This window comes from Quercus lobata, chromosome 5 (genome assembly GCF_001633185.2).
Source record: "Quercus lobata isolate SW786 chromosome 5, ValleyOak3.0 Primary Assembly, whole genome shotgun sequence".
In the NCBI taxonomy this organism is placed as follows: Eukaryota; Viridiplantae; Streptophyta; class Magnoliopsida; order Fagales; family Fagaceae; genus Quercus; species Quercus lobata.
In genome coordinates, this window is record NC_044908.1 from 32506947 (window position 1) to 32579035 (window position 72089).

The 72089-nt window shown below is 36.0% G+C and overlaps 3 protein-coding genes and 1 long non-coding RNA gene across 7 annotated transcripts; 3 read left to right on the top strand and 1 right to left on the bottom strand.

The window, feature by feature from the left end:
* The first annotated feature begins 18022 nt into the window (after window positions 1-18022).
* LOC115990356 lies at window positions 18023-18580 on the top strand. Its single transcript, XM_031114193.1, has one exon. The coding sequence runs from the start codon at window positions 18023-18025 to the stop codon at window positions 18578-18580; it is 558 nt and encodes a 185-aa protein (XP_030970053.1).
* Window positions 18581-29635: 11055 nt separating this feature from the next.
* LOC115991685 (mediator of RNA polymerase II transcription subunit 15a-like) lies at window positions 29636-43054 on the top strand. 2 transcript variants are annotated; one of them, XM_031115528.1, is made up of 6 exons: window positions 29636-30064; window positions 30184-30258; window positions 32868-33043; window positions 33591-33652; window positions 42125-42199; window positions 42495-43054. In XM_031115528.1, the coding sequence occupies exons 1-6, from the start codon at window positions 29850-29852 to the stop codon at window positions 42768-42770; spliced, it is 879 nt and encodes a 292-aa protein (XP_030971388.1). In that variant the 5' UTR covers window positions 29636-29849; the 3' UTR covers window positions 42771-43054. The 2 variants fall into 2 exon arrangements, with proteins under 2 accessions (XP_030971388.1, XP_030971387.1); XM_031115527.1 differs by having other exon boundaries at window positions 29638-30064; window positions 33582-33652.
* A 5363-nt stretch (window positions 43055-48417) lies between these two features.
* Window positions 48418-50040, top strand: LOC115992499. 3 transcript variants are annotated; one of them, XR_004092538.1, is made up of 4 exons: window positions 48418-48449; window positions 49320-49458; window positions 49744-49800; window positions 49913-50040. It is a non-coding gene; the product is annotated as an uncharacterized LOC115992499 (long non-coding RNA). The 3 variants fall into 3 exon arrangements; XR_004092536.1 differs by lacking the exon at window positions 49744-49800; XR_004092537.1 differs by lacking the exon at window positions 49744-49800 and having other exon boundaries at window positions 49951-50040.
* Window positions 50041-52295: 2255 nt separating this feature from the next.
* LOC115992498 (putative expansin-B2) lies at window positions 52296-54816 on the bottom strand. The gene is made up of 4 exons (XM_031116705.1): window positions 54581-54816; window positions 54357-54469; window positions 53082-53275; window positions 52296-52809 (listed from the first exon to the last, which is right to left on the bottom strand). The coding sequence occupies exons 1-4, from the start codon at window positions 54753-54755 to the stop codon at window positions 52482-52484; spliced, it is 810 nt and encodes a 269-aa protein (XP_030972565.1). The 5' UTR covers window positions 54756-54816; the 3' UTR covers window positions 52296-52481.
* Window positions 54817-72089: the final 17273 nt, after the last annotated feature.

The window sequence follows — 72089 nt, forward strand, 5'->3', positions numbered from 1 at the left end:
AAAAAGTGATGTACCTGAAAGTCAATCAAGGGGCACCACGTCAAGAAAGGTGCCACACTTGGAGAGAAAAATTGACCAAATGAGGAAGGTTATGGACGAGATGAGGGAAAACATGAGAAGAACAAATCCTGTAGAGGATCTAGTTCACCATACAGATTCCCCTTTCACAGCTTCCATCAATGGTCACCCCTTGCCTCTAAAATTTAAGATGCATTCTTTGGATTCGTATGATGGAGCGCGTGACCCGTTTGATCACATTACTACTTTTAAGACTACAATACACCTTCAGGGGGTCCTCGACGAAATTATGTGTAGAGCCTTCCTTACCACCCTCAAAGGTCCAGCACGAGTATGGTTCAGTAAAATACCCCAGAATTCGGTAAGTTCTTTCAAAGAGTTAAGTAAGTTGTTTGTTAATAACTTCATTGGGGAACAGAGACACAAGCGTTCTTCGTCCAGTCTGTTGACCATAGAACAGGGGGAGAATGAAAGCCTGTGATCCTTTATCACTCATTTCAACAGGGAAGTCTTGACTGTGGATGAGGTGGATAATAAGTTATTACTAGCGGCCTTTCACAACGGGGTTAATTCTAATTTATTCATCCACAAGTTTTATGAGAAGGAGCCCCAATCCATGGCTGAACTCGTCCATTCAGCCCAGAACTTTATGAATGCAGAAGACGCGATCATAGCCAAGAAAAGGAAGAGAGCTGAAAGAATGGATGCAAACCCCACACGCCACACCAAGCAAGTCCCTCGTCCAAAAAAGGGACGAACAGAAGATAAAAAGGATCGAGATGGTAAGAAGGTTGGTCCTTCAGCACGAAGTCAACAATACACGCCACTGAACACACCACTTGAACAGGTCCTTATGCAAATTAAGGACGATCCTTCCTTGAAATGGCTAAAGAAAATGAAGGGAGATCCCAATAAGCACAATAGAAACAAGTATTGCCGCTTCCATAGAGACCATGGGCACGACACGGACGAATGTTACGATTTAAAACAGCAGATTGAAAATCTTATAAGACAAGAAAAGTTGAGAAATTTCCTTGGACGAGAGCATAAGGATGAGAAGCTGAAAGGGAAGGTAAAAGAGACGTCGCGCCCCCCGTTTAGAGAGATTAGAGTAATTATAGGAAGAAGCTCAGTCGGTCAATCGTCCAAGTCCAAGAAGACGTATTTGAAAGTAGTGCAGAATGTTCAACTCTCTCGACGATCTCCAAGGACGACGACCACGGACGAGCAAGCAATCACATTCATGGATGCGGACGCTGAAAGAGTTCACCACCCCCATGATGATGCCATTATGATTACTTTGCTAATTGCCGATTATACAACTAGAAGGGTGTTGGTTGACAACGAAAGTTCAGCAGATATTTTATATTACCCTGTCTTTCAGCAGATGAGGCTCGACGAAACCAACTTCGTCTAGTAAATTCACCCTTGGTAGGATTCGGTGGAATGAAGGTGCAGCCTGTAGGCAGTGTCACACTACCTGTTGTGGTGGGAGCATACCCACAACAGGTAACCAAGGACGTGAATTTCTTGGTGGTAGATTGCTCATAATCCTATAATGCCATAATTGGAAGACCAACTTTAAATAGTTAGAAAGCAGTTACATCTACATACCATTTATCAGTCAAATTTCCAACTGAGCATGGAGTAGGACAAGTTCAGGGAGATCAGCTGGCAGCAAAAGAGTGCTACTTGGCCATGTTGGCTATGGACGAGCAAGTTCAAACAATGAATATTGAAGAAAAGAGAATGATGACTGAGCCCATTGAAGTGTTGGAAGATATTTCTTTAGACGAGAAAAACCCTGAGAGGTCCACCAAGGTCGGAGCAGATTTAAAAGAGAGGATCAAGAAGGACCTCATCTGTTTCTTGAGGAAAAGTATTAATGTATTTGCTTGGAGTCATGAGGATATGTCGGGTATAGACCCTAGTGTCATTACCCACCGTTTGAATGGGTATCCTTCCTCTAAGCCAGTACGATAGAAGAAAATGGTGTTTGCCCCTGAGAGAGACAATGCTATTAAAGAAGAAATGCAGAAGTTGACCGCAGCTAAGTTCATTTGAGAAGTTTATTATCCAAACCGGTTGGCAAATGTAGTAATAGTCAAGAAGGCAAATGATAAGTGGAGAATGTGTGTAGACTTTATCGATTTGAATAAGGCTTACCCCAAGGATAGCTACCCATTGCCTTGCATTGGCTAGTTGGTAGATTCTACTACGGGACACAAGCTACTTAGCTTAATGGATGCTTTCTCTAGATACAATCAAATAAGGATGAACGACGCAAATCAAGAGAAGACATCTTTTGTCACAAGCCAAGGCTTATTCTGTTATAAGGTAATGCCCTTTGGTTTAAAGAACGCTGGGGCAACTTATCAGAGTTTGGTTAGCCACATGTTTCGTCCACAAATTGGGCAAAAAGTAGAAGTCTATGTAGATGACATGCTGGTGAAAAGTCAGGACAAGGGAAAGCATCTGGACGACCTACAAGAAACATTTGACACACTCAGGCAGTATAACAGGTTGAACCCCAGCAAGTGTGCTTTCGGGGTGTCATCCGGGAAATTCCTAGGGTTCATAGTGTCACATAGAGGGATTGAAGCAAATCCAGATAAGATCCAGGCAATGCTGAACATGGAACCTCCACGGAATGTCAAGAAGTCCAGTCTCTTACCGAACGAGTTGCTGCCCTCAACAGGTTTGTCTCTAAAGCTACTGATAAATGTTTGCCATTTTTTAAGGTACTTAAAAAAGCATTTGAGTGGATGGAAGAGTGTCAAAAAGCCTTCCAGGACTTGAAAATCTACCTCACTACAGCTCCTTTACTAAGTCCATCTGTGTTGGGAGAAGAGTTGTATTTGTACTTAGCAGTTACTCCGTATTCCGTTAGTTCATCATTGATAAGGGAGGAAGGAAGAGTGCAAAAGCCTGTGTACTATACAAGCAAAGCACTAAGGGAGCAGAAGGATGATATCCGCTAATAGAGAAGCTGGTTTTTACATTGGTAATGGCTTCCAGGAAGCTAAGGCATTACTTCCAAGCTCATGTCATCAATGTCATGACCGATCATCCGCTCAAGAAAGCAATGAACAAGTTAGAAGCTGCAGGATGACTGATCCAATGGGCTGTCGAGCTTAGTGAATTTGATATAAGATATCAACCAAGGCATACAATAAAAGCTCAAGCCCTTACAGATTTCATTGCAGAGTTCACTCCGAGTTATGAAGACTTAAGCGAAGTGGAGAATAGAAAGAAATAGATTGTCCATGTGGATGGATCATCTACACAATATGCAGGAGGAATAGGAGTTTTTTTATTATCCCTGGAAGGAGATAAACTAACACACAAGGTTCGTCTGTAGTATCAAACAACCAATAATGAAGCTGAGTATGAAGCCCTTATTAAAGGGTTAGAGTTGGCCAGATCTGTAGAAGCGGAATCAATACTCGTCTTGGGAAACTCTCAGTTAGTCATAGGCCAAGTAAATGGGACATGTGAAGCCAAAGAAGTACCATAATAAGGTGGTACGCCTTGTAAAGAAGTTTAAGGAAGTTGATTTCATTCAGATCTCAAGAGAAGAAAATATGGAAGCAGATGCTTTAGCAAAAGAATCCTCAGCAATTGAAGTAATAGATGAGTTTGATGAAGTTCAATATCTACCCAGCATAGACCTTCCAGAGGTGCATCAGATAGAGGGAGAGGAGAATTGGATGACTCCAATAATATCATACTTGAAGGACGGAACACTTCCAGAAGGAAAAAACGAGGCCAGGAAGCTCAGAGTCAAATCAGCCAGATACGTCCTCATGAACGAGGTACTATACAAAAAGGGTTTTTCACAACCTTATCTGAGGTGTTTAGCCCCGGACGAGGCCAACTATGTATTGAAGGAGGTTTATGAGGGAGCATATGGCAACCATTCAGGAGCCAAGTCACTTGTCCACAAAGTCATTCGCGCAAGCTACTACTGGCCAAACATGCAAGTTGATACTAAGGCATATGTCAAGGTCTGTGATCAATGCCAACGATTTAGTAATGTCCCCAGACAACCATCGGAATATCTCACCCCAATGATGGCCCTATGGCCTTTTGCACAATAGGGACTAGATATCTTGGGTCTCTTCCCACTTAGGACAAGGTAGATAAAATTTCTGGTGGTGGGTATTGATTATTGAACCAAATGAGTAGAAGTAGAACCCTTAGTAAGTATCACACAACAAAAATGTCAAGAGTTTTGTCTGGAAGAACATTTTATGCAGGTTTAGGGTGCCCAGAGTCCTGTGTTTGACAACGGACGACAATTTGACAATGCACTTTTCAGGGACTTTTGTGAACATTTCGGAATTCAAAATCATTATTCCTCGCCCGCCCATCCCCAAGCAAACGGTCAGGCTGAAGTTGCAAACTGATCCTTGTTGAAAATTATCAAGCTCGGCTTGAGGGGGCAAAAGGAGTATGGCCAGATGAACTACCAGGTGTTCTATGGGCGTACAAAATGAAGATAAGAACCCCTACAGGGGAAACTCCTTTCAAGCTGGCCTATGGAAGCGAAGCGGTCATACCTGCAGAAGTGCATATGACCAACCACAGGGTGACGATGTATTAGAATAAGGATAACGAGGAAGCAACTCCGTTTAAACCTCAATCTAATAGACGAGGAAAGGGTGGACGTGGAACATAGGACGGCAAGGTATAAAAACCTAATGGCTAAACGGTATGATGCGATGGTGAAGCCGAGGCGATTCAACATAGGAGACCACATCCTGAAAAAGGTTTCTTGGCAACCAAGAACCCGGCTCACGGGAAACTGAGGCCTAATTGGGAAGGACCTTACAGAGTTATCAACTATAAAAGGCAAGGATCCTACTACTTGGACGCCCTGGATGGGAGAAAATTAGAACATCATTGGAATGCTGAGCACTTGAGGAGGTACTATCAGTAGAAGCGCTAGTCTGGACGGGTGTTACTATGGACGAGCTTGGAGCTTGTTTCTTTACTTATATTCTACTTATGTTTAACAATGCAACTACTTTATTATTTGTGTTGTAATTATGAACAAAGTTATTGATATGTTTGTACTTATAAAACTCTCTGTGAAGGCATTTGCTTCTAAGTATATGCCTCGTTTGTAAACAATATTTATCACATGTACATAATGTTGTGTGAATCTTAGTTTCTATGCTATTTTTCATACAAATAATTCACAAGACGGCTGAACAACCCCAAACGAGAAAATTCTCCGGATACGAAGATGTAACGTCAATAAGCTTTCCTAAGGGCAAAGGCATGCTCGCCCAAGTAATGGAAGAGGGAAAGGGCAAAACAAAGGCATGCTCATCCAAGTAATGGACGAAGTAAAACCTTCCCTGAGCAAAACAGTAAGTTCAGAGAATGTTCGTCCGTATAACGGATGGGATAAAGCATAATACACGTCCAACACATGGACGAGTAAACGCATAAGCAAGTGTTAACTTATTGATTAAGACGCATTCTAAAGCAATCCAATTTATGGACGAATGCAAAGTTGTCTTATCTTCATTAAAGGTGAAAACTAGCTAAGTTTTAGGACGAGTAATGCTGGTAATCACCATTTCACCAAGACGAGTTATACTTGTGGAATTCAAATACTTTTTAAGGAATTACTTCTATGGACGAGTAAAAATTTGAAACAAGATAACATCACAAATAACTTTCATCCATACCATAATAGAAAAGAAAGTCAAGCAATTGTTCAAGGGTGGACAACCAATGTCCAAACACCCTTAAAAAGTAAAGCCAATTATTAATGGCTTGTCCTAAAACTATGGACGAGATTAGCGTACTTGAATTACAGTAACAGGTCCTAAGACCAAGGACCAAACAAAACTTAAGAAAAATACATATAAGAATATAAAGATGATCAAAGTATTAAAAGCTCGTCTTTAGGCAGGAGGGGCGTCGGTGTTTTGGTCATCTTGGTGTGGCTGGGTTGTAGCATCGTCCTCTATATTGACATCTTCTGAACTCGCCTGGAGGAGGGAGCTTGTAGGAGCACCACTAAGATTGAGCTTGATAGAACTGAAGTCAATGTCAGGGAAGTTCTCCACAGCGTCCATCCTAAAGTCCTCAAACCCAACTGCATAGTTGGTATCCAGTAGGTTTGTAAACTGCTTGGACACCTTCAACCTGCAACTGCGTCTTGCTTGGCTTTCTCAAGAAGAGCACTCAGCTCGTCATTCTTCTTCTGTAAGTGATCAAGACGAGTGTCCTTCTCCACAACATCAGTCTTCAGCTCTTCAACTTGGTTCTGCAGCTCCTTTGCCTCTTCATTGGCCTTAGCAGCTATCTCAGCCCACCGTTTACTCTCGTCTTTCACCTCCTTAATCCCCCTCTCCAGCAAGACCCTCGTCTTGTCCAAATCAATTGCTTGTCTGGACATGGCGATGAACTTAGACATTGCCTGAATCAAATTTTTTGTTAGAGCAAAAGTATGTTTACCTTGCTAACAAGACGAGACCCAAAAAGAAAAAAAAGAAAAAAAAGCATGAAACCTTGAAAAGGTCATGAACCCCAGAATGTTCAAAGTCCTTCAAAGACATGTTATAACAAGCTGTCACATCCGCATCTGTCACAGCCATCCCAAATCTTTCCCAAGCTAGATCCTTATTCCCAATAAGGTTTTGAGGTACTTGTTGGGAAGGCTAAGATGAGGAAGGCACCTTGATTGTGGACGGGGCCTGCATAGGAGAATCCTTGAGTTCTGAATCATCAAGGATCTAGACGTCCTCAGGCTCATGGATAGAGATAGGCAGTGTGGATTGGATATTCTTAGGCTTAGATGACTTGTGCTTTACTTTTTTCTCCCTGTGCCTGCTTGGGAGATTTCCCAAGTCAACCCCTAAGGACAAACTCTTTCTTTTGTCACCTACTGATGGATGAGGTTGGGACGGTACCTCCTGCCCAACTGCCTTGTTCACAACTTCTTTACCTTTGTTCTCCTTCATTGTAGCTATTCCTGAAAAGAAAGATTTTTTTTTAAAAAAAAAAAGGGAAGAAGAGTGAGGGAGGGTCGACAAGAGAGCTTACGTCTACGGACGGTGAACTCATGTGCAAGGGCTTCAACAGATGGTTTAGGACCTAAACCCCAGGTGGCAAGACGTTAGAGACTTACCAAAGAATGAAAAGTCCTGTCAGTGTATAGACGAACCTTTTGAATTCTCTCGATGTAAAACCTGCTTAAAATGAGGTCGTCTAGCACCTATAAAAAAAAAAAAAAAAAAAAAAAAAAAAAAAAAAAAAAAGGAGAATGAACATTATTAGGTAACTACCTACAATAATAAATACAATAAATAACAAAGCCACAACTATAAGCATACCTTCAAGACGAAGGTTCCCTAACTTTCCTGTGTAGGGAGGAAATGGATCTTAAGAAACCTCAAGGGGGGGTCCAGCCCAAAAACCTGAGATGAAGAAGAACTCCGTTTTCCAGTTCCTATTTGAGGTAACTATGGACTTAATCAACCTATAATCCTTCCCTCTAGCTATGAATTGATAGAAGCCAAGGGATTGGTTAATTTCGGAGGGCTTATAACAGTAAAGGAACTCGTCCACGGTAAGAGGACGGTTCCCCTCAAACACCTCCCTCTACAAAACTTACATAGAGACGATTAACCTCCTTGCATTAGGATTGAGTTGACAAACACCTAAACCTAACTTGGTCAGTAACTCTCTAGCAAAAGCATTTAAAGGTAACCTAAGTCCACCTAAAATATAGGCTTCGTAAATACCTATCCCAAAATGTGGCTGACAACACCACTTCCCACGAACTGCTAACCTAGGTTTAAGGTCGTCTAGGATTTGATACCACTTCTTAAGTAAATCCAATCTCCTATCATCCGTCTTGGAATCTATTCCTATAGCACAACTGTACACTACCTCAACCTCATCCTGAACTGTGGACGAGGGAGCACTTGTACCAGCCTGGGATCCGGACTCAGTCCTCGTCCTAAGTCCTTCCTGGAGAACATCTAAAGGAACCCTAGGAACATCGGACGTGTACTCGTCTGTAGTGTTTCCTCCACTACTACTATTGCTATTATTACTATCACTAGAGCCACTAAAACTACTTAGGTTATGATATTCGTCTATGACTTTATCCACACTATTACTAGACGAGGAAAGAACGGTCTCAAACATTTTTAAGAAAACTTAAAATCTGAGGACGAGAATTAAAAAAGTACCTGAATCTAGATGAGGAAACTAAGGACGAGAGAACACTTCTAGACAAGGCGCTAAGATGAGGATGCTCAAGGAAGGAAATTTCAGAAATGTGAAGGGCACTAGAGGAATTCTACTATTTATAGGCCGTAAGCTTAGGTATCTGAAACGACACAACCAACCAAAAGGTGACACGTGACATACTCCTCGAAAAAATTACTAGACGCGACTGTTTACCAATGAGATTGTGACACATGGCACGCCTAGTTACGGGCATTAAATATACATTATGAGAACATCCTTAAACTTATCCTAGAGACAACCCATGGACAAGAGGGCAACTGATGGTGTCTAAAAATAAACCAACTCCATATTCGTCCATAGTGGTCGTCCAAAGAAGGAATGACAAGAAACAAGCAACTCGTCCTTCGTCCATAGAGGTCTCTGGACAAGTTCGTCAAGTCCATCTACCGCTTTGGGACAACCTTCCATCCAGCATTGCTTAGGATGAGCTCAACAACGGTTGTAGAATAAAGGAACATAAAAGATAACCGCTATGGCAGTTATGAAGGTGTACTCTAAACTTTCCGAACTCTGTAAAGGTAGGGGAAGTTATTCAATGGATAACCATTTCCTGAACCTATAAAAGGGCACGAATCTCCGACAATAAAAGGTAAGTGTTTTCCAGACACAATCCCCATAAGTTTGGAATTCTTTTTTTCGAAAGAAAAGACTAACTTTATCATCGGAGGATTTATGACCGGTCAACCCCAGTCTCCTCTGATCTTTCGTTTCTTCTTTTTCTGGCCTTCAACCCTTAACATCATTACAATTCATGCTATTTAGCCTACTGATTTCCTAAATATTATCAAAAATCACTCAAACCAAACAGGGCCTAAAGTTTTTATTAGAGCATCTGCATCAGTAGATGTAAAACTTTGCAAAATACAAAAAGGAACAAATTTTACACATTTTGCCCCAAAAAATCTTCCACATTAGTCATTCTAAAACTGTGTATATTTAAACATTTGCTACAGTAACTATGCATATATACATAGTTACGACAGCTGTGTATACTATTATTTTATTAATTTCACATTTCGCACATTTTTTTTCTCTCTCTCTTCTCCGTGCAAAACGACCTCAGTCTCAAACTTCTCTCCTCATCTTCTTTTTCCTTAGATACACACAAACACACCCATACACAAACACATCTACACAGGCAAATCAACACAGAGATACATAAGCACACCCATACGAACAAACCAATAGAGAGACAGATAGGTGCTAATGTTGGTCGCTTGTGGATCGGTGCTAGTGGCGCTAGATCAGAGTTCGTGGGTTGATGGAAATGGTTTTGGATACTTGTGGATTGGTCTTGGCAGCGAAGATCAGTGCTTGTGGGTCGATAGGAATGGGTTTTGATGCTTTTGGACGGTTCTGGCTGTGGAGATCGGTGCTTGTGGGTCGATGGAGTCCGTACTTGTGGGTTTTGATTCTTGTGGTTCTTATGGTGGAGATTAGTGCTTGTGGTGGATAAGTGGTTTGACAATGAGAGGAAACAGAAGAAGAAGATGCTTGTGGAGGGAGGCGATCTAATCATGACCTTAGAAGGAAGAAGGAGAAGTTACTGTGGAAGGAAGAAGAAGTAGAAAAGGAACAAAAGATTAGTCTGAAAGATGAGATAAGGACAAAGAAAAAAAGATAAGTACAAAAGAAAAGATAAAAAGACAGGAACAAAATAAAAATATAAAATAATAATTAAGCATTTAAAAATATTATTATTTAAATAGAGGGGATTGTAAAATAGATGAACTAATGTGAGTATTTTGGAAAAGCGGCAGTGTAAAATAGAAGAAAAAAAGGTTTTAGTATAAAATAGACAGAAAAAATTTGGCTGGACTGATGTAATTGCTTTTAGCATTTGAAGAAGATATGTGGTTACAGAGGTCAAGAAATAATTGGTTGAAAGCAAGGGACAAGAATAAAACTTTCTTTCACACCAAAGCATCCAACTGTTTACAACGTAATACTATTAGTAGGTTGCTGGACTCAAACAACGTGTGGATAGAAGATGAGGAGCAGATTGGCCAAGTGTTTATGCAGTATTTTGATGATCTCTTTAGTACTTCAGAGCCTTGGATTGAGAGAAAGCTTATTGATGTCGTTCAACCCAAAGTTTCGGATAGAATGAATGCCTTGCTGAACAGGGAGTTTCAAGCTCCAGAAGTGGAGAAAGCCTTGAAGCAGATGCACCCCATGATGGCCCACAGCCCCGATGGTATTCCCCCTTTGTTTTATCAACATTTTTGGCCTATTGTTAGATCTATTGTTGTATGTACTGCTTTGAATTTCTTAACCATGGTATAGCACTGCCCAACACAAGACTCATATTGTGCTCATTCCAAAAACAAAAAATCCGGAAAGAGTCACAGATTACTGACCAATAAGCTTTTGCAATGTGGCTTCAAAAGTGGTGGCAAATTAAATGAAGTTAGTGTTGTAGGAGATTGTGTGTGAAAACCAAAGTACTTTTGTAGCAGAAAGGTTAATCACGAACAATGTTTTAGTGGCACATGAAGTGATGACTCATATTGGCAAACAGATGAGAGGTAAATGCGAGGAGTTGGCATTGAAGTTAGACATGGGCAAAGCTTATGACCATGTGGAGTGGGAGTGCTTGAAGCAGATTATGTTAAAGCTAGGATTCCATGAGCATTGGGTGAAAATTGTCATGAGGTGTGTGTCATCAATTTCATATGTAGTAAGAATTAATGGTCAACCATGTGGGGAGACTCATCCTACGTGTGGGCTTCAACAAGGAGACCCACTATCTCCATATCTCTTTCTCATTTGTGCGGATGGCCTTTCTGTTTTACTCCACAAATCAGTCCAAAGGAAGAGCTTAAAAGGAGTGGCTGCCTTGGGTGGGGGTCCTAAAGTGTCACACCTTTTCTTCGCCGATGATAGCCTCATTTTTGGGAGAGCCATAATGGAGGAGTGTGCCGAAATACAAAGGATATTGCAGGTTATGAACAATCTTCCGAGCAATAATTAAATCGAAGTAAAACTTCTCTATTCTTTAGTCCTAACACAATGGATGAAATAAAGGAGTCAATCAAGACAATGTTTGGTGCTAATGTGATTCGGCCTCATGAATCCTATCTTTATTTATTCAATAGTTTCAAAGTAGTTGTTAGTCTAAATCTTTAGTAAGTAATTATAAAGTATGGTAACACATGCAAGTTGCATTTGTGACCTATTTGAACCCTTAAACGAAGAAAAAAAAATCATATCTAGGTTCTATGTAGAGCCCTAGAGGTGAAAATTAAACTTTATCATCTCAGAACGAACGACTCTCTCCGCTTTACGGTAAAAACAGCTGTTAAACACTTCTCAAGGAGGCTATGGATGATATTTTGAATAGATGTGCGGGTTTACAATTATCAGAGAAGGAGGAAACAGAGATTGTTATAGGCGCTCCAGTGATAGACAGTCGTAGAGTGTTGGCTAGGAAGTTCTTTACGAAACGACAAGTTAATTTGGAATCGGTGGCGCGAGTTCTGAGATCAGTTTGGAAAATGACTCAGAATTTTGAGGTTAGTGACTTAGGAGATAACAGGGCTCTTTTTCTTTTCCAGAATGATGATGATGTAGATAAAGTCTTGTTGCTTAGTCCGTGGTCTTTTGACAAATACCTCCTTACCTTGTATAAGTTGGAAGTAGGGGAGGCAGTGAGTAAGGCTAGGTTCGACAAGATGTCATTTTGGATTCAAATTCACAGCATCCCAACCATGTACCAAACCAAGGAGGTGGGGTATAGCATTGGAGCTACTTTTGCAACAGTGGAAAAAGTAGACGTGAATGAAAAAGGGTTTTGTCTTGGAAACTTCAAGCGTATAAGGGTGATGATAGATATCTCAATTCCTTTGTGCAAGGGTCGAAGGGTTCTTTCTCTTCATGAGATTCAGAATCAGGTGAGGTAGGAATGTCTACTGAAACTTCTACACCACTTGGAGTACTTGGAGATGTAGGCTCTTAATCAACTATTTCTTGAACACCTTTGTTCTCAGGAGGAAGAATTTCCTTAGGGATCTCCTCACTAATTTTCTCAGAACTGGACTCTGAGGCTTCATCAATAACAACATTGACTGTTTTCATCACCTTCTTGGTTCTCTTGTTGTATACCCAATAAACCTTGCTAGTAGAGGAGTATCCCAAAAATATTCCTTCATCGCTTTGGGAATTAAATTTTTCCACATTTTCTCTCTCCTTAAGGATAAAACAAGTACTTCCAAAAATTCTGAAATACTTCACATTTGGCTTTCTTCCCTTCCATAACTCATAGGGAGTCTTCTTGGCACCGGGTCTGAAATACACCATGTTAACCATATGACATACAGTGTTGACGGCTTCTCCCCACAAATTTCTAGCCACATCCTTGTTGTGCAACATGCCTCTAGCCATCTCTTGAATGACTCTATTCTTTCTTTCTACTACACCATTTTGTTGAGGAGTAATAAGAGCAGAGAATTCTTGAGATATACTTGATCTAGTGTAAAAGGATTCCATGTATGAGTTCTCAAATTCTTTACCATGATCACTTCGAATTCGATCAATTTTCAAGCTCTTCTCATTTTGCAATCTTGTACACAAGGCTTCAATGTGCTCAGGAGCATTTGACTTGGATCTTAGAAGAATGACCCAAGTGTACCTAGTAAAATCATCTACCACAACCATAATGTATCTCTTTCCTCCAAGAGACTTGGTTCTAGTTGGACCCATGAGATCCAGATGTAGTAGCTCCAACGGTCTAAATGTTTGAGTGTCAGGATGTTTAGCTTTGGTCTGTTTCCCAAGCTAACACGATCCACACACAATATTGTTCACTCTACTGAGCTTTGGTATCGCTAAAACTTATTCACGCTTAGATACAATTGAAAGATGTTTATAGCTAGCATGTCCCATCATTTGGTGCCATAGATCTTCATTTGGCAAATGAATGCTATTGTACACAATATCAGCATCAGGTACCCATCCATAACAGTTATCTAGAGTGTGTACACCGCTTATGAGTTTCTTCCCAAACTTATTCAACACAAGGCATTTCCCTTTTAAGAACAACACCATAAAGTCTTGATCACATATCTGACTTATGCTTAATAAGTTCACTCTCAAACTTTCTACATATAGCACATTTGCAATGTCTCACAATCCAGGTAAAGAGATCGTTCCCTTCCCTTTAATTTGTGATTTGCTCTCATCACCGAAAGTGACATTACCACCTTTCTTAGTCTCGAATACCTTAAAGAGAGAGTGGTCTCTAGTCATGTGTCTTAAGCAACCACTGTCAAGGTACCACAAACATATGTCCATTACCTTAAATGCGGACTTCATCATGAAGCACACCTCATGCTTAGATGACAAATCAGTGGGAATGGTGTTTTCTCTCATCTGCCATTTACGAACAAAGCTTTTAACTTTCACTCTTCTTAGACAAACTCCTCTGCACATTTTCATTCTAAGACAATCTAGTTTCTTCTTTGTCATGCTAAGATCTTTTCCAATAATCATCATGATAGATTTCAAATAACTTTTAGACTTGCATTTTCTGAGACACTCAATCAAATAGAGATTAGAAAGACAAGATGTATTTGAAACAAAAGATCTTTTCATGCCGGTTACGACCATGGCAACAGGGATCAATGGATCACACAGCAAAGATTAAAACCTAATCAGAGTGTGCCTGCTCTAACACCACTTGATAGGCCAAGAATGTATTGACCTCTTAGGTAAATTAACCAATTAATTCGGTTCAGTTGTATGCAATATGCGTGGTAGCACAAACAAATCACCAAATAAATAAATGTAGCAGAAATTAAATTTGACACGAGTGATTTGTTCACGAATGGGAAAACCACCGAGGCAAAACTCCATCGGGTGAATTTAAGGTCACCACTCTCGAGAATCCACTATTATCAAAACAAGCAATTACAAGTAAAAAGAATCTCAATACCTAATACCAACCTACAGTTGAACCCTTACCCCAATACCCAATTAGACTTGTAATGTAATGACAATCTCTCCTTTCAATGCACGGCTCCCAATACGTGACTAACCAATCGGTGCACGGATCCCAGTACGTGACTACACACTAACTTGAGAAGGATGTTGGTTGCAAAGTTCTTCCGTTCATCCACACGATGAAGATCAAGAAGCTCTTTAGTTACAAAACCCTACGGCGTACAAACGCAGCAGCTTTTTCAAGAGAAAGATGAATTAGGGCAAATTGTTTCTGGTCATAATTTGAGTGAATAATCACTTTGCATCAAGTTGCATCCGGTTGCATCAAGTGAGACGGCCCTTAAAATAATCCTTATACATGTCTAGGGTTGTGAGAAAAGAAACCCTACACAAATAGCTTGGATATATGTGAAAAACATATCTAGAAATTTGAATTTCGTAATTCTCGATAGATACAACTGTCGAGCTATCTGTAGAGCCTCAACTATTAAATCTCGATAGATACATCTGTCGAGCTTTAATGAACAACACTTCTTCACTTAATTCTTGGATAGATTTGCATGACTTCAATACTTGGACTTGAACTCTTATTCCTTGAAGTATTGAACACATCCAAGATCTACCCAATTACAAGTAAAGTACATTTTGTCAAAGGATTAGCTAATTCTATATGACATATGTTCATAACAAGTTCCACATATGTCCTAGCAAATGAAATTGAAAAAAAAAAAAATTACACAGCATCACGCGAAACAAAGGGAGCTATATCTTTAGGAACAGATTCCTTTTTTATAGTTGTGTTTTCCTTTATACTTGACATGAGTATATGCTATGTGTGAATGTATTCACCTTATTTTGCACATAGACATACTAAATCTAATGGATTTAAAGGAAAAATCAACCTCACACCTTGGTAAATCTTCATATCCTAAACTAATATGGTGAGTGCAGATTAGTCCTTGTGCACCACCATTTTGGTTCAACTATGATTTTAAAGATTTAGCTAAGGTAGGTCTTCTTAGACTAATCTCTAACACCAAAATCAATGTAGTGAGTGGAGGTCTATCCTTATGCACCACCATATTTGATTTTCCATAGGTGTAAAGGTTTATTCAAGGGGGTTTGGCCTACTTCTAGTACTTTTTTAACTGAAATCTCATTTTATTTTAATAAAACTGCTGCATCATCTACTAATTAAATAAAAGGTGGAGATTAAAACTCATTACCACTTGCCATTGTATATTTAAAATATAAGGACAGATCTAGTTAAAAAAGTACTGGAGGTAAGCCAAACTCTATTCAAGGAAGATTTCATTTACTTTATGTCTTTAAATTCATATATTGCTTTTAACTTCCACACACACACAAAATATATATATATATATATATATATATATATTTATTTATATGTATTTACATTCCTTTATTACTTTATGTCTTTACATTAAGCCCTATTTATTTCCCTTGTTTCCTTCTCACCCTAAATCACCAGACAATGAGAAGTTTGATTCAAGCAAACTTCTTAAAATGTTAAAAAATACTCCAATAACCATCCCTTTTCAATAAGTCTTTAAAATATGCAAACATTTTAAGTTCACCCTTGAATAAAAAGCCTTCCAATGAAGCATTTTTAAAGCTTCAATAAGTGCCATTTTGAAAATAAATCTTAAGAAGTCAAAATAAAACTCTCTTCTTTAAAAAATAAACAAAAACCCTGGATTTTTACTTCCAAAAGGACCAAAACCATCTTTTTTTTTCTAAAACATGGAAACAATTTTCTTAAAACAAATCCCTTTTCTTGAATAGTTTTGATTTTAATCTTGGATATGGTTTCTAAAGTGCATAAAAATATTTTTTTAAAAAAATATAAAATTGCTCTTTCTTTATGTTTTCACCTCAAAAGCCTTTTTTTCATAAAATTTCAAGAGAGAATCCCTTTTTCAAAATTCCATTTCCCAAAATTCCCTTTGTTTTAAAATGAGAAATTTTCCAAAAAGTCATGATGTTTTCCAAAGGACAATACTAATCTTTTCAAATGTAAGTAAATGGTGTTTTCTATCTTTCGTTTTCAATCAATTTCTTTTTTGCACAATTTTTAAGAAGGTTGATATGTATCCATGATTCATTTTAATTGAATTGATGGTATGTGATCAAGCTAACATATCCCCCTACTTCCTACACTAACCATTTTGGTTTATTGTGTTTGTGCATAGGAGTGAAACTTGGAGAATAAACTTGGCTTATTACTCTAAATGCATAATGTGATATCTTTCCTCTCCCTTCCTTTTTTTATGTTGTATAGTATTATATATTCACATGCTAGATACATAATGTGGGGGTAATTTAATTAGGAGGTACTATTAAGGCTGTACTAATTAGGCCTATGGCCCAATCCGAGGACATTGGACCATCCGAGGATGTTAAGATGAACTTATAAGGGGAACGAAATAAAGAGAAAAGTAGGGATAATAAGAGATAAGTCCAACGAATGTCCGAGGAGAAAAGCCATCTCGGTATCTAGTGTCCAAGGTCAGTAAGAGTGCCATATCATCATGGTCCTTCTTCAAAGTTACATCACAAGTAAGGGTAGGACGTTGGAGAAGGGGTAGAAAAAGGAAAAGGGGCAAACAAATATCTTCAAAGGTTGTTACCTCCGCATTAAATACCTCCCAACTAACTCTCTGACCGCATTAATGTGGAAATGATTCCTGAACAGTGATCAAGCAACCTTACAACTACTAGTTGATGGTTCTGGGAGGTGCTGGATGGGACAGAGAGGAGTTCCCTGAATCTAACCTACACATGTGTGGTAGGGATGGTACCAAGATTGTAGTATATAACATAGGAAGATGTACCAAAAAAGGGCATTGGAAAAAATCAAGTAATTTGAGAAGAAGAAGACTGTGAACTCTTGTATGAACTTATTGTTTAACAAGTACAATATAATATAAACCCCTCAAGTGACTCTGAGGACAAATTTTCTCATCTTACGTGTGTCTAACAATCTTAAATTACCCAATTTAATCGTTTTTCTTCTGGAGTAGATCTACTTCTTTCATCCATGCTCTACAAATTTATTGTTTAGGCCGCTTGGGCTAGAACCCAATCCTATTTTGGGCCTAATCTCATTTCCGTCCTTACAATTGGTGCCGTCTGTGGGAAGAGCTTGATTTAGTTCAAAGGAGATTTGGTTACAACGTTCACGATGGAGGAGGCAGGTCCACACCAGGCAGTAGCAGGACCACACTAGGTAGATGTTAATCTACATCAAGCAGAGTCAAGAGGTTCCCAGCATGGCAATTAGCGCAGGAGTCTCGAACGAAGAGAGGACCGTGAGGGAAGTGTGCACATAGCTCATACTGGTAAAAGTCAATCTCGAGGGAAGAGTCGTATTTCCCATGCAAAGAATGACAGAGACATGCAACGTGAAATTGACAAGTTGAAAAGGGAGTTACGTTATGCTCAGTGAAGACGTTCACCGCCCAGTTCCGAGCCATCCTCTGAAGAGACAGATGGTGCTAGTTATAGGCAGAGGTCTAGAACCCCACCCAACAAGACATTTTCCTATGAAAAGGAGCACCACCATAGACGTAAGTACAGAAGCCCACCTCGCAGAGGCTTAGGCAATGATGCCATAAACAAGGCACTAAGTCAAGTCTCTAAATCACCCTTCACACGAAACATTGAAGATGCGAGACTTCCTCGATGATTTCAGCAACCCACATTCACCATTTATAATGGTCGAACTGACCCGGTAGAACACGTTAGTCATTTCAGTCAAAAGATGGCTGTTCACTCCAAAGATGAGGCCTTGATGTGTAAGGTCTTTCCATCTAGCTTGGGCCCGGTGGCAATGAGGTGGTTCAACGGTTTGAGGGGGAATTTTATCGATTCCTTCAAAAAACTCACCCGAGCTTTTGGTGCTCGATTTATTACTTGTAGTAGGATTCCTCGGCCTTTGGGGTCCTTATTGTTTATGTCCATGCGGGAGGGTGAGACTCTGAAGGATTATTCAGATAGATACTTGGAGATGTTTAATGAAATAGAAGGAAAGTACGATGATGTGGCAATTAGCACTTTCAAGGCTGATCATCCAGCCGAGCATGATTTGAGGAAATCTCTAACTGGTAAACCTATTACTAGTGTACGTCAATTGATGGATCGGATTGACAAGTACACAAAAGTAGAAGAAGACCAACTACAGGGGAAAAGAAAGGCTGAGGTGATCTCTCAAGAGAGAAGGGATTTCAGGTCGAACCGGTACAATAATAACCGACCTCGGAAAGACTTTGTAGGGCAGTCAGGATCTTCCAACACCCAGGCGGTTAACGCTGTGTTTTGAAAACCAGTGCAACAAGTACTAGAGAAGATTAAGCATGAGCCGTTCTTCAAATGGCCAAACAAGATGGCCGGAGATCCTATGAGACGCAACCAAAACCTTTATTGCCACTATCATCAGGATCATGGACACACAACGAAGGATTGCAAGAATTTATGGGACCATTTGGACCAATTAGTCCAAGAAGGGAAGTTGAAGCAACTCTTGCATCATTCCAGTGGTTGGTTAAACCAGGCGGGCTTAGAGTTTCGTGGGGATGCTTCTTCGAGACTCCCCCTTGGCATAATAAACGTCATTTTTGCTGCCCGAGAAGGACTGGATCTCGTCCTTCTAGGGTAACGTTGGTATCTTGTTCTCCGACTGGGGAGTCTAGCTTAATGCCTAAAAGAGCGAAGATGGGCGCCCCGTTAGTGTTGGGTTTTTCAAATGATGCTTTTGTAGTTACACTGATAATTGGTGGGTACAATGTGAAAAGGATGATGATTAACCAGGGCAGTGCTGCTGACATAATGTACCCTGACTTGTATAAAGGGCTAAATTTGAAACCTAAGAACTTGATGGCCTACAGTTCTCCTCTTGTGAGTTTTGAGGGAAAGATGGTTATCCCAAAAGGTCAAATCAGATTACTTGTGTAGACCGGCATGGATGTGGTGGAGGTGGACTTCATTGTTGTAAATGTCTTCTCTCCCTACACGACCATTAAAGGCAGACCTTGGCTTCATACCTTAGGGGCTGTCTCTTCTACTCTACACCAGAAGATTAAGTACCCATCTGGAGACCAGGTTTTGGAGATAGTAGGAAGTTAAACTGCGGCTCGACAATGCCTGGTAGCGGCAATCCAACATCGGCCTGAGGCGGAAACCTCAACCACCGCTGATAACGATTTATAGCAATCAAAAACCTCAACGTTACCCTTCAACGGACAAGTCGACGAGGTGGAGTGCGAAGATGTGGAAAGGGTAATCGTTGGCGATAATCTGGAGAAGTTCTTTCAGTTTGGATTTAAACTGCCTTTGCAGGAGAGAGAGCATTTGGCTGAATTCCTCAGAGAAAATGTTAATGTGTTCACGTGGAGTGCATATGAAGCCCCAGGTATTGACCCAAGTTTCATCTGTCATCATCTAAATGTTAATCCTTCCATCACCCCGAAGAGACAACCGCTTCTGTGTCCGTCAAAAGAGCATACCGAAGCTGTCAGAAATGAAGTAGCCAAGCTCAAGCAGGCTGGGACTATTAAGGAAGTTTTTTACCCCCTAATGGTTAGCCAACACGGTGGTGGTAAAAAAGAAGACTGGGAAATGGCGAGTGTGCATGGACTTCACGGACCTCAATAAGGCCTGTCCCAAGGACCCTTTCCTTATGCTTAGGATAGACCAATTGGTGGATGCAACAATAGGTCATCCTCAAATGAGCTTTTTGGATGCCTTCCAAGGATATCACCAAATACTGTTAGCATTGGATGATCAAGAAAAGACAGCTTTTGTTACTCCCATTGGAAACTATCATTACAAAGTGATGCCCTTTGGTTTAAAAAATGCAGGGTCTACTTATCAACGGTTGATGACTAAGATGTTCGAACCACAATTGGGCAGGAACATTGAAGTCTATATCGATGATATGGTTGTAAAAAGCAAAGTGGTGTCTAGGCATGTGGGAGATCTTGCGAACATTTTTGGAATTCTGAGGAAGCACAAGTTACGTTTGAATGCTTCAAAGTGTTCATTTGGTGTAGGCTCTAGAAAGTTCTTGGGCTACATGGTGACTCACAGAGGAATCGAGGTGAATCCAGATCAGATTAAAGCCATTAATGGCTTACAAGCACCTCGGAATCCCAAGGAGGTGCTGATAGGTGTAGACCCTTTTTCCTTTTACTACATAAATGGAAAGGATTTGAATGGACTGAGGAATGTACTGTAGCGTTTCAGTAGCTGAAAGAGTACCTATCTCGGCCACCTATCATGTCTAGTCCTAAGGTGGATAAAGTCCTGTTTGCCTGTTTGGCGGTAGCCTCCCATGCAGTAAGTTTTGTTCTGATAGGAAAAGACAGTGGCATCCAAAGACCAGTCTATTACTTAAGTAAGTCACTTTATGAAGCCGAGGTGCGGTACTTATCACTGGAAAAGGCTATCTTAGTAGTAGTACATGCTACACGAAAACTCCCCCATTATTTTCAAACGCACACCGTGGTGATTCTAACTCAATTACCGCTCAAGTCCATACTTCGAAATGCAGATTATACTGGGAGGATTGCTAAATGGGGCACAATTCTGGGGGCTTTCGACATCAAATATATGCCTCTTACGTCTGTGAAATGCCAGGTCCTCGTCGATCTAGTAGCCGAGTTTGCTGAACTTCCAGAAGAAGCAGAGGTGAAGCGACATGACATAGATGAAAAATCGGTTGGCCTAATCTCCACATAGGACACCTCATCCTGGAAAGTATATGTGGACAGAGGAGCAAACCAACAGAGAGCAGGAGTGGGGCTAATTCTGGTATCCCCCGAAAAGATCATCATTGAAAAGTCCTTGAGGCTGGGATTCTCGGCTACAAACAACGAAGTGGAATATGAAACTTTGTTGGTGGGAATGACTATGGTCCAGAAAATAGGTGAAAAGGCAGTGGCAATGTTCTCAGATTCAAGACTGATCGTGGGTCAGGTAAAAGGGGAACTAGAAGCCCAAGATACAAAAATGCAGGAATATTTGGGTTAAGTTAGGAGTGTACAAACGAAATTTGAATCCTTCGATTTGTCACATATCCTCAGAGGTGAAAATACTCATGCAAATTCCTTGACTACCCTTGCCACCTCCTCGGCACGGAATTTGCCCCGAGTGATAATTGTCGAGGATTTGTGCATTCCCACCCCAATAAGGAAAGATTTACTCCGGATCCATTAAGTTAATTTGGGGCCGAGCTGGATGGACCCTATACTGTTATTCCTCAAAAGGGATATATTGCCTAAGGAGAAACCAGAAGCTGAGAAAATACGAAGGAAAGCTCCTCGGTTTTGGTTGTTTGAGGACAGAAAGTTATAAAAATGTTCTTTTTATGGGCCATATTTGCTTTGTGTACATCCCGAGGCATCAGAGTCACTCCTAGAGGAACTACATAAAGGAATTTGTGGAAGTCACACGGGGGGAAGATCCCTATCTCACCGCGCTATTACTTAAGGACACTGGTGGCCAAGTATGCAAAAAGAAGCACAAGAGTATGTCAGAAAATGTGACCAATGTCAAAAATTCGCTCCAAACATCCACCAGCCTAGAGGAGTTCTTAATCCTCTTTCCAACCCCTGGCCTTTTGCTCAGTGAGGTTTAGATATTGTAGGTCATTTTCTTAAAGCACTAGGGAACAAAAAGTATCTGCTGGTCGGCACGGATTATTTCACTAAGTGGATCGAAGCTGAACCTTTGGCTAATATAAGGGACGTAGATGTTAAAAGGTTTATCTGGAAGAATATCGTTACTCGATTTGGGGTTCCTCATACCCTTATTTCGGATAATGGCCTTCAGTTTGATAGTAAAGGCTTTAGGCAGTACTATTCTGACCTAGGGATAAAGAATAGGTATTCCACTCCGGCCTATCCTCAAGGGAATGGGCAAGTTGAAGCTGTCAACAAGGTTATAGTGAGTGACTTAAAAAGAGGTTAGACGACACAAAGGGAAAATGGGTGGATGAATTACCACACGTCTTTTGGACGTATCGAACAACGCCTTGACGATCAACAGGAGAGACCCCTTTATCGATGACATATGGAGCCGAGGCCGTAATCCCTCTGGAAACTGGTTTCCCAATGTTAAGAACTAGTGTATTCACCCCGGGCTGTAATGATGGATTGTTAGAAAGGAGTTTGGGTTTAATTGAAGAGCGAAGGGAAAATGCGATGGTCCAACTGGCTTACTACCAGCATAAACTCAAGCAAGGTTATGATACCAATGTAAAGCTGAGGCCTTTAGCTGTAGGAGATCTGGTACTGAGGAAAGTTCTGGGAACCACCAAGAATCCAACCTGGGGAAAATTGGGGCCTAATTGGGAAGGACTGTATCGGATCACTTCAGTGGCAGGAATAGGTGCCTACTATTTAGAAGATCTAGATGAAAAAGTTGTACTCCACCATTGGAATGTAAACAATTTAAAAAGGTATTATTATTAATAGAAGTAGTCTTGTTTAGTTTCCCTTTAATTTGCTCCAATCAAATGTCATGTGTTTCCTTGAAGCCCTAAACAGGTTCAATAGAAATTAATACACCCTCTTACCATTAAAATGCTAGTTCAACACGAATTTGAGCACTTAAAGGGAGTAAACCCTTAATTTCATTTCTCGGATCACAGGGTTTATGATCACCTAGCAAAGATATAAACCTCAATGAGCCTATGAGCATCATTTAGAGGAGGCGCTCTGGATTTAACTTTATTTAATTAAACGCTTGGATGTTTACTTGAGGTTAAACTTGTTAGGATAGATATATATGTATTTGAATATGTCTATGTGATGTTACGAATTCAATGGTTATCGTCCATTTTGACTACCAATTAAAATCATGTGTAAACTATGTTTTTTCTTTTGTACAAACAAAGGGCAGTCAAGATGAAAACTACTCAAAACCAAAGTAACAAAACAGATAAAATAAAAATGAAATGAATAATAACTCAAATGAATTCAAGACGTTAAAAATACATACTTCATTAAAATATGTCTAAAAAAAAGGGGACAAAATCCCTTACAAAAGTCATAATTATGTTACAAAGGATGGCTTATTTTTTCAACTTGATCTGAAGTTTGGAGGTTTTGTTTGCTGGGTTATTTGCCTCTGAGGTGGTTGTCCCCTCTTTATCTTTGGAGGCTCCCTCAGCGGGCAGGCAGTTGAAGCCAAGTCTTTCTGGAAGCCCTAGGAAGCTGCTCCTACCTTTGGAACAACTGCGACCTTGTTTGAGGGTACTTCTTGGGAAGCACCGGATTCTTTTGCTGGCCCTTGCTGGCTGGGAAGAGGAGGGTCCTGAGGCCGTGCTTCTTTACTTGGATCAACGACTGTAAAAGCCCCTTCATTTTGAGTAGAAGGAAGGTCCGAGGCTCATATGGCAGAAGGGTAGAATACGTTTTTAGGTTTCCTCAGCTCAAAAGAAGCCTCAACCCCATCTCGGTTAAGGGCTTCATCCCAAGTCTGGGCGTAGTAAATACGACACACTGCTGGAACCTTTACCCGAAGGGCTTCCTCAGTCTCAACTACTCCAAGGTCGTAACCCTTCTTCTCGGCCTCATCCCTAGCCTTTTCGGCCTCAGCACTTGCCTTTTCAACTTCAGCCTTGGACCTTTCAACCTGATCTTTCCGCCTTTGGGCTTTCTCAAGTTGCTTCTTGAGCGCTGCCATTTGTTCCTTGGCAGCAATTAATTGGTCAGTTGTCTCGCGTAGGCGCTTCCTCTGGTCCTCGGCTTGCCTCTATGCGCCTTCCAAGGCCGAGTCAGCACTATGGCGAGCATGCTCCTCCTCGGTCAGCTTTTTCTTTAGTTCAGCAATGTTATTTTCAGCAATTGTAAGCGTTTGTACAGCTGACGTTCGTCTTTTCCTTTCATCTTCTAACTGCTATAGCAGTTATTAGTAATTTCCTCCAGCTAGAAAATGGCTTGGACAGCTTAAAAAAAGAGGGATTAATACCGTAGCCAACAAAAAGCATATGTCTACAAATAATGATTAAAAAAAAAAAAAAAAAAGAGTGTGGTTAATATTTTACCATTCCTAAATATCTTTTACAGTTGAGGAAGACCTCATTCTTCCTCATACTCTGCAAGTCAGACATATCTTTTGGGAGCAGCAAGGCCTTCTCCACAGCTGAGGCAACGTGGCACCCAATGCCTCCGTTGAAGTCCCTGAGCAATGCATCATCCCTCAGGGGCTCCTGCTGTGCATGGGTGCTGGGAGCCAGGCTCGTGGCTCTGGAGGCTGAGTGTCCGATCTTTCCAAGCCCCGTTGAGAGGTGTGGCTGACCTTTTGCTGCTTCGCAGCTCGTTGGGCCTCGTCTTCCCAGGTCGAACGGGATCTTCCAGCATCAACCACCTCTTTCCTTTTCTGCTCCCTTTTTCTTTTTGGATCATCAGGTTCGGGTCTGATTGGTTGAGGTTGGTGAGGAGCAGAAGGAGGAGATTTGGGAAGAGGAGGCGGAATCTAAGACTGTGTAGATTTCCCCGGTGCACCTTTTCCAGGTTGATTTTCTATCAACTCCATTAAACTCCTCTAGGGTTTCCACTGGACACCCATTTCGTCAAATACGTCCTCGGGGGATAGAGTCTAGTTAAAAACCTCGAATTCGTCCGAGGAGTCTGACAAGTCCACAACCTCTCCCGGGCTTCTTCTTCTTCTTCTTTTCCTTGTTCCTCTTCCTCGAGAATGGGTTGGGATGAGGATGCTCCAATTGAAGGAATGGCCACAAAAAGTGGTTGGGTGCACGGAGTATCTTTAGGGAGTGGAACACCCTTTGGAACGATGAACCCTTGGTAGGCAACACTGATATGGTGGAGCTGAGGGTCGCTAGCTTTGATTACGTACTTAGGGGCTTGGAAGGCGAAAGAGAGGGGTGTGTATCCAAGGATTAGATGGGCTGCTCGGAGTTGACCATTAGCCTCGTTCACATACACCTCGGCTTGCAATATCCTATCCAAGCTCACTTTGTTGACTAAGCTGAGCTTGGGTTTGGTAGCACGCTTGTCTGCAAAATCATTGAATTAGAATGGGGTTTCATTAGAAACAAGAATATTGAGACACGAAAAAGAAATGTAAACCAAAATTCATAAATCTACAGCTATACCCTCACCTGGTTCTCCCTCCTCCATTGGATAGGGTAGGCTGTCGTGCCATTCCCTAGAAAAGATAAGGAAATCTTCCTTCAAATTTTTGTTTGAAGTGGGGAGGCACTGGATTAGCCTTACTTTGGGATACCTCGACTTGAGGTAATATTCCTACCCCTTCAAATTGTGCAGATTGTATACTTAATTCACATCGTGGTGGGTCAAGTTTAGGTTCATTCTCTCGTTTAAGGCTCCTATACTCCCCAAGACCCCGAACATATTTGGGGCGCACTGTGTGGGAGATAACCTAAAAAACCTAAGATAATTCCTAGTGATGGTGCCTATGGGAATGGTCATCCCTCCCTCTATGAAGGCAATCATGGGAATGATCACCTCTCCAGTTTTCTTATCATTGACCCACTTTCCCTGGGCAGCATACCTCATCCCTACTGTTGGTGGGATCCTATACTTTGCCTTGAAACTTCTCATACCCTCCTCGGACTCAACCAAACTTTTGAACTTACCCATTTTCCTAAGAGGTTTCGAAGAAAATTTAACAAGTTTACAATGAAAGCAAAAAGGGTTTGAGAAGATTTATTGGTTTGGAAAAGGATCCTCGGACAAATTTCTAGTATTTGTAGATGCACAAGGAGATGAAAGAGAGAGACAAGTTCAGTGTATGAGCTCTAGAACTGTGTGATTGCAGAAAGTAAGAAAATGAATTGATTTGAAAAGCTATTTATAGTGGCACAGAAATTACAAGTGGGAAAGTTCCCGCTTGTAAAACGAGAAAAATCTCCCGCCACACGATTTACATCCTACCGTTGAACGTGGGGGACAAGGGCGCCGTCGAAATTTAATGATGGCGCACTCTAGACAACGAAGCGTCAGGAGCATACCTTGAGCAGGTAAAAAGACATATAGGAGGTCAGGAATACAGAATAGGACCTAAAACAAGAAGGGCTAAGGACGTCAAAAATCACCCTTTTCTCCCGAGGAGTCGAAAAGCAAGATTTTGAGGGGTTATTGTGGGGGCTAGTTAATTAGGAGGTACTGTTAAGGCTGTACTAATTGGGCCTATGGCCCAATCCAAGGGCATTGGACCATCCGAGGATGTTAAGATGAACTTATAAGGGGAACAGAATAAAGAGAAAAGTAGGGATAATAAGAGATAAGTCCAACGAATGTCCGAGGAAAAAAGCCATCTCGGTATCTAGTGTCCGAGGTTAGTAAGAGTGTCATATCATCATGGACCTTCTTCAAAGTTACATCACAAGTAAGGGTTGGATGTTGGACAAGGGGTAGAAAAAGGAAAAAGGGGCAAACCAATATATTCAAAGGCTGCTACCTCCGCATTAAATACCTCCCAACCAACTCTCTGGCCACATTAATGTGAAAGTGATGCCTGAACAATGATCAAGCAGCCTTATAGCTACTAGTTAATGGTTTTGGGAGGTGCTGGATGGGACAGAGAGGAGTTCCCCGAATCTAACCTACACGTGTGTGGTAGGGATGGTACCAAGATTGTAGTATATAACATAGGAATATGTACCAAAAAAGGGCATTGGAAAAAATCAAGTAATTTGAGAAGAAGAAGACTGTGAACTCTTGTATGATCTTATTGTTTAACAAGTACAATATAATATAAACCCCTCGAGTGACTCCGAGGACAAATTTTCTTATCTTACTTGTGTCTAACAATCTTAAATTACCCAATTTAATCGTTTTTCTTTTGGAGTAGATCTAGTTCTTTCATCCATGCTCTACAAATTTATTGTTTAGGCCGCTTGGGCCAAAACCCAATCCTATTTTTGGCCTAATCCCATTTCAGTCCTTACACATAATAAATATAATACTCACATGCTAGTTATATATATTTACATTCTTGCATATTAATTTTCACATATTATTTATATATACTCACATGTTTGCTTGTAAATTACTCTTTGCAATAATATTCACTTGTTATTTAGATATGTAAATAAGATATTATGTATATGTATTGTTTTGTACAAAACTTTTTCAAAAACAAATGCCAAGTATTCTATTTATCTTTCTAAAATACGAATGTTGTGATTAAATTAAAATAAGGTGCTATTCTTTTGATAAGCAATGTAGGGTATTTAACACCTTTCCCACCTATAACCGAATTTTCAAGTCCAAGAATCTTTGGTTTGAGACTCTGGTTACCTTAATTAATTTAAGAACCCTTGAATAGGTTTTAGTTAATTAGGTGATTAAAACAAATTAGACAAATAGGTGACGAATCACACATAGAACAAAACCAATAATTGGTGACTACTCCATAAAAAAAAATAAGAAAAAAGATTCACATACACACACACACCTTACCTTAGTAACACGTGCACATTTAACACATTGTCAAACGCCCAATGTGCGAATACTTGAGAGGGGAGAGCTCAGAACTCTCATGCCTCTCCCAAAATCTCACCCAAGGACATCTACACTAGAAATCCAATAGCCATAAGCTTTGATCCTTATTCAGAGATGGATATTAGGAATTAATGCCCCAGACTTGCTATAAAACATTGTCACCAAACTATGCATTTATCGGCAAGATTTTACCTACCTCACCAACCTTATTCACTCTTCCAAGCTTGAATCCAATCTTCTGATATAAGAAGCAACATATTCCAAAGGTGCTCTAGGGTGTGTCATGGTGCAAATAACCTTCTCTCTCCTTCATCAATCCCTTCTTTATGCTCATTATATAGTGATCATAATAACAATAATAAATATATTTTTTTTAATATTCTCCTTTGTGATTTAGTGTCTTGTGTATTTCTCCACAATGTAGTGATGCACCATTTGCTTCCATTTTTCAATTGGAGTGACTAGTGAGTAGTGGGCTTGACTCTCGTTTATATATATATATACACTTCCAAACATAGGTTGATAGGCTCAAGTTCATTTTCCCTTCCAAAATCAACTCCAACAGTTGTTTTTTAAGAGATTAAACGTTATTTGAAACTAGCTTCATCACACGCGTTTTGTGCATGCGACGAGACTATTTTTTATCTTTTATTTTGTCCTAAGTGTCATTTAAAAGTGAGATAGAGATAATGTCCTAATTTTTAGGATCTTTCTCTACCAAGTTGTTGATAAAAGTTTAAAATTTTGAATTGAAAATCAAAAATGATAATTTAGATTGGAGAAAATAAAGGAAAAAACCTAAAATTTTGAAATTTAAAAAAAAAAAAAATAGTAAATTACTCTTTTAACCATTTGTGTTTTTTAAATTTAAAATTATTTAACTAGAAGATAGGAGGCATTTTAGAGGGTTAAAGAATTTATGTAAGAATATTTTAGTGCCCAAAATGATGAAACCCAAATAAAGAATCATGTTATTAATAGTATATATGATGATGAAGATTCCAATTACTATAATTAGTTGTTTATGATTGGATCCCAACCAATCAAAACTAGAAATATTTAAGGGTAGTTTCAAATAACGTCTTTAAAAAGAGGCAAAATTTGCTCAACAGCATCTTTTCAAAAAAATATTAGATAAATAATATGCAGTTGAAAGCATTTAGTAAGTTGGACTATTTTTGGAACTCGAGTTTATCAAACTAGTAAAAAGCCTCTCTTTGAGAGAGAGAGAGAGCGAGAGACGCAAACTAGTTACAGAAAGATGGGGACGACTCTCCTTCTGTTTTAGGGCATGTTTGGTAGACTGTAATAGACGTTGTAATATAATAGTTATTTCTATGGTTTAATTAATTTTTAATTTGGTTATGTTTTTATTACAAGGAATAGTCATTCCTTATGAATAATTATTCTTCAAAATGAGGAATAACTATTCCTCTTTAAGATGTTGTATTAGTTATTCCTTAGTAAGTGCAATAATTTCAAAACTTAATATATTTCCAAATAAATAAACTTTTCATATAAATCTAACAATTATAAAAATAAAAAATTATAAAAATAGCACATATCTTTCTTAAATTTAAAAATAACAATTTTTAAGAAGATATAATTGTATAAGTAAGATACTTCCTAAAATAAATGTTAAATTTCATTTTAATGTTATAAATTACAACCAAACTTATAAATATGTTTAGTTATTATATTACAACACACTTTATTACTAGTAATAAAGATTACAATTCCTATCTTAATCCTTATTCAGTATACCAAACATACCAACCAGTGTCTTATGTTTTCTCCTGTTTTTAAACAAATAAAAGCATCACAATTTCTCTTCAGCAATAAATCTACTGTTCACACCCCACTGCACGTGGCAGTGGATGATAACGACCCGTCAGAAATCATGCCGGAAATATAACCGACCTGAGAATCCATAAGCATAAATAGAGCCTCAGGTATACTCACCCAACATCTGTACACGTGTCGTTCATCTGTTTAAAAACAGAGAAAACATGAGACACTAAACTGGAGAGGAGCCGGAGCCTAGAAAGATAAGATTTTCATTTAGAGAGAGAGAGAGAGAGAGAGAGTTAGAGAGAGATGAGAACAAGGAGAGGGCTTTGTTACCCTGGAGTTGTTGAAGGCAAGAACATGAGAGTTGTGAAGCGAAGGAGAGATTTCGCCGCCGAACGATCTCGCCGGAATTCCTCTGATATAGCTGGAAAGCGTGACTTGTTCGATTCCTTGCCGGACGATCTCGTCATTTCCATTCTCTGCAAACTTAGCCCCTCCGTTTTCGCCGACGTTCTCCTCACGTACGTCCTTCTCTTCTTCCTTATGAAAAATCAACGTAGTATAATACCTGATATTGATGGGTTGTTTTTGAATTTTGAATCTGATGTAACTGATTGTTGTATGCAACGAACTTTTACAGGTGCAAGAGATTAAACGTTTTAGGGCTCAATTCCTTAGCACAGCTTGATTCTCGTCAAAGAATCGTCAACAAGATGTAATTTTCCTCTCTCTCTCTCTCTCTCTCTCTCTTTTGCTTTTGCTTTTTGTTTTTGTTTTACATATTTATGTTTATGGGTTGTGTTTGGGTCCGAATCCGATCAAATTGAATTTATTCATTAGCTTAATTGATCAAGTTATTGACTTTTTTGGTGGAAATTAGAGAGCTTTACAGCAAAATCTTCACTTTTTGATGCCACAAACATTTAAGAATACAGAGTTAATTTCCGTTTCAGACTTATTTTTAAAAGTGTGGCCTGTTTTAATAAGTAAGGTTTTAATTAGCTATACTAAGGTCTTTTGTTTAGATTCTCATTGTCTTTTGTTTGGCTAACTCTACATTCAACATTTTGAATATTGCATGTAACTGAAATGTTTGGTTTTTAAATATTGCTGTTAGGCCTGTATCTGTGCTCTGGCTTGCTGATGGGACTTGTGCTTTCATTCCATACATGAGCTTGATAAAATTGTGTACTTGTAGTAGCTTTTTATACCATAACTAGTATTTTATTGCAGTTCGTTAATTAAAAAAAAAAGGAATGGCATAACTGGAAGGATGAAAACAAATATTCAAAATAATGTCGGAAAGGCATGTGGTAAGTGTAGATGATCCTCATATGAAGAAAAATAAAAATCCTTGGAAATTTTACAATGCATCTACAAGCATAAGAATCAGACATGACTTTGAAAGAAAGTATTGTATCATGGGAGTTGACTACAAGGGCTAATAATGCTATATTATGAGTTGGAAACAAAAGACTTGAGTGCATCACCCAAATATAGAGCTGGGGGTAGAATTTGTTGTGGAACATTTGAAGATTTCCTTTTTACAATCTTCACTTTCAATGCCACACACATTCAAGAACACAGTTTAACTGAAAAGGTAGTCTGCAGTTTGCACCGAAGAGTAATGCTTTGAGACCCCCATCAAGATTGTGAGGGCGTAATGTAGTAGAAGTGCAATGAATATCACATTGGAAGTGCGCAAAGTATGTGGGAGCTCTAATTGTAACTTGTCCTTTTGAGATATCGCGTAGATGTAACACATCCCCATGTGGTGACATTAGTAGCTTACTTTAACATAAGACTAGGTCCAGCACAACCAGTAATCATGTGAAAGACTAAATTTCCATTTCAGATTGCTTACTTTTAAAAGTGCTATCTGTTTTAATTAGTAAGGATTTAATTAGCTATACTAAGAAAAAAAAAAGTAATGCTCTATAAAATTTTATCTAACAAGTTGGGGGAAATAACTCACCAAAATAAGCTGTAACATACACACACTTTTTACCCTGTTTGGTCAGGTTCAAAAATGGAAATAAGCCAACTTATTTCATAGGTACAGATTTTGAAAGCCTTGCATTTTTCTAAGTACACCTGTACTTTTAAATAATAAACATTTTAAACAAAATAAACTAGTGAAAACAATGAAGCTATTCCAAACATCAAGCTTGAGTCTTTGTATGCTTGGTTTCTCATTTTCTTTCATTTGACATTTTGAATATTGTATATGACTGAATTAATTCTTTGTTTGTTTCACTGTAAAATGTTTCAAATGTAAACTTTTTTACAATAAAGTATTTTCTTTTGAAAACATTTTACAGAAAAACATTTTCAAGTGTTTGGTAATTGGTATGACAATTTTCCATGCACAAGCCATCAAAACTGGTGCCTCCTAGCCATCGTCGGAGGCTTTGGTTTATCAAGCTCATATATGGAATGCGTTTTTGCTTAAATATTTCTGTTAGGCCTGTAATTGTGCTCTGGCTGGTGGGACTTGTGTCTCTCTACTCAATCTAGGATGCATGGACATGGGTGCGGGTACAATATGGCGACATGAGCAATTTTTGAAAAATTATAACATGAGACGGTATATAGGACACTGTTACGACACGGTTACGGCACCCCAAATGAAATGTCCTTGCTTAGCTACTCATTCCGTATATGAGCTTGATAAAGCATGTGCTCGTAGTAGCTTTTCATACCATAAGCAATATTTTACTTCAGTTAATTATTAGAAAAAACTGAGGAAGGTCTAACTGGAAAAAGAAGAGAACAAATATTCAAATTAATGTCAGATAGGCTTGTGGTAAGTGTTGATGATCCTCATATGAAGAAAAATAAAATTTTTCGGAAATATGACAAATGCATCTACAAGTATAAGAATTGGATATGACATTGAAAGCAAATGTCGTATCATGGGAGTTGACTACAAGAACTAGTAGTGCTATATTAGGGGTTGGAAACAAAACACCTGAATGCATCACCCAAATAAAGAGCTAGGAATACAATTCGTTGAGGAACACTTGGGGGTCAGAAAGCAAGGTATCATGTTAGTTGACTAGGAAAACTTTTTCTGTTGACAGATTTTCCATAGTGAACCTTGAACAATCAAGTGCTACTGTTAATTTTTATCAGAGAAAAAAAATATTGGGTTTATGTTCATATTTTTAAAATTTCATGAAATTTTATGTGTTTTCTTTTCACATTTTGTTGCTTTAAGTTCTGCACTGTCAGCATAGTTTACCAATTTGGGACTTTTTTTTTTAATAGCTTAATTGTGCCTGTATGGTCAGTAACATAATAAGAGTATCTCCTTGTGTATAGATTGGAAACTTTGAAGAGGCATCTCCCTGTTTCTGGCCAAGAGGGATTACATGTACTCAGGAAAATTGTTATAAGGTTTGAGGAAAATATTTATACATCTGCCACAAGCCAGTCAGATTATCTACGAAAAATATCTCTGAAAATGCTTACAATGGAAACTAAGTCTCAGAATGCAGGTAGGTACATCAAAGACTTATGTGCATGGTTTTATTTACATATTAATCCACCCTGCTTCTCTCTCTGGTTTTTTTTTTTTTGATGAATAATGAAATTTCTGAATGTCCATCATTGTCCAACCTGATTTTGTCACCTTAGTTCTATATATACATGCAAATGGAGGTCAACTCCCCATCCAAAATAGCTAGTGAATGTTATTTTATTTGATGATATGGGTAAAACAAGCTGTGGAAGCCTCTAAGGGGTTATATGGGGGATGAGTGATGCATGGTGGATCAATGCAACTATATGGGGAGTCTTTAAGTAATTTAATATGCAGAGGGTGTGTAAAGTAATTAGCATTTAATCTTGGGTGCTATTTTCATTTCACATGCTTTTATTACAGTTGTGTTACAGTTTCATGATATATGGTTTGGAATGAAGATTTTTACTAGTATAGCGTTCAGTGAGTAATGCTTCTTTAAATTGTTTCCTTAGAAGGAGATATTCATTTGATTCACATGAGAATTTATTTACATATATTTATATACTTTTTAGCATCTCTAGATTCCACAGCTCAGACAGGGCATGCAAATGGGGCTGATTGGCAAGAGGAGGTCTATCAAAAGGTAATATGCCATGTCTTTTTCTTTTTTTCTTTTTTCTTTTTTTTTAATTGGATGAAGTTTCACTTATGACAAATTCTCATAGGTATTGGGGGAAATGTTGAATTTCGGTGGAGTTGAAATTTGGGCTTAATTGATAATAGTTGCTGACCAACAAGAAATAATTATTTCGAATGATGTAGATATGGAATAAAGGGCAAAGCTTCCAACTTAATAGGATGTGAAGAATTATCTTAGCAGTAGAGAATTTGAACTTCCTGTTCTTTTAAAAAGAAATAATAAATTATTTTCTAACAAAACATCATTGAAGCTTAGATACTCATAAATCTGACATTATTATGATGCATTATTGATGATAATAGTGTTGCCAATGCAAGATCAGCTAAACTAGGAACTATATATAGAATACTATATATAGTCACAATCAGCTAAACCAGTCTTATGAGGGCCACATAATAAATCAGTGTATGACTATTCTTCCATATTTTTCTCCAATATGGAACTTCAGTGATAGATTTCCGTTTTCTTAAAGAGATTCTCTTATTCAATGCTTGTTTGTTCTTCATATCATGAATTTTATTTTGCACATTTTGTGGTGCTTGGCAAACCATAGAACTAGTTCAATTTAGTTTTGACCTAACTCTAAAATAAAAACTACTTCAACAATGAACTAGTTTTTGTTTTTATTAGTTTGTTTAAATGATTCGTAATTACATTTTAATCCTTTTATTGAAACCATTAACACTAATATTGGAAATAAAAATGACCAATTAAGGACCACTTCTATATTTTACAAAGTGGGAAAAACAGAAAATTTAGTACTTGTTAGCCCACTTCTATGGTTTTACTCTTCATGATGATACCTAGATGGGGATATCTGCATTGGGTACTACTACTAGTTGTCTAGTGTGTGCCTAACTTGAAACAACAACAACAAAGCCTTAGTCCCAAACTTTTTTTTTTTTTTTTTTTTTTTGGGGGGGGGGGGGGGGGGGGGGGGGGGGGGCTCTAGATCCTTGACAGATTAGTTAGGATTGACCACATTTTTTTTTCTCATTCTATTCTATCTGAAGTCATTCTCTCTACTATTTTTATAATTGACATGTTATTTTTTATTACTATTACTAATGATTTGTCTTCATCTACCTTCTTTCGTTCCCTCAACTTGGATCAACTCACTCTTTCTTACTAGTGCATTAATCACTCTCCTCTGAACATGACTAAACCATCTCAAGTGACTTTCCTTAATCTTTTAATCAATAGAGGCTACCCCTACCTTTAAGTGGATTTCCTCATTTCAAACCCTATTTTTCACTTATCCATCTTAACATTCTCATTTCAGTTTCAATCATTTAATAGATATGTTGCCTCTTTATAGCCCAACATTTGGTACTGTAGAGCATTGCTGGTCATATATATTTTTGTAAGTATAACTTTCACTGGTGACTGAACCTATGAAGGCTTGATAAGGAAGTGTTTTTAATGGTTGTTTATTGTGTATTTGAAACCTAGTCTTAGTAGTTTTAGGCAGGAAAAAAAAATCTAAATCATCTTGTTCAATCTGGTGTTTTGCAGAAAAGATATGCTATAGTGCTTGAGAGATTAAAATTTCCTGTTTACAAAGGGGATGGGTTGCTTTTGAGTTCTTTTCATGGCTATCTTCAACTCCTAGATTGATTAATCATACTCTGAATTTCACCTTTTTGGATGCCCTTAAGCTGCTGGCTGAACATTTTGTACATGGGTTGCACAGCCTTTATTTGTTATTTATTAAATATTCATAAAAATGTGTTTATATATATATATATATATATATAGGTAGGGGGGGGGGGGAGAGAGAGAGAGAGAGAATCTGTATTTTAATTGTGAGATGATATTTTTTATTCATATTTTTTTTAGTTGTGTAGCAGATTGAGTTATTTTACTACTTACTTGATTTGACAAATAGTGATTTTGGTGCATTGGAGAGAATATGGTCAAAGTGGGGCTTAGGCAATGATATAAAAGCACTCCTCTAACATTTGGAATTTAGTTGTGTTGGATGTGGTGTATTTGGAAGGAACAAAATTGGCAGTCTTTTGAGGATTTGGACAAATCCAATGACAAGTTGCTTGCTCTTTTTACTGGTTCTCTTCATGATTGTTCTAGGGCTTGGGGACTCACATCTAGTGATTCTCTCCCATTGTTCCTTAGTTCTCTTTTCTTTGTAATTAGTTTCCTTCTCTTTTTTTTGTTTTTCTCTTGTTTTGCTTTGTGCCTTTTTTGAATATACATATTTCATACCTATCAAAAAAAACTTGCTTTTGGGTGCTAAGATTTATATTTAAAAAAAAAAAAAAAAGTTTCACATGACTTATTTATTTATTGATAGGTAATAACAGCTTTATTGATAAAAAAAACACAATGAATTTACGATAGTAAACTCACTGCACTGAAAAGAATACAAACCAATCAAAAAGAAAGGCAATTAAGGAAATCAAACAAAGAGTGACAATGCGTAAACCCCCAAACCCGGGACCACTCAAACAAAGTCCTGAGTAGCAAAGACTTCACACAGTCTACAAGTCTCTCAGTTTCCTCAAAAGTACGGGAATTGCACTCCTTCCAAATTAACCACATAATACAAGCTGGAACTATATTCCACACTTTTGAAGTGTGACTCCCTAACCAATTCCACCATGCAGTAAGAAGAGAAACAACATTCTTTGGCATCACCCATTGAACTCGAAACAAACGAAGGACTTCACTTCACAAAGTATAAGCATACTTACAATGGATCAATAAATGATCCACCGTTTCCTCTTCACATCGACAAAGGCAGCACCAGTTCACAAGAGGTAATTTCTTCTTAACGAGGTTGTCTATAGTAAAAAGCCCACTCCTAGCAGCTGTCCATAAGAAGAAAGCCACCCTTTTAGGTACCTTAACACACCAAATGCTCTTCCAAGGAAAAGACACCACCGGAGCTGCTAGCAATGACTTATAGAAAGAGCGCACATCAAAAACACCACTACGATTCAATTGCCATATCATGGTATCATCACCCCCCCTAGGTAACTTAGAAGAGATATACGCAAAGAAATCATAAAAGATCCCTGTCTCCCAGTCTTGAAATGCACGATGGAAACATAAGTTCCAGCTTCTACCACCCCTATCCAAAGCATAATCAACCATTTCTGAAATCATAGCTTCCTTGTTCACAGCAATAGCAAACAGTGCCGGATATAAATCTTTCAAGGCAATAGGGCTACTCCAAGGGTCATGCCAGAATCTGATACGAAAACCCTCTCCTGCTGCATACAACACATGACCAAAGAAACTCTTAGCCCCCTTCCTAATGCTCTTCCACATACCACATCCATGAGTCCCTCTAACAACTCTAGTACACCATCCTCCACTGGCCTCCCCATATTTGGAAGCTATAACCTGCCTCCATAACTGTGTGACCTCATTTCCAAATCTCCAGAGCCACTTCCCACGCAAAGCTTGGTTAAACAGCCCAATTTTCTGGATCCCCAAGCCACCAGACTCCACTGGCCACACAACTTTCTCCCAAGCAACAAGTGAGAATTTAAAGACCTCATTAGATCTCCCCCAAAGGAAATCCCTCTGAATTTTCTCTAATCTGTCCGCCACATGTTGTGGAATAGTGAGCAAAGATAAATAATAAGTAGGGAGACTTGATAAAGTACTCTTCAAAAAAGTAAGTCTACCTCCTTTAGACAAATATAACTGCTTCCAACCTGCAAGCTTTTTTTCCATCCTTTCAATGATAGGGTTCCAAATTGAGGAATCCTTATAATGTGCCCCTAAAGGCATCCCCAAATAAGACATGGGTAAACAGCCTACCTTACAACATAAGATACGAGCTAAATCATCCAAGTTCCCAACCTCACCAACCGGCACAATCTCACTCTTGCCAACATTTACTTTCAGTCTTGTGATAGCTTCAAAGAAAATTAGAACCATACGAATATGTAATAATTTGTCCTTTGATGCATCACAAAAGAGAATAGTATCATCAGCAAACAAAAGGTGAGAGATATGCAAACCTCCACGTGTATTGGGATTTGCTTGGAAACCACTGATAAAGCCTCCATCTTCTATCCTTTTCAACAACCTACTCAAGACCTCCATTACTAATAAGAATAGGAGTGGAGATAAAGGATCCCCTTGGCGAAGACCATGAGAGCTGCCAAAGAAACCAGCAGGAGACCCATTAATAAGGACTGAAAAACAAGCAGTAGAAATACACATCTTCATCCATCTCCCCCACTTCTCCCTAAAACCCATCCTCTCCATAAGGTAAAATAGGGCACTCCAACTCACATGATCATAAGCCTTCTCAATATCCAATTTAATAATCACACCCGGAATACCACTCTTCAATCTACTATCCAAGCATTCATTTGCAATAAGAACAGAGTCAAGTATCTGTCTTCCCCCAACAAAAGAATTTTGGGAGTTGGAAATAAGTTTATCCAACACACAATGCAGTCTATGTGCCAAAACCTTTGAAAGTAGCTTGTACAAACTACCCATCAGGCTAATTGGGCGGAAATCTCTAATATTGACTGCACTAAGCTTCTCGGGGATCAAACACAGAAAGGTGGCATTGAGTGATTTTTCAAAGATACATTCTTTGTGGAAGTCTGCAAAAAAAGCCAAAATCTCCTTCTCAAGAACACACCAGCATTTTTGAAAGAAAACCATAGTAAAGCCATCTAGACCAGGAGCCTTATCACCCTTAGCCTCCTGTAGGGCTGCAAGGATCTCCTCCTTCTCAAACTCCCTTTCTAAAGCAATCCGATCGGTTTCATCTAGATTTGCAAACTCTAAACCATCAATAGTGGGCCTCCAAGATTCGGTCTCCTAATACAAGGCCTTATAAAAACCCACCACTTGATCCTGAATTGCAGACTCATCCTCGTACAAAATGCCCTCAACCTCCACACCTCTCATAGTATTTGTACGTCTATGAGAATTAGCAAGCCTATGACAAAATCTAGTATTATTATCCCCTTCTTTTAAGTACAAAGCCTTCGATTTCTACCTCCAAGAAATTTCCTCCAAAGAAGTTAAATACTCAATATCAGCCTTTATCTCAACCCTTCTTGCACTATCTGCTGGTGACAAAGTTTGCATCCCTTCTCTCAAATCTAGGTCCAGAAGCTCATACAGCAAGGATTTTTTCTTAAAAGCCACATCCCCAAAGACATGTTTATTCCAATGCTTCAAGTCTCCCTTAAGAGCCTTCAATTTGCAAGCTAGAACATAACTGGGAGGCCCCACAAAATGATATCCGATCCACCAACCTCTCACAAGATCCACAAAACCCTCCACCTTAAGCCACATATTCTCAAATTTGAAAGAAGACTTACCCCTCGACATTCCACCTGCCTCCACAAGAAGAGGGCAATGGTCCGAAATCACTCTAGGAAGAGGCCTTTGAATCACATCCAAGAAATGATCCTCCCAATCAGCGGATACCAGCACTCTATCAATTCTAGACATAGAAGGGTTCTCTGAATCACGGAACCAAGTGTACTCACCCCCCACCAAAGGTATATCAACCAATAAACTCCTCTCAATAAAGTCCGAGAATTTGAACATGGCTGGACTGAAAGAACAACAACCAAGGCACTCTGCTGGGTATCTGATGATATTAAAATCACCAAATAGACACCAAGCAGTACTCCACCTCCCTCTCACACTATCAAGTTCAGTCCACAAAGCATCCCTAAGACCATCAGCATTCGGACCATACACCCCTGTACATATCCAAGCAAAACCGTCTACCACACCTTGTAACAAAACAGAAACAGAAAAGCATCCAACCATACAACCTATTTTTTTATACACCCTTGTATCCCAAGCTAGAAGAACCCCCCTTGCTGTATGAATAGCATCCAAAGCCTCCCAATCAACAAAAGGGCTACTCCGAAGACTTTTCACGACAGTAAAATTGAAAGAATCCAACTTGGTTTCTTGGAAACACACTACATCACACTTCCATTCCTTGAGTAAATTCTTCACCGTATCCCTCTTATGAGGATTGTTTAATCCTCTCACATTCCAAGATAAGAGTTTCAAATTCATGGACAACTAACTGAGCCCACCCCGCAAAAATTCTCAATCTCTCTGGTTTGTCAACCAAATTGCCCCTCATAGTTAACAGAAGAGACTAAGTTCCTCAATTCCCTCATTCATTTTTTTGAAGAAGATGTATTACGACGCAAACTACCTACTGTGGCTTGTTTTTTCCACACTTTCTCAAGCTTTTGAAAAAAGGCAATGCACTGCTGCTCACATGAGTCAATAGGAAAACCCACAAATTTACCAAAGCCTTTGATCTTCCTCTTCACCCACACTGAAGGTTCCAGATCCTCCCCCTCAAGAAAATCATCCAATGCAGCCTCCTCTGATACTAATTCCATACCCCCTTGGGGATCCCACTTAACCAAAGGCACACATTCCAAAGCATTCCCAACATCCTCATCCTCACCTGACCTCGTGGGGTTGTCCCAGTCCAATAGCAAGATTTCATCATCCTTAGAATCAAAACCCAGCTCAAAAAGGGGATAGAAACAATTTTTACCTAGCATCTAATGGTGGCGGAACACATCGGAAAATCCAGAGTCCAATAGAGGCGGGGAAGCAAAAGATTCGGCAATGACAGGTTGCCCATCGGAGTTAAGGACAGCCCCAGAGATTGGGAGGTCCTCCGCTGAACCATCGGCGACCCTCACACTAAAACCCATACAACCCACCTCAGCCCCGCTTGATTTAGGGTACACTGGAAGACCACCGACAGCCCCAACCTTACCACCGCAACCATCGGACCTTGTAAGGGCATCGCCCATCTCGTCGGTACCCGAAACCACCATCAATGGCTTCTCAGCTGAGCCGTGGGGGCCCGATCCTTCACTTATCTGGGTTCCCGTCGACGAAGCATGATTTATAAAACCATCCACACACCCATCGGTCCTTGGGAGATCCCCATCCAGATCGCCGGTGCTCGGAGACAGCTTCAGACCCTTCTCGGCTGAAACATGTGACCCCGATCCTTCTCCCATCTCCCATGTACTTCTTTCAATCAAACGTAACATATTCCTAATGAACTCGTTGTGGGCTTTAGTGGGTTTAGCCTGCGGAGCTTGATCACAAGTCAACCCGGGCTCTAACCAAACAGGGCCCATCTTAGCCCCTTCTGGTTTAACAAAATTACTCCAGTGGACCTTACGGTGAGAATTCCCATCTAAAGCAACAGTAATTTTCAAGGAAAAATGGGCCTGGGTCCATTTGGCAGAAGGGCCACGTAAGGGTCTATTAATAGAATGTTTATTTAAAATTTGAAATCCCCCAAAACTCTCCTTCTGATTTAACTTCTCAGGAATATTTGGAAACTGATTCGCCAGACATAAATTCCTTCCTGATTTCACGTCTCCATTAAGATTTTTCCAATCTTGATTCCTTGAATTACCGGTGGACTTTTCAAGCCCACCATCGCCAACAGCCACCTCCTTCCCCAGTCTAGAAGCTGGTTTTCCCAAAAAGAACTCATGTAACTTCAATTCAAAGAAAGCCCAACCGCCCTTATTCCTCCCTTATGATACTCACATGAGTTATTAAATAGATTATAGGAAAAATCTCTACAGCCATTATCCTGAGCCAAAAATAATATAAAAGCAAGGCTTGAGAGTAATTTGTAGAAAATTAGTATTTTATTAATTGTAATACGGTTTATCTAGCAAGTAGTTAGTCTGGTGAAGTTCCTATTAGGAAAGATGGTCAACGTGAAGTGAAAGGGGAACCACCCATATCTTGAGTTGAAATAAAAAGGAATTCATGAAGATGAAATCTTGGTCAAATGTAGTGAGTTTTATCCATCAACTAGGCTGTCTGGTGTACCTATCAAGAAAGATGTGGGGTGCATCAGCATAGAGAAGAAGAACCAGGAATTCTTGTTTGTGCATGAGTGGACATGTATTTATTTATTTCATATCAAAGTTCATTAAAAGGAAATATTTTAAGAAAAACTTTGTACATGAGGTCAAAAGAAAAAGATGATTATTGTAGTGCAGCTGAACGTGGTTTAGGATCAGTAAATATAGGCATATTTGTCTTCAGAAATTAAGAGTGAATAGCATTTGTGGATGATGGATGGATGTTATCAATTGAAGACTCCTTTTGTTCTTCCCCTCTTTTTTTCTTTTCTTTTCTTTATTAAATGTCATCTGGAATATATTTGTACATTACAATGACAGCTTCATATTTTTATTGTTATAAAATCCACTGGTTGAAACGTTTAACTGAAGCTTGTGTAAAACCCTATACAACCTCATGCTTTAACGGATATGTATAACCTTCCCCCAAGGGGAAGCATGCATTAGTGCACTGATAATAAGGAAATAAATAAAGGCTTCTGAAGAAATGAAGAGTTTGATAATCTGTCTTGCTAATTTCTTTTTGCAGATCGAAACCATGAAGGACTTGTACTTGCCTGAAATAAGTGAAATGTACCAGAAAGTTGCTGCTAAATTGCAGCAGGTATGTTGTGCTTCAAAAATTCCTTGTGCAATTCATCGCCTAAGTTTACTCATTATTCAGCCTATCACATGATAGTTTTGGTATTAATGGCATCCTTCTGGAGAGATGGATTTGTGGTTGAAAGTAGTGGCAGCTGTCCTCATGGGGCTGTTAATACACCTGTGCTTAGAAACACCCCGCTGTTTATCGTATAGGAACAAATTAAAAATAACTTGATTATGTTTTGTAACTTGATCTTTGTCCTTTACTAGAATTCTTGTTCTTATAATTATTTTATTTTTTATTTGTTCTACAGCATGATTCTCTTCCACAACAATCAAAGTCAGATCAGCTTGAGAAGTTGAAAGTATTTAAGACTATGTTGGAGCGTATTATAACATTCTTACAGGTTTCCAAAAATAATATATCACCTGGTTACAGGGAGAAATTGGGGTCATATGAGAAGCAGATGGTAAATTTTATAATCCCAAATTGGCGTAAGAAGCCTGCACTGCAGCAAGGACAAGCTTCCGGCACCTCATATGCAAACCATGCAACAGCCACCTCAACTTGCTCAAATTCAGTCTCATGAAAATCAATGAACCCTCAGTTGCAATCAATGAACTTACAAGGTTCTGTTCCAACAATGCCGCAGAATTCTACGTCAAGCCTGCAGCACAATTCTATGTCTTTAGATGTATGATGATTAGGGCTTGTGATGTGATGAAGTATGCTAGATAAATGATAGGTTGTTTGAGATGCATGATTAGATGTATGGTAGGCTTTGTTTATAAGCATGATAAATGTATGGTTATGGATGTTTGATATTATGTTGATTGTTAGATGTATGCTAGTGTACGTGTGAGTTAGATACAAGTATTGAGCGTGCCTTTAATAAGGTTAAGACATAAGACACAATGATGGAAAGCTAACCTTAAGGTTAGGTGATTTTGGGTGCCTAACACCTTTCCAAGACTGTACTTTATCTCTGAACCCATATTTTTGGTAGTAAAATCAAAAGGTCTTTTCACAAAAGGATGTTATATATGTGGTTTCTAGGCCATTGCAAAAACTAGGTGGCGATTCCTAAAACAACGACACCTTTGCATCCACACCACAGCATGCATTAAATGAGTTCCCCATAAATGACATGAGTAACAGTTAACGTGCCAGACAAGCAAAAATGTAACCGACAAACCAACGGGTAGAAGACCATTGAAGTTTATAATGTCTCCACATTCATTACTAATGAATTATTAAGATTGTCCATCTCTTGAATGATGAATTAAATGCTATCATTGCAAGACATAATGTACGTACATCAATGACAAGTAAAGTCATAAAAGACCTTCAATGCCCAAGACAATTAAGGAGTAACTTACAGGCTCCAACGGATGAATAGTCGTTGGCAGATAATAAAAGCTAGCCATTAATATCAACGGCTCCATATCTTATAAATGTAAATATTCATTCAGGCAATAAAGAAAATGGCTATAAAATCCTCACAAACCAAAGTAGGTACATACAGCTCTCATAAAAAAAAAACTATTCTCAAGTTGAATTCTATTTCAAGATACTTCAATTGAATTCCATTCTAACTTAATTATCAGAGGCCCTTTGGCACACACAACACTGATGTACTTCTTTTTCTCTATTGTAGGTTTGTCTCTAGACGAATCCAATGCCTTTGTCCATTTGTATTGACAAGGAGTCTAACTGATGACTTTCTGCATCATCAGCTATAAAGCCAGAGAAGAACAACACCAAAATGTTTGTCTCTAGACGAAGCCAACGCCTTCATTCATCTGTATTGACGAGGAGTTCAATTAACAATTTTTTGCATCATCATTTATCATCCATCTAGTTTTAATACAACTAGTGCATATCCAAATCATCAAATCTCCATAAGTATACGACCAACAAAATAAATAAAAATGTCAAATACTTGAATAACAGTAATGATTCTTCTAAAAAAATAAAACAAAATAACGGTAATGAGAAAGAAAATAAAATTTAAAGAGATCATACAATGGGCAAACATCGATCAGGTCCTACAAGGTGATCTCATAGTTTCTTTCAAACATTGAAAAGTTGCAAATGTCACTCATGTAGAAGCTACGCTCAATTGAATTTTATTAAATGATGCAAAACAAATGCACAATCTATAAACGCACAAACATCAATATTGATGACAAAAAACTCATACTACTAAAATACTAATAAGTCATGAAGAAATCTCAAATATCACACATGAGAAATCTAAAACGGCGGAAGAAATAAAACCTCTTTGGCCATTGTTGTTCAAGTGATTTGTAAAGAAAAGTCCACTGTAAAATAATGAATGAGAATGAATTCTTCTACCTTCTTTTTAGAAACCCTTCGATGGAGAGTAAATGCTTTTCTAGGCTAGACTACGGGCCAGTTCAATTTTAACATTGATTTTCTATTTATACTTCTTCCATCTTGAATTGTCAAGTGAGTGTTCCCCAGAAGCAACATCTATAAACCAAATAACGTTTTAAATGATTGTTAACAAATACACCCTTAATAGGATGGACATTTATCAATTACTCTCATCATTAGTAAATGAAATGAGAGTTCTAAGTATGTTGGGTAATGTTAAGAACCTAGTTGTTCTTATTGTATGATTAATACCTCAGTTTGTTGGGTAATGTTAAAAACGGGACAAAATGGGCTTCTGCCATTTTTGGGCAAATTAATTAGCCTTTTGCCATTCTTCCCAAACTAAATAGGGAAATGCCCCTCTTTTGAAAATCAAGTTTCTCAAAATCGAGTTAAAAAAAAAAATTTCTGGAATCCTATAATGACGTTTTTAAGGACCTATAGTGACATTTTAAGAACCTATAGTGACGTTTTATAACTTGATATCCATAGAATCGAGTTATAGGCAATTTTATTGCCTATAACTCGATTTCATGGATATCAAGTTACAAAACGCCACTATAGGTCTTTATAAACGTCACTATAAGGCTTAAATCGATTTTCAAAAACTCGATTTTCAAAAGAGGGGTATTTCCCTATTTAGTTTGGGAAGAAGGGCAAAAGGCTGATTAATTTGTCCAAAAAGGGCAGAAGCCTATTTTGTCCGTTAAAAATGTAGTGGCTCCTAATGGGAACTTATAGGAATTGTAAGGGGATGTATGGGAATTGTAGAAGAATTGACTTAATTTGAGGTAGTCAACCTCTACAGAGAAATATTAAGAGAGGAAATGCACTAAGTAAAAAATTGGTATATTCTTCAATATCTAATGTTGAATTACAATAATGTATTTATAAGAAATTAGCTCTAATGGCATTGGTTCACATGACCTAAGATAATTGACTAGTTAATTAAACATGTGCTCTAAGAATTAAGTCATGTGTTAAATTATCTACATATGCTCAAATCCTAACTAACTAAAGGGCCAATATATGTAACCAAATAACTAACTACTAATTGAAGTGATGGAACTATAGAATTATTAGGATATTAAATTGAATATAAGATTCCTAACAAGTAATTGCATGTAGTGTTGTGGGAACACTATTTTTTAAAATGACATCCATAATACCTTTTAGAAGTACAAAACATCCTCTCAAGATAGGTTTAATGAGAATTGATTATTTAGAGTGTGACGTTTGTGAGATGAGTACTTTTGTTAAAGTTTAGTCTGTTGTTTCAACTCTCATGACTATACGATGCAGGTCATTAATTTTTTTAGGGGAAGTGGGGAAGGAAGGAGACATGGTTGAATATATCTTCCTTTTGTTTTTCAGTGATATAATAAATAAATAATAAATAGAATATTTTTTATAAAAAAAAAAAAATGTCAAATAGCATATTATGATTTTTAATATTTCATTAGAACTTTGCCTCACATTAGCATACTCAATAACGACATACAAAACCAATTTACCAACATCATATAGTAGAACTAAAGCGTACAACTTACTAAATGAAAACGACAGAAGAGAATCCAAAAAAAACAATAATAGAAAACTATGAAAAATTCTTAGGTACTCTTGGAGTATAGAGAAATGGTGCTACCTTCTTTTATATTATGATGGACCCCATCATGAATTTAATGAGTAAACCCCACCATGAATGTGAGAGAAATGAGCACCATTCTTTGTGCTCTGAGGTATCTAAGAATTACTCAAAAGTTAGAAATAAATAAGAGCAATAACAAACTAAAACCAAAAAAAATAAAATAAAATAAAACAGACTATAATGAGCATGCTACTTAATAATGTAATACTTATATCCATATATGGAAACACTAGGTTGAAGAGTCAAGACCTTATTACAAACCATTGAACTCTATTAAAAATGGTCATCAATGCTATTAATTAACAACATTGTCTTAATCCCATAAATACTAACTAAAGGGCCAATATATGTAACCAACTAACTAACTACTAATTGAAGTGATGGAACTATAGAATTATTAGGATATTAGGATATTAGTATATTAAATTGAATATAAGATTCCTAACAGGTAATCACATGTAGTGTTGTGGGAACACTATTTTTTAAGATGGCATCCATAATATATTTTAGAAGTACAAAACATTCTCTCGAGACAAATTTTATGAGAATTGATTATTTAGAGTGTGACGTTTGTGAGATGAGTAATTTTGTTAAAACTCAGTCTGTTGTTTCAACTCTCATGGCTATACGATGTAGGTCATTCATTTTTTAGTGGGAGTAGGGAAGGAAGGAGACATGGTTGAATATATCTTCCTTTTTTCTTTTTTTTTTCAGTGATATAATAAATATAATATTTTTTATTAAAAAAATGTCAAATAGCATATTATGATTTTTAATATTTCATTAGAACTTTGCCTCACATTAGCACACTCAATAACGACATACAAAACCAATTTACCAACATCATGTAGTAGAACTAAAGCATAAAACTTACTAAATGAAAAAGACAAAAGAGAATCCAAAGAGAACAACAATAGAAAATTAGGAAAAATTCTTAGGTACTCTTGGAGTATAGAGAAATGGTGTTCCCTTCTCTTACATTCATGATAGACTCCATCAGGAATCTAATGAATAGACCTCATCATGAATGTGAAAGGAATGAGCACCATTCTCCGTGCTCCGAGGTACCTAAGAATTACTCAAAAGTTAGAGATAAATAAGAGCAATAATGAACTAACCCAAAAAAAACATACTATAATGAGCATTCTACTTAATAATGTAATACTTATATCCATATATGGAAACACTAGGTTGAAGAGTCAAGACCTTATTACAAACCATTGAACTCTATTAAAAATGGTCATCAATGCTAATAATTAACAACATTGTCTTAATCCCATAAATAAATTCTAAAAAATATAAAATTAAAAATATTATATAATTAAAAAAAAAAAAAAACCCTTAGTCAATCACAAATACAGTCCCTAAGAGAGAGATTTCCTTCTTCTTCTTTCTTCTTCTTTTTTTTTTTTTTTTTTTTTTTTTTTAAGATAAATAGGGAAGGGAGAAAGTGCGTCTCCAGCCACCTCTTTTCAACCCAAGACATCATAGAAGATATCAGTACCACTAAGCTATCACTCCAACTTATTATGGTTTGGATAAAACTTAAGAACAGTACCTTAGGTACTATTCTTTAGGTTTCCCTCTTAAAATTCAGTCATGTAACTACTTAACTAAAAATACACTTTCATCCCATGAGAAAAAATCCACATGGCTGAATTATAAAAAGGGAATCTAAGGAACAACACCTAAGTACTGTACTTAAGTCTTTCTATTTTGGTTTTTGTTAATAAATAACCAAAGAGTAAATACATAAGTAAAATTTTATTTAATACCATTATCTATATATATATATAAAACCGAAGCTTTTCAAGCTCCCACATTTTTCCACATCAGCATTATTTAAAAAAAAAACATCTAAACACCGTAACTATTTATCCCCAAAACAAACCCGGTAAAATTTACTCAGTTCAACCCCTAAACAAAACCCAATACAAAAATGCAAACTCAACAGAGTAAACTCAATACGAAACCTATTTCAACCCCTAAACAAATCTCTATCTCCTTCAAACGCTGTCTCCATCTCTTTGTCTCTGTCTCTCCTTCAAACGCAAATCTCTATCTCCTTCAAACGCTGTCTCTGTCTCTCCTTCAAACACAAATTCAACCCCTAAACAAATCTCTATCTCCTTCAAACGCTGTCTCCGTCTCTCTTCCCCTGCGACAGTAAACGAATTCAACTAAGCTGCAAACGCTTTGCCTCACAACCAACGGCTACAGGTATAATATTTTATATTAATTTTGGGTGTTTAATAGGATTTAGGTTCAGCTATTTTGTTTGGTTTTGATTTACGAAATTGGTTCAGATTTTGTTTTGATTTAGAATTGGTTTTTATCAATACTTGAAACCCTAATATGGGTTCTCCCTCAATTTTGGTTCCTTTCAATATATCAAATTTTAGCAAGAGCAAGAGCAAGCCGAGGGAGAGGACTTGTGATTTCTATGATTCTAGGTTCATGATTTGAGATTTAAGTAGAGATTTTTGGATGACAATCTGTGTATGGGCAAAGTTCATTCTTCGCTTGATTCAGTTATAGTCTAATCCAGTCATGGGTAATTTGACATAATTACAACAATCTTTTATTTGTTTTCTATTATCTAGAACAAAATTGACCAATTTAGGCTGAGGAAGTTTAATTTCTGTTTGTTACAGTTACTACACTGCTTCATGCTAATGCCATCAGCAGGATTTTGCTAGAAAACCCTTTAGAGTCATTCATTATGTGTTGATTTATGCAAAAGAGCTATGCTGATTTTTTTATTGCATGCAATGTACAAGTTATAGGGCAATGCAATGGTGTAGTGTAACAATGGCTGGGTTTTTATGCTCTTTAATGCAAACTTTATATTGCTTGACATTACACAGAGTTGTCATGCATTGCAATTTGTATCTCATACACATGTGATACTTGGCTTGATTATACCCTGTTTGAGTGTTTATCCTTGGTTATAAATTGTGGATATTCTGCCTCCTTTCACCACGGTTTGGACTATTGTAATCAAAAGCAAAAGGTGACCTTAAGTCACCAATGCCTAATTTCAAAGCCTTATATCAACATCCTAACCACCATTGTATCAATTGAAAACAGGGCAGCCAAGTAGGTGAATTTACAGGACAAGTCTGGAACTTTGGTAGAAGAAAGGGTGGTGAAAATGGACAAATATAGCCAAGGCTTTGTGGTTGAGTTTCTATTTCCTTTGATAATTTTGAGAAGCTGCCAAGGCTTTGTGAGTATTTGTTATCTATGTAATTGACTTTTAGAAAAGTTTGTTTAATGATTTATATATGCTTCATAATTGTTCATAAGGAACTGTTAAGAAAATTTTAGCTTCACTACTATGACATTGATTTAAGGGCATCTTTGTAAGTATGTGTTTCCATGTTCTTACCATGACATACTTTACATGGTTTTTCATTTCACCACAACAAGCAATGGGGGATCGCATTCTAGATGTGTGAGGTGAATTAGGACTGACCATTTTTTTTAATATTTTTTTTTTTTTTTAATTCAGTGGTGTGGGCATGGGAGGAAACCTTGCCGCTTTTACTTCAAAGTAGTTGTTTTCATGGTAAATTTTAATCAATCTCATACTCAGGTACATGGATAGGAGAATCATCTAATACAGGTTTCTTTTAAATGTGCTAATAGTAGGAGCTTCTTTACTATTCTATTTTCTGTAGGTTATTTATAGCTCCTGACAGCGATGATATCTCCACAGCTATACAGTTCATCAATAAGGCAAGGCCATGGATTACATTGATGGTCATTGGCTGGGAATATGGTGCAAACATGTTGACGAAGTACTTGGCAGAAGCTCGAGAGAATGCATCGCTTACAGCTGCCATGTGCATAGACAATCCATTTGACTTAGAGGAGGCTACAAGGTCCTTTCCTTATCACATGGCCATTGGTCAGAAGTTCACTGTTGGACTGATAGATATTCTAAGATCTAATAAGGTTGGTGATTGCTTTCAATCTTCTATCTATTTTGGTTCAAATGCTTTATGCCCCTCCATTCTAGCATTTTTTTAATGTTGAACAAACATAATCATTGATGTGGTATGCTTTGAATTGTGTTGGCCACCATTTAAGTGTAATAACTTATGCTTAATTTTTTAATTGGGAATAACTTATGTTTAATGTCTACTTAACTTCTAAGAACTATTTCAAGGCAAAGCAAAAGGGTTTAATGTGGAGATGGTTTTATTGGCAAAGTCTTTTCATAATTTTGAAAAAGCAATATCTATGGTATCTTAGCAAAAGAGACGTGGTTGGGAATGTGAAGATTCCTGTTCTCTTTATATAGGTCAAACTTATCTAACTTTAATACCATCATGCTTTAATTTTTGTTCAAGATTAGATTAGTCATGTCCTACATTTGTTTACTGTTTATAAATCTTCCTGTAAATACTCTGTTTATTTCAATCATTCTTGGCCTTTTTTGGTTAAAAAAAAAAATCAGTTAAAAGAGATGGTTTATTAAAACTTATTTTGGAGCTGTGCTAAAATTTCCCATGATAACAATAATATGCAGGAAACCCCCAAATCAAAAACCATAGCCCCTTCCTATCAAAAAAGAAAAAAAGAAGAAGAAGAAGGAAAACAATAGCTTCTCATTTGTTTCTCTCTCCAGTCTCTATGCTTCGCCTTTAGTGCACCTTCTCCTTTGTCTCTGCTCCTAATGATGGTAAGCGATTAAAAGTAAATGAAGAGATTTGTTTTCTCTTTGTTTCACCTTCAGTTCAATTGACAACCGATTTCCTATTGGTTTTTTGTGAGCTTTGCAGAATTGGGATTGAAGGGAGCAAAATCAAGATGCCGTGGACGTCCTCTTTTGATTCAAATTCATAAAAGCTTCCTTACTCTCTTTCTCTCTCCATGTGGCATGAGGTCAAATATTTGCTTTCTCTGTTCTAAATAACAATTTATAGAACTCAATGTTTTATGTTAAATAAATATATGATGTACTCTTCTATATAATGCAGATTTGTTGTATTATGTTCTTTCTCTACTCTTTTTGAGTCATAGCAAAAGAATTTGACATTAGTAACTATATTCTATTTATTTATTATGAAAATAAGATTGTGATCATTATTGCAATTTTTTTATTTGTTTATTCATAGAATATATGTAACTATGAAAATATCTTCATTGCCAATGGATCTATGGTAGTGGTATTAATCTTTTCGGCATGTATGTATTTTTATGGAGCTAATATACAGGATTTCTTTTATTGGGCACAAGCATATTGTGTACTAGGTTTGACAATGTTTAATATTTGAATTATTGAAGATTTTATGTTACGCTTGGCTCTTTGCCATTTAGTTGTATTATTTGATTAGTGAGTCTTGAGACATTCTGATTTAGTCCAGCAAATGACAATTGCAATATTGTTTTTTTCTTTTTAAACAATCCCGTGCATCGCACGGGTTAGCGACTAGTTATATTAATAGTGAAGACCCATTTCAAGAAAATTTTTAAGTACTCCCAGAGTACAAAGAAAGAGTGATTTCTCCTTTCACATTCATGGTGGATCCCACCATGAATTTAATGAGTAGACCTTACCATGAATGTGAGAGAATGAAATATCATTTTCCGTACTTCAGGAGTACCTAAGAATTACTCCCCGTTTCATAATGAGTCAGTTATTGGATATTAAAATAAGTCATGGGTTTGCTTATGTGTAAAATAAATTTTAATTTTTTTAATATTAAAAATATTGTCATATCATTTAAAAATGCTACATATCAATCTATTAGCCATGTAAGCATTAAAACAAATGGTAGTTAACCTAATAACTAATAAACCTCGTTTTTTAAACTTGATGGACCAATGGTGCTAACTTGAAACTTAAGAGACCAAATTAAAACGATCGCTTGACAAACTTGAGAAACTAATAGTGTAGTTTGGCCTATATAATAATTAAATAATTCTAATAAATTCCATGTGAAGTGTGAACCACGTTAAATTCCCAAATGGAGAAAATCTAAGACATAGTAACATGATAAATGTAGAAAAAGAAAATAATAATCAGAGGGAGAAAAAAAATGATTCCTGGTCATTTTTTTCCCAGAAGGTAAGTCTATAGTATTCATAGTAGGGGTACAAAGACAAACTTAAAGTCATTTAACTATAACCTGACTTTTAATTCATCTTCACCGTAAATATAAAGCTACAAATATTTTTCATTATCTTTGGTTTTTTTCCACCTCCTTTAGCTAGGACCAAAGGCAAGCATATTATTTAGGATTAGAAGTTGACGACTGATCGATAAGTTTGGCCTGGTTGCCAACCAGCTGGAATGACATTGTTAGCTACAACAGTGTTTCCGGACACGGCCGAGGTCAAGCGGATGGAGAAAGGAGCTTGCAATGTTGAGCCTGAATTAAGTTTCCAAACTGCACCCCATGATTCCTGCATGGAAAGCCATGTGCTCGAGTCAACTGCCTGTTTGAGGTCAACTGCAGATACGTCTCCATCTCCATCTTCATATTCAATTAGGGAAGCAAAGTAATTGGAGTTGGAGCCAGAATCAACGTGAAAGGCTATCGACACACCTGGATAGTTGCACTGAACTCTGCGTTATTGCAAACCATAGTTTTAGTCATATTAGACAAGAAGATAATGAAACGACAATTGACAAAAAGAAAATGTTGAGAAAGTTAAAAGAATGATAATATAAAGTCAAAATATTTGAAATTGAGCAACAATCTCTTGCACTTGACATGCAGACCATGCCAAAATGTGGACTTTTTAAGGACATGAGTTGAAGCATTTTGTCACATTTCAAGAAATAAAAATGTACTATTTATTTATTTATTCCCTTAGCCTCTCTCTCACGGCAATTACCTTGTATATTGAATTTGCAAGACTCCAGCATTGCGTAGTTGATCTTCTTGACCAGAAATTGCCATGGCTCCAAAGGCAGTACCGCTTAAATCAAAATGAACAGACTCTGCGACACATGGACCACTGGGACACTCATCAGTGATAACGACAGTCACCGGATTCCCCGAGCATGCCTGATTCGCCGTACACTTCACCTGAAGTCAACCAATACGTACAAGATGATTTTGTGAGGTTCACACATATATACAATTTTCACTCCCTCCGTCTTCACTCTCACCCTTTTTTTCTAGTCTTGTAATCCATTTTGGTAGTAACAAAGACTATATGCTACTGAACTCTATATGGTTCGTAACACTCTTTTTTTTTCTTTTTAACTTAAATTATTTGAATTTAAATTAAGAAAGGTAGTTTTCAAAACTTATACTATTTTATGTAGAAGACAATAAATGATACTTCTTAACAAGTTGAATTTTTTTAAACAAGGCATAGTAAATTGGAAAAAGTTAGATTACAAACATGCTTGGAGCCATTAGTGGCAGTGTCAGAAATTTTCTTCATATATATATATATATATATAATCTAATATATTTTTAATTCCTTACCATGAAGTCAACCTTTATTGTTTCTTCTAAAAGGAAAAAAATAATGTTCATATCTCTAATTTTCTAAATAAAAAGAAAAAAAGAATGTTTTTTATTAAAAATATTTACTTGTATATCTCTTTAATATGCTATTACAGTATAAGAGTAATTAGAGAAAAGAGACAGTACATAAATAATATATAAATGTTTCCATTTATTTGAATACATTAAATATAGTTTGAATTAATGAGTAATTTATAGTATAAAAATAATTAGAGTAAACAAAATATGCATTAATCACCTAAATAAATGTGTTACATGTTTTTAGTAAAATTTAGGAGGAAAATTATTTAAATTTATATCTAAAATTACTTCTTCTTTTTTTACCAAAAATAAAGAGAGAATAGGGATTTTTGAAATTTCAAATGGGCCATGGCCCCCTAGGTCCCCACTTCCTCAGCCCTTGGGGGCCTCCTTTCAACCAATTATGCAGGAATTAAAGAGATAATCCATGTTTAGTCTAGTCACATAAATATTTTAATAAGTCGTGTATTTTGTTTAAATAATATACATAGATAGTTATATAATTCATCACGCAATGAGTTAAAAAGAATAAAAGATAACTCCAAACAGGTTCAGAGCCAAACTTTATCCAAGTAAATCTATACTTTTCCAAAGAAACATGGGCTTGCACCTGATAACAAGCTCCACATCCTTTGCCTGAATTGTATAAAGAAGGGCCTCCAGCAGACACCTTTGAAGAGAATGGTGCTTGGTCTACGGCAGTTCCATATCCACAAGCACCCCCTACAAGGAAAAATTATGAAAAATCAAGCACATTGTCTTGAACAAATGTCATATTTTGCACAAATATTGTATCAATATGTGATATAGTAAGCTTAATTTGTTCTCATTTACCATCACTCCCGGCACCTGTGGGGCTTCCATACCAGGTTGCACCCGCAGGTGACCAACTAGTGCTAGATTGAAGCTTAGAGACATTAAGCAGCTTGGGGTTGAAGGCAGAGGTTGGATTCAGTAAAAGAGAAAAGAGGACTAGAAGAGTAAAGAGAGAGAATGGAACAAAAGCCATTATCACAATGTGCTCGAAGAACCCCCAGTAAGTTGAGCCTATGAAAGTTGTGGTTTCTGGCTTGAATTGATCGAGTTAATGTGTCTGAGAGGAATGGCTTGGTGGTATTTATAGGCAGAGGCCAGTGCTTGGTTTCTACTGCTTCCAATGATCACATGCCACGTGTCATTAATTACAAGAGCATTTGAGTTTCATCTTTAATGCAGGAGCATAACCAAATGTTATTTCAATATTTCGTTTAGATTTTCAGTAGATAATTTCATATTGTAAGGTAGTTATTTGTTTAGTTTGGATAGGTATTTGAGTTGGTTAGATTAGTTGTTCATAATTATCCTTTGTTTAGGATTATCGGATTAGTATTTGAAATTGTTTAGGATTATTAGATTGGTATTTGAAATTGTTTAGGATTTATTTAGGAGAGTTTATCATTATCTTTGTGATTCTTGGAAGTTGTATATAAAGCTCTAGATGATTTCTTTTATATTCACAGACTACTACTATTATTATTATTAAAATTATTTACAGAGATTGCATTGTGATTGTTTGATGGTGAGACTGAGTCCAAACACCTTAGGTGAAAAGCCTAAGGTCTATGGTAGGACTAATCTAGGTGGGATTCATGGGAAGACTAGACTGTCCTGCATCAATTTTCTTAAGCAACAAGCCAACGAATTTGAATTAACATGTCCTTCACGTATTTATCACCATGGTGCAATGGTCGGGTACCCTTGAATTTGTTTTTTACAAGTTATAAAGATATGGGCTATTCCATATCATAGCATACCGTGACTTCAGCATAAATTTTTTTTTTTTTTTTGATAAGGACTTCAGCATAATTTTGAGCTTGTTAATAAAATTTTCTATAATATTTTGTTCAAGTAAAACACGGGCTATGACTTTGTAAGTAATTATATATATATATATATATATATAATTCTAAATATATATAATTCCATTATTAAAAAAGAAAATATTATTGACTTCCTGCACCGTCCAAAATGACCAAACCCCACATAGACAACAGCCTCCTGACCTTTTTGCACTTCTTCAACTACTGTGAAACCCTAACATAAAGAATTTACTAGTGTGTGTACAAATTTTCCTTTTCTTAAAAAAAAAAAAAAAAAAAAAAAAAAAAAAAAAAAAATTCTAAGGAAATTGGATGGAGAATTGATGGGTTGAATCCGAGCTCACTCTTTGGGGGCATTTGGTTCGCTATGATATACCTTTAATGTTATGTGCATTACGATAATATAACATTAAGATTTTTTGTTTATTTTATTTTTTCTAATATTACCATAATTTAAAATTACAAAATATATCACATCATCTTAATCTTATTGCCTTTCTAAACAATGTAATATTATATTCTTGTATTGAGATTACATTAATGTAAAATTACAATAACGTAATATTACGGTATAATGTAACATTACGCCGAACCAAATACCCCTTTAGTGTGCGTTTGGGAAGCGCGTTTTGCGCTTCCCACATCCACTTTTTGGTTTTTCTTTTTTTTTTTTTTTTTTTTTTTTCAAGCCGTGATTGTTGACTTTTCTCTTGTGAACAGTGGATGTGTACACTATTTATGGGATCCACAAACTTTATTTTTCAACAACTTTTTCATTAAAAATTGGTCACACGGTACTATTCACACATTTAAAAATTATTTTACTACAGTATTTTCAGTTTTCAGCTATATCCAAACCAACCCTTAGTCTTTAGGATTAAGATACTTTGCCGTGTGTACAAGTAACCATTGATCCTGACCATACTATATTTGTTGAATTTCGCATGACAGTTACATCAACAACAAAACCTTTTGTTTTTTCTTCTTTTTTTTTTTTTCTTTTTTGGCTGGTTACATCAACTAGAAAACAATTGCCCGTGCATTTGTGCCATCTTGGAGGGACCGCATTGGACCCACATGACTCCTAAATCCCATATTCAATGGAGGGTTTAATTCGGTCTCATTTTTTTTTTTTTTTTTTTATTGAGAGTTTCAACTTATGAAACTCGCTCTTAATGATAATTTTTATTATTAGATCAAAACATCAATCGGTTTGATGTAGGCGGAAATTGAATCTCATATCTCTTATTCAACTATCAGAGACTTTACCATCAGAACCTGACCAGTTGATCTAACCGAAATCCACCGATCTCATTATATTTTGTTGGAAAATTCCTCTCAAAATAAATAGTTGGTAAATACTAAAGCAACGACAGATTTTATTATAAAAAATTTACAAAATTAATATAGTAAGAATTTTTTTTTGGAGAAACAATATAGTAAGAATATGATTTGTGTCGTTTAAACAATAAAATAAACACACGTTTCTTCTAATTGGTAACTTATCAATTTGTAGGATATATTTAATAAATTTTGCAACATTCCTAACATTATTACTCAATTTGGATTGTCTTTGGGTCCTAGATTAGCTAGCTTGTTGTTTTACAAAGACCCCGTTTTCAGGGGGATACGTATTCAAGCTCCTTAGAGATTTGAGGAATTTGATTAAAAGCGAAACATGTTCCTTAATGTTGCCGTTATTAACGGTTATAGCCATTGAATATCTCATTCTTTGCCTATCCAACGGTAGAATTAATACCCATATCGCACGTGGGAGTCCACATCATTCAGAAACAACGGCACGTAATATTTGGCATGGATTGGGGTTCTTTAATTGGTACATAGAATAAGGCACTTCGCGTAATTCTGTCGATAATCATTAATTTTTTTTATTTTTAAAATTTTTTATATAGGGGAATGTTACGTACATAAGGTATATATATAGGTCAAACTTTATTTTTTTCTTCGCCGTCTAATAGTTGACAAGTTTGTTCTGATGTAACATCTAAGGATCATCCAATGGTCCACATTTTGTTGCTTTTTAATGTAAAGAATTTTGGGGATATTAAATTGACTAATTAAGCCATGTGAGGCTAATCACATGGTTATCACTTTCAAGATGAGATATAAGAAAAAAGAAAAATCTTAAATTCCCAATCCGGTGACTGAGGCTTCACATGGGAATCACTTTCACAGTTTCACAGGAGGAAAAGAAAAAGAGAGAGAGGAAAGAAAACCCCACAATTGGACAAATTCTTAGTAGATGAAAAAGAATTAATAATATATATAGTACCAAAATTGCTCAATAATACAACTTCTAAATTCTATTAGCACGTTGAAGCTGACATTAATTCTTCTCCAGGACAAAATTTAAGTAGGTGAGTAGAACATAGTCTTTAAATTAGCAGCATGGAAAAATACATTGATCTAAGAGCAGATATGTTTGACAAAAATAAATTTATGAATGTTTTTTAATTAACTCTAGGAACGCATTCAACTTCGAGTTGGTTCAATAATGCCTCAATTAAAAGAACTTAATAGTATTGGAGATTGTAATAATCATAAAAGTAATATCAAATATAGAGGAAATCAGATTGAAAATTAAGGAATCTATATAATAATAATAATAATAATAATAATAGGTGAAGCTGAGAGAAACTCAAATTAGAATTCCAAATTAAAGTTCCAATTTTGCGTCATGTGTCCTAAATTATTTATTCTTAAAAAGTTTTATTTCTTAATTTAAGAATCAAATGTGAGACCATATCATAAATATTCATCCAAGTAAGTTATTAAGTACAAAATCCAAAGAGTCTAGAATAAATGAATCGTAAAAATTTATTAAAAAAAAAAGAAAAGAAAGAAAGAAGGTGTTTCACAATAATTATAAAATTAAAATTAAAATTAAAAAAAAAAACTTGGACAATTTACATTTTATACCTAATAATATCATTACAAATTTTTTTAAAGAATTAACAAAATATAAAAATGACTATCAATAGTATTCAAATTATATATATATATATATGAATTATATTATGCATCTTATTGTATATCTTTAAGTATATCCATGTATATACATGAGATTACAAGCTCGTTGTGATTAGCAACTAAGAACTTGATCAATTACACTTCAATTAAATCAAAGAGTATCAATGTAATTTTGACAATCTTTCTCTTCAAATGGAAGATTTTCATATCCTTCTACTTCAATAACAAGAGATTTATAGTTCTTACTCATGCAACTTCTAGCTTTATCATTTATTTCAGGTCTCCTTTTTCACATACTTTTTATTGCATCTAAAATATCTAACTTTTCCCAGCTCAAAGTATAGATATGATCAAGCACAACATAAGATAGTCTATAAATTCCATTAGGACATATGGTTACATTGATATATATATATATATATATATATATATATCTTGGCCTTGCTCCCTTCTCTCTTTACTGGTTGCAGCTTAAGGATATCAGTTGCCCTACATTTGAGAGTGAAGTATCTTAACTTCCCATCATCTCTAGATCTAGAGGTTCTTTTTGATACACCAAAACTTACTTATTTAGCATAATGAATATAATATGCTTGACTTCTTCATTGGAATTGAACAACATTCCAACCTTGGTTCTCAAATAATTTGACTTTCATGTAACATCTCGTTTATAACGTTCTCTTTTTCTTCATTCTTCTTAATCTCTACATCTTGTTCCTTAATTTTCTTTCTTATTGAAGATATTGTTTCATCCTTATTGATGATAGTTCCTTCATCTCAATACGCATAATCCTCACCGTCTACGACAATGAAATACTATTCCATTATCCAATTGTAATACCTGGAAAATATATATATATATATATATATATAGATATAAAAATATATATATTTAAAAGGAGGGGTATTTAAGTAAATTTGTTTATGAGTCAATTTTATAATTAATATTACTAAGAGGGGTTTTAGAAAATAAGGTTGAAACCCTAGCTATATATAAACTAATTTAAATCAGCGTGTAATGACAGATATTTTGAGAGAAGAGACTACCCAAAATACTTAAGTAGAAAAGGTTTGACTGCACAGTTGAGGTAAGAGCCTAAGAATCTCTTTCTTGTCAAATCTAAGCTTTATTTGGAATTATAGTATTTTTTTTTATGTGGGTATTTTGGCCAAGAAGTGAAACTATTTAAATATCTAATGAATTTTACTATCTAAACCAAGAAGGGATTAAATCATATTCTTGGTACTTGTACTATCTGGATAATAGTTATTCTTTTCCTATGCCTCTTTTACATTAAGGGTCTATTTGGATTTCACTTATTGCTGAAAACTAAAAATTGAAAATACTGTAACAAAATAATTTTTAAATATGTGAATAATGTCGTAGGACTCAATTTTAAAGTTGTTTTTGCTAAAAAAAAGTATTTACGGGTCTCATAAATAGTGCACAGGACCCACACAAAAAACGTAAAAGCGCGTATGCTTTCCTTTTCAATGCAATCCAAATGTACACTAAATGTAGATGGGTTTGCAGAAGGTTAGGCATGGCCATACTGGGTCTGATTTTGCATAGTTCTACTTTAAGGAATTGTACCCGAAATTGATGGAGTTGGGAAAATAAAAAAGTCTAGTAGTATAGGTCTGAGGTATGACAAGTTAAAAAATAAATAAATAATTTAAAATAAAAAATAAAAAATAAAAAGGAAAACACGTGTACTTGAAGATGAGTCCACCTGTGTACAGGACCCATACAAAAAACGCAAAAGCGCATTTGCTTTTCTTTTCAATGTAATCCAAACGTGCACTTAAGTGTAGAAGGGTTTGCAAAAGGTTAGGCATGGCCATAGTGGGTTCGACTCTGCACAGTTCTGCTTTAAGGAATTGTACCCGAAATTGATGGAGTTGGGAAAATACAAAAGTCTAGTAGTATAATTTTGAGGTCTCACCAGTTAAAAAAATTAAATTAAATTAAAAAAGAGGAAAACACGTGTACCTAAAGATGAGTCCACCTGTTCCTCTTCTTTTACAAGTGACTTTTACCCTTTATGCATTCTATAGGTCTTATCCTTGGGGATTATTAGTGGCAGAAAGTAAAGAATAAATAAATATATAAATATATATATATATATATATATATTTATATTATATGGTGAATAAGTGAATTTTTGCTTTGAGATAATAGTGGAAAATTATGATATATTTTTAAGTCTCTCTTCTGACCGGGTATCGTTATAAGTTTTTCTTAATTATTTGATTATTGAGTAAATGGTACTTGAAAATTTGTTTAGTTGAAATCTAAGGATTTTAGAAAAAGTGTTAGAGAAAAGTTCTTTTGTGGTGAGCTAGTTGAGATAAGTAACATTATCCTAATTGATTTTATTTTGCGTATTTTAACTACTAAAAATTGTTTATAATTGTTACAATTTTATCTTAATTGTTTTAGCTACATTAATTTAAAGTAAGGAATAAAGAATTATCACAAATATATTTGATTTATTAAATATATGATTTTATTATATATGTATTTGAATGAAATATATTTTTGTTTGAACTATGATTTGATATATATGATTTTTAGACAATTTAACTATGTTTTGATTCTAATACCCAGCCAATGGGGGTTATTCATTGGTACTTTGATACCAGTTCTATTTGGGGCATCACGAGCCTATCATGTTTCTAGACCCAGCTAATGGGGGATATACATTAGCACAGAACTAGTTTCATTTGAATTTGATGCCCAGTCACAGGGATATAACGTGATCATAGTCATAAAAATTGTTAAGAATATGAATTATGTTTGAATATTTGAACTGTTTTAAATCCTTGAAACTGCTTATGTGTTTTTGGAACATATTATAAATTATAGTTTTGATATATGGAAGACTGATTATTTTCTAATCCATCTATGATATATTTGTAAGATTTAAAATATTTGATTTATGTGCAACTTATTATTTTTACAGATCTATTTGCTTAATAAAACTTATTAAGACTTTGGTTACTTATTGAGTTGTCAACTCACCCCTCTCTTTCCCCTTTCAGATTTTGATCAGGAAGAGTAGCATTTGTTTGGACTTCCGCTGGGATGTGCGTATGAGTGAAGTTTAGGAATCATTGGAATAAGATTTGGACTTTTATGTTTAATATTGTCTTTTGTTCAAACTTTAGTCTCAAATGTTTAGTTTATTTTCTTTATGATGTTGAAAGATTATTATTTTGAAGACCCTTTGAGAATTACATTATTGAAGATATTTTTGGATTTATTTGTAAAATTTTCCTTGAGGACAATTCTTTAGTTGTTAAGAAGGCATTTCACACTTGTAGGGTGTAAACTTTATAAGTGTGTAGTTGATGTCACGTGCCTAGCTCTTACTAGGTTCGGGGCGTGACACCAATAATAAAAAATACATTTGAAATCTTTTACAAAATGTGTGTGTGTATATATATTGTAAAGAATCTAACATTAAAACAAAATGCTTCGACAGCAAATGGATGAATAATATTAAGACCATGAAAACATTTCTAAGTATCATCAACTAGATTTTTCTATATATCTCATTCCAGGGCAATGAATCCAATGATGCATAAATTAGTTGAATCTTATATAAAAATCATGTATTTAACTTTAAAAAATGACTAAAGTATAAAATTTTAGACCGAGAGGCTCCTATTAAACCAAAATAACTTCAACTAAAAAAAAGAACAACATAATCAATAAAAATAAAAAAATAATAATAATAAAAAAAATCTCAAGATAAGGTCAGAGAGGGCTTTCAGGTCAACCTCAAATAAATTGGTGGGTAATGCCTTGATGGCTTTGTCAGGCTTGGACAGGTTAAGAGACACACAAGACTCGATATGCTTCTTTCAATACATAGGTGTTGGGTTATAGATTGACCCCAATTAATTAATTTAATTATTCAAGTTGATTAATTAGGTCAAATTACATGTAAATCTTGGAGGCACAAAAAAATCACCAAATATATTAGAGTGCAACGGAAAATAAATTGACACAGTGATTTGTTGACTAATGGGGAAAACCTCTCACAAGGCAATTACCTCACCGAGTGATTTTTATGTCACCACTCTCAAGAATTACTAATCAAAACTAAGATATTATAAGTACAAAGAATCTTACCCCAAACTTGGTCTATCCCAAAATACTAACCTACAATTAAATCCTCAAGCCAATCCCCAATTGGTCTTGATTTTGTAGAAAATTCTTCCCTTTGCACGAATCCTAGGACGTGACTAACTCCCAACAACTTGAAGTTTCTTGTTGGATGCAAAGTTCTTCAATATACTTGTAAGAATGAATCACTTGGTCACAAAACCCTAAAGATAAGAATGCACTAGCTTCATAATAAGTGTACAGATTCTCTAATTAAGTATGTGTCTTATGATGATTTTAAAATAAAGTTTTTATACCCCCTAGATGTTTAGTGAATAAAACCCTAGAAGTCCAAGTCATCATTAGCTGAAAAACAGATTTTAAATTCTGGATATGCGAAGCATAGATTAAGATGTGTTGAGCTTGTATCAAGGCTTTTCATTAATTCTCGATAGATAGCTTGTATTGAGCTAGTGTCGAGCTAGCGTCAAGATTCACTTTTTCAGCTTTTCTTCACTTGTTTCTTAGTGCAATCTTCATGTCTTTAACAATACCACTTGATAAAATCCTAAGACGTACATTCTTCATGATATTCTAAAAATCACTTAAAACTATCCAAATACAAGTAAAGTGTATTTTGTCAAAGGATATGTCAATACATGAAAAATATGACCCTAACAACAGGCAAGGATGTGAAGAGAAAAGGAGGTTGACACCAAAAGCAAGATGGAGGAGATATGGACCATCAAATTGAGTTCAGGGTTTTTTTAATTTTTAATCTTTTAGATGGAGATGGTAATGATATAATGAAATTAAACTTAACATGGAATTTAGTTTTAGGCGCTGATGAGTGATGTCATCGTATCTTTTAGGTAGGATGTCACATCAGAAAGGAGATATGAATCATCAAATTGAGTTCAAGGTTTTTTTAATTTTTAATCTTTTAGATGGAGATGGTAATGATATAATGAAATTAAACTTAACATGGAATTTAGTTTTAGGCGCTGATGAGTGATGTCATCGTATCTTTTAGGTAGGATGTCACATTAGATTGTAAAGTTCTCGTAGTAAAAGTTGTAGTATCCCAACAGAACTCTTTAAAATCTCTATAGTCATGACTCATGAGTACTTCAATAAATGTATTTCAATATTATGGAGTTTTACTGTTTTAGATCTTTAAATGCAATTGATTTGGACTTGATCTATCTTTTTCTTTTTTTTCTTTCTTCTTCCTTTTTTTTTTCTTTTTTCGTCTTCCTTTTTTTGCTCTAGGATTGTTTGGAGAGTTATTTTGTCATTTAAATTCGTGCCTCTTGTTAAAAGTTTATGTCGATGCATGGCTCTTGTCTAAGTGATTTGGGTTATGTTGTAGGGGTGTTACCATTCTTAATTCTTCAGGCAACTTTATTGGTGGTTTTATTAAGGTTAATTCTAACAAAGTGGCGAATGATTCGTGTATTAGAAGAACTGTTTTGACTTTTGACAGCCCTAGCTTATGCCTAAAGTTTGTCTAGGTGGCTCTAGTCTCATTAAAGGCTTTTCACAGTCTCTAACAAAAGTCCGTAGGGTGTGCATGGACTGTGTTAAAACACATATTGTATTCATGTTTTTGTAAGCATGCATGATGCATTCATACCTGATTATAATTGACATGCATGACGTACAGCTTTCTTGAGGCTATATTGTGTGAATGGTGATCGTGTTCTTCCATCACAGTGGTCAGCATGCGAGGAGGAGCAACTAAAGCCTCCCAAAGTTTTGGCTTCTTTATCTAAACTTCTATATGACAAGGATGACCACATAGGACGCGCAGGTGATGCAAAAGTATGGATTTGTAGAGTACATGAGATGGGGAAGGCTCATGAAAGGTATGGGTATTTACATTTGTTTTGGGATTAAAACACAAGGCCACCTCATTTATTTTTTGAAGCATTGACAGGCCCGGGCTCAAGGGGAATCGGGCACCCTGACCCCAAAAAAAAATTTAGTTATATTTGTTTAAGATATACTTATTTTATTAAAGCTGAAAACTTTTTGTTGAAAGTACTGTATATAAATATAAAAGTTAATTGAAATAGTACAGTAGGATCCAAGAATAGTAGCAAAAAATGTAGTATGACTTATGAATAGTAGTAAAAATAAGCTGAATATTAAAATAAGTTAGTAAAAATAATCTTTTCCAAACAGACACTTGTCTTTTTTTTAAGTTGGGCTCCCTCTCTTTCAAAATCTTAGCTCCCATTAGACAGCTCAGCCCCAATCCAAGCCATTTTAATACTATATGAATGCTTATTTGTAGTTTTTTAATTTTTAACTTTTTTGCTTACAGTACTCCAGCCTTTCTAAGCTTGAAATCCTGAGTCTAGCTATCCCTATTTTGAAGAGAAACTAACCAAATTTCTCAAGCAAAAGATTGCATGTTCGAGATTTATATTCGTTAATGTTCCTTTTCTTTTCTTTTTTTCCTTCTCCAACGAAACTCAAAAAGAAAAGAAAATATTCCCACAGAGATAAACTGCCAGGTGCTTGAAAAAAGCAACCAAATTAGGTACAAAACCCATACCAGGTATTTGATCGGTAAAATATTTATTTTTTTACCATCAAATCTAAAATTTGAATAATTTATTAGTAATTTTTTTTTTTTTTGGTGGAAAATCATAATTGTTAAACCCAGACCAAACGTCAACCCTGTCTATGAGCTAGGTCACTAGGTCACTGGTTTAACTATGACCCTAACAACAGGCAAGGATGTGAAGAGAAAAGGAGGTTGACACCAAAAGCAAGATGGAGGAGATATGGATCATCAAATTGAGTTCAGGTTTTTTTAATTTTTAATCTTTTAGATGGAGATGGTAATGATATAATGAAATTAAACTTAACATGGAATTTAGTTTTAGGCGCTGATGAGTGATGTCATCGTATCTTCTAGGTAGGATGTCACATCAGATTGTAAAAGGAGATATGGATCATCAAATTGAGTTCAAGGTTTTTTTTAATTTTTAATCTTTTAGATGGAGATGGTAATGATATAATGAAATTAAACTTAACATGGAATTTAGTTTTAGGTGCTGATGAGTAACGTCATCGTATCTTTTAAGTAGGATGTCATATTAGATTGTAAAGTTCTTGTAGTAAAAGTTGTAGTATCCCAACAGAACTCTTTAAAATCTCTATAGTCATGACTCATGAGTACTTCAATAAATGTATTTCAATATTATGGAGTTTTACTGTTTTAGATCTTTAAATGCAATTGATTTGGACTTGATCTATCTTTTTCTTTTTTTTCTTTCTTCTTCTTTTTTTTTTCTTTTTTCGTCTTCCTTTTTTTGCTCTAGGATTGTTTGGAGAGTTATTTTGTCATTTAAATTCGTGCCTCTTCTTAAAAGTTTATGTCGATGCATGGCTCTTGTCTAAGTGATTTGGGTTATGTTGTAGGGGTGCAGGGGCGTAGCCAGAAATTTTTACATGGGGGGTTTGATTCAAACTATGAAGGTTGAAATCGACGACGATGAGTATCATCGTTGTATGGATAGTCTATATTTTTAGGTTGATATGGACCTTCTTTGAGATAAGCTTGTCGGATTTCATCTTGTTTGTTGATAGGGAATTCACATATTTGTATACGTGATCCTAGATCACGATCTATCTCTTCAGATTGAATTCTTGAACATTTGGAGGGTTCAGGGTGTTCATCCGGCATCGAAGTATCAACATTTGTTTCTACAGCCACAGGTGTCCTAATTTCTGAATTGCTAACATCTTTTTTCTTAAAGAATGCATCAATTGTTTTTCGTTTGCTCATAATTCTTTTAGCTTTAAGAATAGGACTCAAAAATTAACCTGAAAAGAAGTTTAAAAAATAAAATTTTAATTAGAAATTTTTACTTAGTTATATGGATGTTATTCATACTCAAGAAAAAACAAAATTTCCACTATAATTTAAACATACAACCCATTTTTAATATGACTTTAATTAATAATAACCCTTCAAACAAAAACAAAAATTAAACACACAAGTATTGGTACACAAAACCAAACAATTTAACAACACCCACGGCCACATGATATCTAACTAATCAAAAATAGGTAATAAATCAAAACAATTTTACCTTAGAAACTTTGTCTTCACAAAGTGCAAAGATGGGTCACCCGTGTGGCAATGCCTACTGTCTCTGCCTGACTGCCTCTAACTTTAGATCTTCCCTTCAAGATCCATCACAAACAATCTCCCCATGCCTTCAATCATGTATTTCTCTAAAAATCTATGAAAATATAAAGAGCATGTGAATATTTAGGTGTAGATAGTTGAGAAAAAAAAAAAAAAAGACACTAAAAAGAGATGAATGTCTAATGCTTAAGAAAGAGAAGAAAACTCACCAGTCACCAAGTTCCAAAACTAAAACTGATGAAGAAAGAAAAAATTGGTCAGGATTTTTTATTTATTTATTTTTTTTTAATTTTTTTTTCGGACTATGAGTACAGAGGACGGGAGTTTTGGGGGCTGGTAGGTAGGCAACGGTGCCAGTGCAAATGAAAGTGTATCAAAGAAGACAAAACAAAAGAATAAGAAGTAAAGAAAGGGATTCTGTGCGTCAATGGGTGAATTTTTTGAGATGAAGAGAAGTGAAGTTTTTTTTTTTAGTGTTTGGACTTGAGCGGGCCAACTTGTTTCATTTGGAGTACATAAGGTGATAAGGCCTAAAACTAAAGCTGGGCTTGGGAGAATATTTGAGCTGGGCTTGGGAGAATAGTTGAGAATTGGCATAGGGGGCCGGTTGTCCAATATTAGGGGGGCCCAATTTTTTTTTCTACCTACTCTAATGGGAAATTTTTTTTTTTTTTTTTTTTTTTTTTTTTTTTGCAGGAGCCGGGCCCCCCCAAGCCACTATGTGGCTCCGCCCAGGTGTTACCATTCTTAATTCTTCAGGCACCTTTATTGGTGGTTTTATTAAGGTTTTTTCTAACAAAGTGGCGAATGATTCGTGTATTAGAAGAACTGTTTTGACTGTTGACAGCCCTAGCTTATGCCTAAAGTTTGTCTAGGTGGCTCTAGTCTTATTAAAGGCTTTTCACAGTCTCTAACAAAAATCCGTAGGGTGTGCATGGACTGTGTTAAAACACATATTGTATTCATGTTTTTGTAAGCATGCATGATGCATTCATACCTGATTATAATTGACATGCATGGCGTACAGCTTTCTTGAGGCTATATCGTGTGAATGGTGATCGTGTTCTTCCATCACAATGGTCAGCATGCGAGGAGGAGCAACTAAAGCCTCCCAAAGTTTTGGCTTCTTTATCTAAACTTCTATATGACAAGGATGACCACATAAGTCGTGCAGGTGATGCAAAAGTATGGATTTGTAGAGTACATGAGATGGGGAAGGCTCATGAAAGGCATGGGTATTTACATTTGTTTTGGGATTAAAACACAAGGCCACCTCATTTAGAGCATGTTTGGTAGACTGTAATAGGTGCTGTAATGTACTAGTTATTCCTATAATTTAGTTATTCTTTAGTTTGGTTATGTTTTTATTACAAGAAATAATCATTCCTTATGAATAGCTATTCTTCAAAATGAGGAATAACTATTCATCTTTAAAATGTTGTATTAGCTATTCCTTAGTAAGAGCAATAATTTCAAAACTTAATATATTTTCAAATAAACAAACTTTTCATATACATCTAACAATTATAAAAATAAAAAATCATAAAAAATAACACATATCTCTCTTAAATTTAAAAATAACAATTTTTAAGGAGATAATTATATGAGTAAGAAATTTCCTAAAATAAATGCTAAGTTTCATTCTAATGTTATAACTCACAACCAAACTAATGAATAAGTTTAGTCATTACATTACAATACATTTTATTCCTAGTAATAAAGATTACAATTCTTATCGTAATCCTCATTCAGTGTACCAAACATACCCTTATTTTTTGAAGCAAGGACAGGCCCAGTAGGGGGCTCAAGGGGAATCAGGCACCTTGGCCCCAAAAAAAAATTTAGTTATATTTGTTTAAGATTTACTTATTTTATTAAAACTGAAAACTTTTTGCTAAAAGTACTGTATGTAAACATAAAAGTTAGCTGAAATAGTACAGTAAGATCCAAGAATAGTAGCAAAAAGTGTAGTGTGACTCATGAATAATAGCAAAAATAAACTGAATATTAAAATAAGTTGGCAAAAATAATATTTCCCAAATGGACACTTGTCTTTTTTTTAAGTTGGGCTCCCTCTCTTTCAAAATCTTAGCTGCCATTAGACAGCTCAGCCCAATCCAAGCCATTTTAATACTATATGAATGCTTATTTGTAGTTTTTTAATTTTTAACTTTTTTGCTTACAGTACTCCAGCCTTCCTAAGCTTGAAATCCTAAGTCTATCCCTATTTTGAAGAGAAACTAACCAAATTTCTCAAGCAAAAGATTGCATGTTTGAGATTTATATTCGTTAATGTTCCTTTTCTTTTCTTTTTTTTCCTTCCCAACGAAACTCAAAAAGAAAAGAAAATATTCCCACAGAGATAAACTGCCAGGTGCTTGAAAAAAAGCAACCAAATTAGGTACAAAACCCATACCAGGTATTTGATCGGTAAAATATTTATTTTTTTACCATCAAATCTAAAATTTGAATAGTTTATTAGTAATTTTTTTTTTTTATTGGAAAATCATAATTATTAAACCCAAACCGAACATCAACCCTGTCTATGAGCTAGGTCACTAAGTCGCTGGTTTAACTAGTGAGTCAAAGGTTGAATTGCAAGGTCAAATAAAAATATTTTTTAAATTAAATATATATATAAGTAAGTTTTAAAAAATTTAATATGAATATGTAAATTAAATAAATAGAAAAAGATAAGAAAGGGCATATGACTAATTAAACTAGCCGTTATAATTCAAAATTAAGGATTAATTTATAAGCAATAGCATTAGAAATTTTATAAAATTCACAAGCAAAATAAATGAATGTCATAAGATTGTAAAAAAGTTTTTGCTAAATAAAATCCTGTTAAGTGTCTCAAAATTTTGTATATTAAAAAAATTGCAAATCTCAAACTATATAAACAAAAGAAGGGAAAAAGGGTTAAAGGCTTAAACTTAAAGCAATAAACAAATAAAGCACAAAAAATATAAGCAAAAGAAGAGAAAATGAGGTTTAAGAAATAAAATATATAACATATACTCATACATATGTGCTAACTGGCTACGTAAAACTGAAAAGTGTTTTTTTTTTTTTTTTCTTTAGGTTTTCTCTTATTTAAATTACCATAGTATCACACATTAAACAATAAAAAAATTCAATGAAATGAACCTATTAATATAATTGTACACAATTCACAAATTTAGCCGAGTTATTAAAACCTAGCTGGGTCACACATTTTGCTTAAAACCTACCAAGTTTTACTGGTTTTGACTAAGTCTTGTGCACATCCGATTCAACTGATAACCCAAACAGGTTTATGTGCCGAGTCACCGAGTTACTAGTCTGACCAGCCAGTCCGGGTTGGGTTTAGTAAGTAACACTTTTAAAAATTATATTAAAAACATGAAACTCCTCATTTAAGGGATTTAACAGAATTGTTCTAATGGTAACGGATAGAAGAATTAAAGTGGTTGCTTTATTAAAGTTACTGGACTAAAATGATAATTTTTAAATTAAGGGACTAAGATGACAATTGATCAAAATTATAGTGTAAATTATATTTTTGCCTTTAATTTACTATAAGAAAAATTAAGAAACCTAAAATCTTATTAATAATTGAAAATATTTTAAGATATTTTAAAAAGAAAAAATTTTGCATGGTATTGTGTCTTAGATACAATCAAAGGAAAAATAAAATTAGAAAGCTTTATTTCCTAGTTACAATTTAAGGGGGAAGATTTTCAAAGAAAATTACATAGATAAAACCTAATCATTGTCCCAGTGATAAAGTTGTTTCAATTCAATGGGGGGAAGATTGAAAGCAAAATTAATCTCAAACAAATTCAAGAAATTAATCTAAGTATATAAAGTAAAAACCATGTAATTTGATCACTCAAAATAAAGTTAGAAAATAAATCGATATAAAAGTGTTAAAAGTATAGCAAGATACCTAGAAAGTTGTATATTGCCTCACTGTCTTGAATGCTTTTAAAAAAATAATGTAGAATTCAAATTTATTTCTCTATTATTCTAATTATTTAAAATTTGAATTTATAGAAAAACATTCAAAGTATGAAACTTTGAAAGAACCAAGACATTGACACTACAACAAAATGTATTTTTGGTGACGAAAATTTTAATCACCAGAAATCCTAATCTTCGTTGTCTATGACATTTGGCTACGAAATTTTTTTTTTTGGCGTCGAAAATGGTTTCATACTCAAGGCTTTTTGGATTGAAAAATTAGCGGAGAGATTAGGAATTTAGCGCAGGAGAGTCAATTTCATACTCAAGGTTGTTTCAATTTGGTCAAAGAAACAAAATATTTCAGTACTAACTCATACCGATATACCGTTTTGGGGTTACCATTATTTATATATCTATGTGTGTGTATGTTTTTTATTTATTTATTTACATAAGTATTAATTTATTAATTTTTATATTTATCAACATAAAATTTAAAACCCACATATTTTATAAGCCTAAATATTAGCCTAAGTACATCAACCCAATATATTAGCCTTTTATCATGTTTTTTAATAATTATTTTTCATTTTTTTTTATTATACAAGCCAAAACACTTGAAATATCTCTGACACAAATCGGTACAACTCGATATTTTATCTGATACATTTTAGAGGAATATCGATATCAATTTAATGGCCAGTATTGGTATGGTAACAACTTCCTTGACTAAGTGTTGTGAGAAAAATAGACGTAAGTTATGATGTCCCATACTGATTGGATATTGTTAAGATTGTGTTGTGTGGGTGGATTCTAAGTCCCGCATCGGGCATATATACTGTTAATTTAGGCTTTAAAAATATTTACAAGGATCCGCAATTGTGACTAAACTAGTCCTTTTGGGGGTACAAAGTAGATGTAACTAGTACATTTCATTATAAACAATATCAAAGCCAACCTGATAACCTTGTGTGAGCTCAATGACACAACCCACAAAATGGGGGAGTTTGTGATGCCCCAACTTGATTGAATATTAATTGAGTGTGTGTTATGTGGGTGTATTTTAAGTTCCACATCAAGCATATACTAAGTTGATATGACCTTTATAAACAACTCCAAAGAGCCTTAATGGTGATGACTAAACTAATCATTTTAGGGTATAGTGAAAATATGGCTAAAGTTTTTCCTTAGCTCGTTACAAAAGCCCACATTTAGTGTTTACTATGTGGATCTTAAGTTTATATGTAATTGCAAGGAGCCCTAATT

Bases quoted from the DNA above. Each gene is read 5' to 3' on its own strand.
- LOC115992498 (XM_031116705.1), bottom strand. From the start codon at position 54,755: ATGGCTTTTGTTCCATTCTCTCTCTTTACTCTTCTAGTCCTCTTTTCT. The intron at 54,470-54,580 runs GTAAATGAGAAC...TTTTCCTTGTAG, and splicing joins CACAGGTGCCGGGAGTGATG to GGGGTGCTTGTGGATATGGA. The intron at 53,276-54,356 runs GTGCAAGCCCAT...GGTTGACTTCAG, and splicing joins GATGTGGAGCTTGTTATCAG to GTGAAGTGTACGGCGAATCA.
- LOC115991685 (XM_031115527.1), top strand. From the start codon at position 29,850: ATGAGAACAAGGAGAGGGCTTTGTTACCCTGGAGTTGTTGAAGGCAAG. The intron at 33,044-33,581 runs GTAGGTACATCA...TATACTTTTTAG, and splicing joins AACTAAGTCTCAGAATGCAG to CATCTCTAGATTCCACAGCT. The intron at 42,200-42,494 runs GTATGTTGTGCT...TTTGTTCTACAG, and splicing joins TTGCTGCTAAATTGCAGCAG to CATGATTCTCTTCCACAACA.
- LOC115990356 (XM_031114193.1), top strand. From the start codon at position 18,023: ATGGCTGTTCACTCCAAAGATGAGGCCTTGATGTGTAAGGTCTTTCCA.